Source organism: Schistocerca gregaria, chromosome 5, assembly GCF_023897955.1.
Source record: "Schistocerca gregaria isolate iqSchGreg1 chromosome 5, iqSchGreg1.2, whole genome shotgun sequence".
Lineage (NCBI taxonomy): Eukaryota > Metazoa > Arthropoda > Insecta > Orthoptera > Acrididae > Schistocerca > Schistocerca gregaria.
The window spans coordinates 183,775,731-183,847,819 of record NC_064924.1 but is presented as its reverse complement, the minus strand read 5'-3'; the positions used below and the strand labels follow the sequence as shown (position 1 = coordinate 183,847,819).

The window sequence follows — 72,089 nt, the reverse complement described above, 5'->3', positions numbered from 1 at the left end:
AGGGATAATGTAGATAATTTTAGACCTATTTCTATGCCATCAGTGTTTGCAAAAGTTATCGGAAAGGCTGTGTATGTAAGGTTAATTGATCATTTTACATCACACGATTTGCTATCAAATGTACAGTTCGGCTTTAGAAGTCGTTTGACAACTGAAAATGCTATATTCTCTTTTCTCTGTGAGGTACTGAATGGGCTAAACAAAAAGTTTTGAAAGCTTGGAGTATTTTTTGATTTAACAAACGCATTTGACTGTGTTGATCACACAATATTGCCCCAGAAGTTGGACCATTACGGAATAAGGGGAGTAGCTCACAATTGGTTCACCTCTTACTTTAGCAACAGGCAGCAAAAGGTCATTATTCACAATGTTGATAACGTCTGTGATGTGGGATCTGAGTGGGGTACTGTCAAGTGGGAGGTGCCCCAGGGATCAGTGTTGGGGCCGCTCCTGTTCCTTATTTATATAAATGATATGCCCTCTAGTATTATGGGTAACTCTAAAATATTTCTGTTTGCTGATGACACTAGCTTGGTAGTAAAGGATGTTGTGTGCAACATTGACTCGGTTCCAAGTACATGACCTCAGTTCATGGCTTGTAGAAAATAAACTAACGTTAAATCACAGTAAGACTCAGTTTTTACAGTTCCTAACACACAATTCAACAAAACCTGACGTTTTAATCTCACAGAATGGGCATATGATTAGTGAAACTGAACAGTTCACATTCCTAGGTGTTCAGATAGATAGTAAGCTATCGTGGAAAGCCCACGTTCAGGATCTTGTTCAAAGACTGAACACTGCCATTTTCACTATTCGAACGGTATCGAAAGTGAGTGATATTTCAACACGTAAATTAGTCTACTTTGCTTATTTTCATTCACTTATGTCGTACGGTGTTATGTTTTGGGGTAACTCTTCCCATTCTAGAAGGATATTTTTCGCTCAGAAACGGGCAGTTCGGGCAATAAGTGGTGTGAGTTCACGAACCTCTTGTCGACCTCTTTTCACAAGTCTGGGTATTTTGACATTGGCCTCGCAATATGTATATTCCTTATTGACGTTTCTTGTTACCAATATTAGTTTATTTCCAACAATAAGCAGCTTTCACTCGGTTAATACTCGGCAGAAATCAAACCTCCATTTGGATCGGACTTCCTTAACTCTTGTGCAAAAAGATGTGCAGTATACTGCTGCATCCATTTTCAATAAGCTGCCACTCGAATTCAAAAATCTTAGTAGTAATCCATGCGCTTTCAAATCAAAACTGAAGAGTTTCCTCATGGGTCATTCCTTCTATTCTGTCGAGGAGTTCCTTGAAAAATTAAGCTGATTTTCATTGTATTGCTGATAGTGTTTGCTTAAACTTATGGACTGATTTTCTTTCAGGTTCATGAACTTTTTTTTTATCTGTTATTACTTTTTATATTGTAACTTGGAGATTGCTCCTCAATTTGGTCCTACGGAACTTGACATTTAAATAAATAAATAAATAAATAAATAAATGGAGGATGCTAAGTTCACCCAACCTGGATATGATGTGACGTCATTATGATGACTGTGCGTCAACTGCAAAGGACTGCCATCTCTTGGCAACACCTCTGCGGCTACGCATTCGCCATGCAGTACCAGCCAACAGCTGGCAGTCGCATTTATTTCGCATTTTTACATTTTTACATCTTGTTGACCAGTATTTGAAGTAGAACTCGTCCCAACTACGGCATATTCTTTGTTCTTTAATCAATTTGATGTAAGCGAACGAGAATTTGTAATACTTGCTCCGAGAATGTTTAATACTCATTCTCATGATCTGTGGCACCAATATCTGTATCGAGCTATAATGAGTAAGATACATACTAGCTACAATTTTTGGGCAGGCGCAGATTGAAATGTAATCTGTGCCTCTTCAGAGCTTTGAGGCATTGATTCAGGGTGGGCTGTGAGGAGGACTCTGGTCTTCAAAATGCATGGACTCAAATTGATGCATGAATCAAATGTAAATTATCTGTGGCTAAATATATCATCAATCAAATTAAGAAAGAAATGTATCTGAAAAATATTGAGTAAAATATTTTTAAGTGTTGGAATTTGAATGCAATTTGCCAGGTGTTAACACCATAATAATTACTGATCGATACTTTTTAGATAGGCTTCTCAACCAAATTTTGACTTTTTCAAGTTTATGGTTACCCCCGCATTACTGAATTACAGAAGTGTCTGATTCCACCCATCTGCTTTGACCCAAGCCGTTATCAATATAGTGGAAATGGCTGTTCTAAACGTCTCCAATATGGCACCTGTCACATCACTACATACACAAGGAAACAACAAGAAAATACATATAGACAATAACATGAGCCGAAACAAGGCCCCAGGAGTAGACAACATTGCATTAGAACTACTGATGGCCATGGGAGAGCCAGTCCTGACAAAACTCTACCATCTGGTGAGCAAGATGTATGAGACAGGCGAAGTACCCTCAGACTTCAAGAAGAATATAATAATTCCAATCCCAAAGAAAGCAGGTGTTGACAGATGTGAAAATTACCGAACTATCAGTTTAATAAGTCACAGCTGCAAAATACTAATGCGAATTCTTAACAGATGAATGCAAAAACTAGTAGAAGCCGACTTTGGGGAAGATCAGTTTGGATTCCGTAGAAATATTGGAACACATGAGGCAATACTGACCTTACTACTTATCTTAGAAGAAAGATTAAGGAAAGGCAAACCTACATTTCTAGCATTTGTAGACTTAGAGAAAGCTTTTGACAATGTTGACTGGAATACTCTCTTTCAAATTCTAAAGATGGCAGGGGTAAAATACAGAGAGAGAAAGGCTATTTACAATTTGTACAGAAACCAGATGGCAGTTATAAGAGTCGAGGGGCATGAAAGGGAAGTAGTGGTTGGGAAGGGAGTGAGATGGGGTTGCAGCCTCTCCCCAATGTTATTCAATCTGTATATTGAGCAAGCAGTAAAGGAAACGAAAGAAAAATTCGGAGTAGGTATTAAAATCCATGGAGAAGAAATAAAAACTTTGAGCTTCGCCGATGACATTGTAATTCTGTCAGAGACAGCAAAGGACTTGGAAGAGCAGTTGAACGGAATGGACAGTGTCTTGAAAGGAGGATATAAGATGAACATTAACAAAAGCAAAACGAGGATAATGGAATGTAGTCGAATTAAGTTGCGTGATGCTGGGGGAATTAGATTAGGAAATGAGACACTTAAAGTAGTAAAGGAGTTTTGCTATCTGGGGAGCAAAAGAACTGATGATGGTCGAAGTAGACAATATATAAAATGTAGACTGGCAATGGGAAGGAAAGCATTTCTGAAGAAGAAAAATTTGTTAACATCGAGTAACGATTTAAGTGTCAGGAAATCTTTTCTGAAAATATTTGTATGGAGTGTAGCTATGTATGGAAGTGAAACATGGACAATAAATAGTTTGGACAGGAAGAGAAAAGAAGCTTTCGAAATGTGGTGCTACAGAAGAATGCTGAAGATCAGATGGGTAGATCACATAACTAATGAGGAGGTATTGAATAGAATTGGGGAGAAGAGAAGTTTGTGGCACAACTTGACAAGAAGAATGGACCGGTTGGTAGGACTTGTTCTGAGGCATGAAGGGATCACAAATTTAGCATTGGAAGGCAGTGTGGAGGGTAAAAATCATAGAGGGAGACCAAGAGATGGATACACTAAACAGATTCAGAAGGATGTAGGTTGCAGTAGGTACTGGGAGATGAAGAAACTTGCACGGGATAGGGTAGCATGGAGAGCTGCATCAAACCAGTCTCAGGACTGAAGACCACAACAACAAACAATAACATCTGCCTCCAAAAATACAATCCAACTAACGGGACAACCGCGGGAAATAGGAGGTTTCAGTGTGAGGAGGAGCTAAATATAATATTAAAAAAAAGACACCATGATCCGAAAACACAAAATTAAAAAATTCCGCTACAGCAACACCCTCTGCCGGAATCAGTCACTTCCTTTGACCTATATAGGTCAACCGCAAGTAACGATACCAAAACCAATGCCTATAACTAAAACAACAAAAATTGGAATCAGACATTTCCGTTGACTTATATAGGTCAACCACAGATGACAATACCAAAACACCAACACCTACAACTAAAAGAATGGGGATCAGTCATTTCCCGTGATCTATATAGATCAACCACAACCACTGATACCAAAAAACCAACACCTACAACTACAAAAAATAAAACCATAACCTCAAAAATCCACAAATTAAACATCCCTAAAAAATTAACACACATTCAGTACACTATAAATCACAACTCGAGAAAAAGAGACAAAAAACACAACCAACTCGTAAACACCATGCTGTAATGATGTCACACACTACAACACCCTTACGTCACGGGTCAAAGCAGTATTGTGGAATCGGTCATTTCCATTGACTCCCATGTTGTAATATTTCTGTGTGTTCTGTCCAAGTTGCAGTAGCAATCAATAGGTCATCTACATACATAGTGATTCTGTTCATTGGTTCAGAGCTGAGCACAGTATGTAAGGCAGTGATAAAGACATCTGGCGAAGTGGAGAAGGGCCAGATGAATCATCTGTTTCCAAACCAGGGGAAACAGCATAGTGTAATGTTTTGTAACAGTTTGTATTTTGTAACCGTATGTGGCTACATATTATATCATCTGGAGTCTGTACTGCCCAAATATTGCCATAAAAAGACAAATAAGGTGTGAGCTCTCACACCGTATTGGTCTTTTTATGGCAATATTTGGACAACTAAACTGCTGAAAGTATGAAACTTTCAGTCAGGTGTGCTGGCAGTTTCGTATTTCTTGCACCAAATGTGCAGCTTTTGTGTCACGTAACTCCCACAATTTTCTACTGGCTGATAATGGAAGTTTGTATGTTTAACACATTAGATTCTGCCAAACTCACTTTCATCCATACTTGTGCTTGGTTTGGAAAGGTTTTATGTGTGATAATCTTTATGTGCTCTTGAAAATTTATTGAGATACCAGTACTTTATCCATCATTTACTTAGTGTCTGGATGGTAACATAACAATAGAGAGACATATCAGCTTGCACCATTTTGTTATAGTTAAAATTGTACTTTTAAAAATTCTTCCTATTGGCAGCAGCCAAGAGCTATGGATTCTTGTAAACTTGCAATTACATGTCAGAAGGCTGAACAAATTTGGCATCTGTTCAGTGGGCTTAATTGTTACACTGCATAATAACCTTGACAACAGCAGCAAATATACATGTATAGACAGGCTATAAAAGCTTCAGAAGAAATCAGTTAGATTTATTGAAAGGCTGTTACCCAGACAGTCTTGCAGGAATAATTTCAGTGAATACTGAATACTAACAGTTCCCTTCATATACCTATATAAAAGGATCATGCTCTTAAAAGTAAACGGTGTGCTTATGTTAAACAAAGGAGAGCGCAATTATCAGAGAAGAAACAAAAATAATTATTAAATCAAGACCAACAAAGGTATTAATCGTATTATTCAGCAGTATACCTGAGAGTACGAAGTATGTGGAAGCATTACCAGACTCTGAAAGAAAATTTAGCAGCTACTTGAACACAGTTCTTTTCTTCAGCATGGAGAAATACTTGGAGACCAGTCCAAAAGAATTAGAACAATATTTTTATTTATTGTGTTGATTAAAAATTTTTAGATTTTGTATGAAGCTTACCAGGTGTACTAGTATGAAATGAGCATTTGTCTGCGAAAATGAAACACTAATTTTGAATTGAAAAGTAAAAACATTTTATTCAAAGTACTGACCATTGCTTTCTATACATTTTGACTACCTTTCTGGCAATTTGTGGACACCACACCCATAGAAAATATTGTCTTTTGTAGCAAACCAATCAGACACCCAATTTTCGACTTCGTAGTAGGAATCGAAGTGTTCCACAGCCAATGCGTGTCCCATTGATGAAAACAAATGGTAATCGGAAGGGGCCAAATCTGATGAATACAATGGGTGGGGTAGCAGCTCCCAGTCAAGTGTTTTGATTGTATCCTGAACCAGTTTTGCTTTGTGTGCAGGTGCATTGTCGTGTAAAAAAATTACTTTGGCATGTCTTCTGGCCCATTCTGGTCTTTTTTCAATCAATGCATAGTTCAAATTGATCATTCGTTGTCTGTAGTGATTAGTATTCACAGTTTCACCAGGCTTTAGAAGCTCATGATACACCACACCTTTGTAATCCCACCAAACACAGAGCATTGTCTCCTTGCTGAATCGATCTGGTTTTGCAATAGATTTGCTTGTTGTCCCGGATTAACCCATAATTTTTCCTGTTCAGGATTCTTAAAATAAATCCATTTTTCATTGCCAGTAACAATTCGATGCAAAATTGATTTTCTTTAATGTCTTTGAAGCAAAATTTGACAATTGGTTTTTCAGTTTTTCATCCGTCTTTCATCCAATTCATGTGGCACCCATTTTCCACACTTTTGGAGCTTTCCCATAGCTTTCAAATGGTCAGAAACTGTTTTTTGTGCAACATTTAGCATTGCTGCCATTTGCTTCTGACTCAAAGTATCATCTTCATCCAATATTGCTTGCAATTCAGCGACTTCGAACTTTTTTGGTGGTCTTCCACATTCTTCACTTCTTACATCAAAATCATTATTTCTGAACCATTGAATCCATCTTTCGCATGTCGCTTCAGATAGAGCATGATCACCATATACCTCAACAAGCATTTGATGCGACTCTGGAGCACTTTTTTTTCAAATGAATACAAAAAATTAATGCTTTCCGCAAATCATCACCTTCTGGTACAAAATGCGACATTGGTAACATGATGAAAACATATGATGCTGTTCCTTCCATGACTTGACGTACACTAAATATCTTTGACAGATGTCATACCAACCACACAAACAAAAAAATTAAGGCTCGTTCACAACAAATGTTCCCATTTGACACATTTGTATCTTAACGCTCATTTCATACCAGTACACCTGGTATATTTCATTAATTTTAAACATACAACTGTAGAACCTGCAAGGGCTCCAATTGTGAATTAAATTTTATTCACAACTATTCCAATGTATCCAGACTCACTGTAGACAGTGGTCAGAAGATAAATAAGTTTGCCAATCAGTCATAGCACTGTGAACACATTCAAGACATGAAATGGGGGCTACCAGAAGATCTGGAGTCAGCTCAGAAATCAGTTGAATCACTTTTTTTTTTAAGCTAACTGCTCATGGTCCTTGAACTATAGCACTTCTTGTGGACGATATGCATTTATGAGTGAGCCACTCACACTTTTCTCGCTCACAGTTACCTTTTCCATTATTTGCCACATAGAGCAGGACTGCAAGATGTACATTTGAAAGAACTGGAAAACATGTTAAAACATCTCAAGGTAACTGAAATGAAGAGAAGGGTATCTCTCCTACAAGTATAAAATCTGACTCAATTTTAATACAATTCATACAGTGCAATGCCTTTGTGATACATATATAATCACGATGTGCTTGCAGACCTGGCTCTACACCACTCACAGTTGTTGGTAAAAATGTTTGTATGATGTACAGGTATATGGAGTTGCCACAAGTACTCACAGAAATCAGATACATTATCATTTTATTATAAACCTATCCAGAAAATCAGAGATGCAGTTCAGTTCGTGTTAGAATGCAATTTTTATCACAGTACCTGCATGGCAAAAACAGAAGCATCAAATAACCATTGTTGATGTAATTAAGAGTTTTTTTTTATGATACTCGAGTTTTAAGATATCTATATTGTTTAATAATCAAACATATGACACTTACGAAAATAAGCACACAAATAAATACGCTATGTGATCAAAAGTAATCAGACACATGGCTGAAAATGACTTACAAGTTCGTGGCGCCCTCCATCGGTAATGCTGGAATTCAGTGTGGTGTTGGCCCACAATTAGCCTTGATGACAGCTCCCACTCTCGCAGGCATGTATTAAATCAGGTGCTGGAAATGTTCTTGGGGAGTGGCAGCCCATTCTTCATGGAGCGCTGCACTGAGAAGGGGTATCGATGTCAGTCCATGAGGTCTGGCATGAATTCTGTGTTCCAGAAATCCCAAAGGTGTTCTATAGGATTCAGGTCAGGACTCTGTGCAGGCCAGTCCATCACAGGGATGTTATTGTCATGTAACCACTCTGTCGCAGGCTGTGCATTATGAACAGTTGCTCGATCGTGTTGAAAGATGCAGTCACCATCCCCGAATTGCTATTCAACAGTGGGAAGCAAGAAGGTGCCTAAACCATCGATGTAGGCCTGTGCTGTGATAGTGCCATGCAAAACAACAAGGGGGGCAAGCCCCCTCCACAAAAAACACAACCACACTATAACACCACTGTCTCCGCATTTTACTGTCTGCACTATACACGCTGGCAGATGACGTTCACCGGGGATTCCCCATAACCACACCCTGCCATCAGATTGCTGCATTGCATACCATCATTCGTCACTCCACACAACGTTTTTCCACTGTTCAATTGTCCAATGTTTACACCCCCTACACCAAGTGAGGTGTCTTTTGGAATTTACAGGCATGATGTGTGGCTTATGAACAGCTGCTTGACCATGAAACAAAATTTCTCACGTCCTGTCTCACTGCAATAGTATTTGCAATGGATCCTGATACAATTTGCAATTCCTATGTGATGGGCTGGATAGATGTCTGCCTATTACACATTACGACCCTCTTCAACTGTCGGCGATCTCTGTCAGTCACCAGATGGGGTCGGCCTGTACACTTTTGTGCTGTACATGTCCCTTCACGTTTCCACTTCACTATCACATTCAAAACAGTGGACCTAGGGATGCTCAGGAGTGTGGAAAACTCACGTATAGACATATGACACAAGTGACTCCCAATCTCCTGACAGCGCTCGCAGTTCGTGAGTTCCGCAGAGCATCTCATTCTGCTCTCTCACGATATCTAAAGACTACTGAGGTTGCTGATATGGAGTACGTGGCAGTAGCTGGCAGCACAGTGCACCTAATATGGAAAAAAGTATGTTTTTGGGAGTGTCCGGATACTTTTGATCACATAGTGTATATACTTACATAATTCAGACAATAAATTCTCAAACACATAAATAATTAAACATATTCAAATAATTAAAGAGACTGAATGGTGAGTAAAAACATAAGTGTGCTTCCATGTGCAGCGATTTTGAGAAAAGTGTCCTTGTAAGATAGTTACATGTAAGATTTTGTGGACACAACAAAATATAGTCAAATACAAATCCAGTGCACATTGTCCAGAGAACAACAAAATCAATTGAGTTTTTATGGTTTGATTTCAGATAGAGCTGCCTCACCTATTGTAAGCTGTAGTTTAGAAATATCATTTTTGATACATTTTCACTTGAAAAGTGGGATCATCCATATGTTATTGTTCACCCCTGCTTTGGAAATATGCACTCACGTGGAACAGAGGTGGCAGTTATAAAAAGATGTCATTTCATTATTTCAACAGCATAGGAAACAGCACATGAATTTATTTCCCCCCACTGCAATGGATCTTGTGATGTGTGTGCAAGTGGCATCTTCCTAAATTTATCAAACTCGACTATATTTGCAGCACATGGATTGTCTATATTTCGGAGCAACCCTCCTACTGCTTGGTCAAAATCTTGCCAAATGTTGCCACTGCTAGAGTTTAATGTGCTCACCACAACTGGATGGGCTGATGGTGGACTGTATGTAGTGCACTGAGTCGGTTTCTGTCATATTGCACAGCACTTGTTAATTATGGCACCTTTTGTTTCTTTTAATTGATGCTCAGTTTTTGGAAATCCATGCTCCCAGGAGAGGGGATCCAATAATGTTTCTGCCAAAGCAATAGCTTTATCTGCAAGCTTTTGAATGTGGCAGGTGCAGATTCCTTCCTCAAGTTTAGCGGTTACTGTATTAATGGCTTCATTGGTGTAACCTGAGTTTTTCAGTCTCAGATGATGACTTTTTAAACCTGTGCTTAATAAGACAACTTCTGAAAAGGTTACATTTCTAATTTCTGTCATTACTTTGTCAAAAGAGGATACTTTAATATTTCACAAACTGACCAGTCTTCATTGGACAGTTTGTTTGTGAATCCACAATGAGGACAGCGAGAGCGCTTTTTAAAGGCTCTTTGATTTTCAAAAGCCTGTCATACATTTCATACAAGGAATACCATCTTGTAGAGCAATCTCGTTTCTGTGTTAAAATAGGGAAACCCCTTAGTTTCTGAATGTTGTGTCATTTCTCAAGTGCTTGTGGACTTCTTTTGAAATTACCATTATTGACATCACTTTTGCCTTTGTGTCTGTAATTGGTTCAAGGCTTGCAAGCACAATTAAATATTATGAGAAGAAAAGCTGCTACTTACCATATAGAGGAGATGCTGAGTCGCAGATAAGCACTACAACAAGACTCCCACAATTAAAGCTTTCAGCTATTGGCCTTCGTGAACAATAGACACACATATGCACACAACCACACTCACACAAATGCAACTCACACATGTGACTGCAGTCTCAGGCAACTGAAACCACACTGCAGTGATGCTGCTGCTCACATTGTGGTTTCAGACAACAGAAATTAGTAGCTAATATGTTGTTGTGGTCTTCAGTCCAGAGACTGGTTTGATGCAGCTCTCCATGCTACTCTATCCTGTGCAAGCTGCTTCATCTCCCAGTACCTACTGCAACCTACATCCTTTTGATCTGTTCAGTGTATTCATCTCTTGGTCTCCCTCTACAATTTTTACTCTCCACACTGCCCTCCAATACTAAATTGGTGATCCCTTGATGCCTCAGAATTTTCCCTACCAACCGATCCCTTCTTCTAGTCAAGTTGTGCCACAAAATTCTCTTCTCTTCAATTCTATTCAATACCTCCTCATTATTTATGTAATCTACCAATCTGATCTTCAGCATTCTTCTGTAGCAGCACATTTCAAAAGCTTCTTTTCTCTTCTTGACTAAACTATTTATCGTCCTTGTTTCACTTCCATACATGGCTACACTCCATACAAATACTTTCAGAAATGACTTCCTGACATTTAAATCAATACTGAATGTTACCAAATTTCTCTTCTTTAGAAACGCTTTCCTTGCCATTACTAGTCTACATTTTATATCCTCTCCACTTCGACCATCATCAGTTATTTTGCTCCCCAAATAGCAAAACTCCTTTACTACTTTATGTGTCTCAATCTAATTCCCGCAGCATCACCCGACTTAATTCGACTACATTCCATTATCCTCGTTTTGCTTTTGTTGATGTTCATCGTACACCCTCCTTTCAAGACACTGTCCATTCCATTCAGCTGTCCTTCTGGGTCCTTTGCTGTCTGACAGAATTACAATGTCATCAGCGGACCTCAAAGCTTTTATTTCTTCTCCGTGGATTTTTATTGCTACTCTGAATTTTTCTTTTGTTTCCTTTACTGCTTGCTCAATATACTTTGCATATTTTCACTCTCTGATGTCATATGCAATAATATTTTGAGATAAATCAACACTTAGGCAGAAATGTATTCATTGCTCAAAAGATAGTGGTGGGATGTGTTGGGATCATAGTTGCGGATCTTGTAGGCATCTGTTTAAAAGGTTAGGAATTCTTGCAACAGCCTCACAAAACATTTACCCAGTAATGAAATTTGTTTCCAACAACATGGGCCAGTTTAAAAACAACAGTGATATTCCTGATTAGAATATCAAAAGAAAGAAATACTTACATTATCCTCTACTTAACCTATCTTTGGCACAGAAAGGAGTAAAATATGCTGCTGTAAAACTTTTCAATGAATTACCAGCTAAAATAAATGTCTGACGAAAGCAGTAATAGTTTAAAAAATAAATTGAAATCGTGTCTTCTTCACAACTCCTTCTATACCATAGCTGAATTCTTGAATAGGAATAAATAAATCTATACATATCATATATGAACTTTGTAGCCATTTAACGGAATAGAGTAGGTATAAAAATTTTAAGCTTTTTTTAGAAAAAGAGGGGGAAAAAACCTTGATTCATGTGTGTATTTCTTATGCACTTGACATGTTCCACATCATAATGGTTACCATGAGATTGGTCAATGGAACTTGTAACTAACTAACCAACTGGTGATGAGCAAGCAGAGATGCACATATGTCCATCAATTGGTTTTTGTGATTTTGGCTTAGAGCATGCAACACTCATACACCCAATTTTTGAACCTTCCCCACTGCATGTAAATGTTGCACGGTGGTGGAATGATCACTGTTCATCACTTTTGTCAGCTATCGAGTACACTGATGTGCACCATTATGGATTAATTCGTTTACACGATCTTCGTCACATCCCTTATAAGGTCCATATATATGTAGAGTCACTTAAGTCAAAACTATCCTCCTTAAAATGAGAAAGCCACTTTCTTGCCATGCTCTGTCCAATGGCATTATCCCCAAATGTTTCTGCCTGTCTCTGCTGCTATCATCCCACTACTGAACTTAAACAGAAGAATATTTCGGAAATGTTCAGATTCCTAGACTTGGCATTCCATTTCCTGACTTCCACAATTCCACTCACTATCTCCAGATGATACAGTGATAATATGTGAACACAAATATCATCAGAAAGCTACAAATGACAATTGATAGCCAAATCCCTAGCAATTGGAATACCAACACGCAAAGCAAGAATGCTACAAATTTATGCAGCAATCTAATACATAAATGATTTAGAAGACAGGATCAGCAGCACTATAAAATTGTTCACTGACAACACTGTTGTCTACAAGAAAGCATTGCCCCAATACGCACAATCAGTACTAGGTAAAGCAAATGGGATTAGAATTGTTGAAACATTTTTAGTGAAGTGTAATGCTTCTGTAAAGTAAATTGTTCACAATATACTAGGGTGATCAATTCTAGAGTATTGCTTCATTAACTTCTTATCAAGTAAGCATGCAGCAACTGACACTGAACAAACTCATAAACATGTTGGTAGGCTCATAATAGCCCATAGCCCATACAAATGTGTGACACAGTTACTCGGGAAATGTAATTGGGAATCTTTGAAAAAAAGATGCCACTATTTTTTGCAATGTCCTAATGGGTAAAGTATTTGACGAAAACCATGTGACCATCCTGCTGACATCCCCAGTATACTGGGTAAATCATGTAAGATAACACCCCCTTTATTTTGTGAACAGTTACACATATTGAAAACTGGTTTTCATCAAATGTTAAGACTGTCAAGGGGAATGTATGTTTTTGTTTGGTTAACGTTTCTAGAACTGGTATCAATGGAGATATTGAAGCAGATAGGTTTTCTTTTTCAATGGAATGATATACCTTTTATGACTGTATCCAATAGCTCTTCAGAAGACAATTACAGCACTATAGCTTTTGTTAATGTTGTTTTTGAAACCTCTCATAAATTTTTCTTTGAGCAATGTCCTAGAATGTGCGAGCACGGTGGCTGAAAATGGCATTTGTTGGGCGAATGCTGTGCAGCAGGCTTCTCAAACCAGGCTGCATAGTTGTATACCATAAGGTAGGCCTGTGCTACAAAAACAAAGCTTTATTTCCCCTTAAACCAACTTACGACCTAGATGTAGGTTCACATACAAATGTTGTACATATATGGAAATGTGACATAGGCTAGAATCTAGCATATCACAAAGGGCTTAGGAAAACTAGTCACATATGTGTGTCCTTCCAGATTTACATGAGCTGAAATAGAGAAAGCAATCATTTATTCTTCAAAAATAAAAAGAGCTAATACACTGTAAAAAGCAACTGCAGTATTAAATATCTAAATATTAGAAGGAAGATTTGACCTAGCTTTTCCTGTATGTGGTAGTGTGGAATTTCGGCTGCCGAGTAGTGCATGTAATGCTAATTTACATTATTGTGGTTAGTAAACATTGCTTCATTGGTAAAGAGGACACAATGGAAAAGCGTAGGGTTGTCTCTCAGTTGCTGAAGAGCAGACTGACAAAATTCTGTACAACTTTCAAACTCATGGTCATCAAGTGCCTGACATAGTGACAGATGATAGGGATGAAAATTCTGTCAATGCAGGATGTGAATCACACTCGTCTGGCTGGTTTCACATTCCTTGGCAACATGCCTCGTACCACTATCCTGATTCACTAGTGTCATAGCCAGAACAACTTCTCTGTGTTCTCTGTCAGTTGCAGTTTTCTTTCTTGTCCTTTTTTTTACATTCAAGCAGGCTGTATGCACTAGGATCCTAATAATTCATGCAATTATGTGGCACATCAGACAATGGCAATCTGGACAGATAGCACTATAATGCTGTACTATTTTTACAGCATTTCTTTAACATTCACAACATAAAAGCAATATATGCAACTTCTTCTCATTGGTGCACATGTTTGCATGCAAAAAATGTTGATGCAGAAATGAATGGCCTGCACAGCATACAAGTAAACAGTAAAATGTGTTGACATTCTGACACAACGTAGCACGAGAGCTCTGCTTGATGACATTCGCACCAGTAATGCCAATTCCGGACACCACGCTCTCAAATTCAATGACATTTATCAAATTTCTATATGACGGATTTCTATGTCAACATTAACAAATACTATATCACTGTAATTGTCTTCTTAAGAGACACTGAATGCAGTTACAAAAAGTACACAATTCCATTAAAAAAAAACTACTTGCTTCAATGCGTCCATTTATACCAGTGGTAAAAACATTAACTAAACAAAAAAGTACATGCCCCTCGATGCACTAACATTTGCGAAAAACTGTGTTTTGGTATGTGCAACCGTTTATGAAATTAAAGAGTGTTATGTCTTACGTTGCTCACCCATATATCTTTATATCTTACACAAGAATAATAGAAGAAAATAAGAGAGATTTGTATATACATAGAGGCAAACATATCTTTTCCCTTGTTTAATGTGAAAAGTGAAGTAGGATATTAAATCATTATTATTTGTACAAAGAACCCAGCAGACACACTGTGACGTGGCTTGTGGAGTATAGTGCAGATGACGTTCCATGGACACAGATCTCCTATTATTTGTACAAACAACCCAGCACACACACTGTGAAGTCGCTTGTGGAGTATAGAGCAGATGACATTCCATGGACACGGGTCTCATCAATACAGCATTTGGTCGGCCATCCACTAAATAATTAATATCTTAATGGCATCCAAAACCTATATGAACAGCTAGGAAAATAAGGTTGTCTGATACAACCATGAGAGAAGAATTTCTGACCTTCATCATGAATGACACCTTACTTAGCAGCCCACTGAGCATTAATAATATATACCACAAAAAATCACATACGCAATAAATGATTTATGTTCCATCAAAATCATGTGCTTTGAAATGTACAAGGCAAATATAATTCCTCATTTCATTAAAAATATAAATTGTGAGGGTAATTATAAAAATGGTGAATCCATTTCTCAAAAAATTTCATTCAAGATAACAAATGTAAGTTTATTCTGGAACATATTTTTATATCTTAGCTATTTTTCTATGTAGCTGGCATTCAAAATCTGCTTTCCTACGCATTCTCCATATCAGTTGCTACCAAGTTATTGAGTCGGATCACTAACATCCACTTTCAGATTCTTGCCATTGCCATTGTACGTCCAGCTCCGCAGTTCCTTCAGTTTGGGAAAAAGACGGTAATCACTAAGTCCAAGCCTGAGCTACATGTGGATTTTCCAAAATTTCACACATAATGGAGAAAGGAGGAGTTGCCACATTCATTAGGAACTGTCATAAATTTAAGAACATAGACATTCATAAATTTTGCCTAGAACAGCATATGGAAGCATGTGCAACAAAATTAGAATTTCACAAAAAATCCTTCATAATATTAAGTGTATATCGAGCACCTGCAGGTAACTTTAATCTGTTTGTAAACCACCTTGAAGCTGTACTGGCCCATTTGACAACCAAAAACAAAGAAATAGTGGTTGCTGGTGATTTCAATGTAGATTTCCTTAAAGACTCTCCCAATAAGAACTTATTTGAGTTAGTAACACTATCATTCAACTTAATTCCCACTGTAAAGTTCCCCACTAGGATAGCCACTTGCTCACAAACTGCCATTGATAATATCTTTATAGAAAAGTCTAATGAACAAAATTATATTACAAAACCAATAGTCAGTGGCCTCTCAGACCATGACATGCAGTTCCTTCTGTTAAATGTTAATACTGAACAGGATATAAAATCTGTTAAATCCGAGTTCAAGAGGGTAATCAATAAGCCAAAAATTGATTATTTTAGGACACTCCTCAGAGACATTCACTAGACTGATGTTTACAGTGCTCATGGCATGAATGAAAAATATAACACTTTTGCTAATAAAGTGCTTGCCTTATTCGAACACTGTTTTCTCCCAAAACTTACCAAGGTTAGAGCAAAGTCTACAAAAAAGCCATGGATTACTCGAGGAATAGGGGTATCTTGTAAAACAAAAAGAAAACTGTATCTGTCAATCCAAAACAGTTCCGATGTTGATGCTATAGCACATTATAAGAAATACTGCAAAATATTAAAGACTGTAATACGGATGTCAAAGCAAATATATTACAAGGAAAAGATAGTCATATCAGATAACAAAATAAAGACAATATGGGATATAGTGAAGGAGGAGACCGGTAGAACCAGACATGAAGAGGAACAAATAGCATTAAGAGTAAATGATACATTGGTGACAGATGTGTATTGTGTTGCAGAACTTTATATTACACATTTTATAAATGTTACCGAAAAGATGGGGTTGTAAGGTTTGGTAGATGCTGCTATGGAATACATCAGACCAGAAATTTCAAGCAACTTCCATAATATGAATTTGACCCTCACTACCCCAACAGAAATAATGCCCATCATAAAATCTTTGAAATCAAAAACATCTAGTGGGTATGATGAAATATCAAGTTAATTAAAGAATGTGATTCTGAGCTAAGTAACATATTAAGCTATCTGTGTAACCAGTCATTTATCAGTGGAATATTTCCTAAATGGCTGAAATATGCTGAAGTTAAGCCACTGTTTAAGAAGGAGATAAAGAAATAGCATCAAATTTCCATCCAATTTCACTGTTGGAGCATTCTCAAAAATTTTCGAAAAAGTAATGTACAGTCGGCTTTATAACCATCTTATCTCAAATAACATACTGTCAAAGTCACAGTTTGGATTTCTAAAAGGTTCTGATATTGAGAAGGCTATCTACACTTACAGTGAAAATGTGCTTAATTCATTAGACAAAGAATTGAAGGCAACTGGTATATTTTATGATCTGTCAAAGGCATTTGACTGTATAAATCACAATATCCTTTTAAGTAAATTGGAATGTTATAGTGTAACAGGAAATGCTGCAAAATGGTTCAAATCTTATATCTCTGGCAGGAAACAAAGGGTGTTATTAGGAAAGAGACGTGTATCAAGCTACCAGGCATCATCCAACTGGGAACTAATTACATGTGGGGCCCTTACTTTTCCTTGTGTATATCAATGACCTTTCATCAGTAACATTACCAGATGCCAAGTTCGTTTTGTTTGCCGATGATACAAACATAGCAATAAATAGCAAATCAAGCGTAGTCTTAGAAAGATCAGCTAATAAAATATTTGTGGACATTAATCACTGGTTCCTAGTCAAGTCTTTGTCACAAAACTTTGAAAAAACACACTACATGCAGTTCAGAACTTGTAAGGGGTGTCCCACGAGTATATGTCTAACATACGATGACAAGAAGATAGAAGAAGTGGACAGTGTTAAATTCTTGGGATTACAGCTTGATAATAAATTCAACTGGGAGGAGCACACCACAGAACTGCTGAAGCGTCTTAACAAATCTCTGTTTGCAATGCGAGTTTTGTCAGACATAAATAAATAAAAATGAAAAAGCTGGCATACTATGCTTACTTTCATCCTATAATGTCATATGGGATTATTTTTTGGGGTAATTCATCAAGCCAAGCTAAAGTTTTCCGGGCACAAAAACGTGCAGTAAGAGTTATATGTAGTGTGAACCCAAGAACATCCTGCAGAAGCCTGTTTAGGGAACTAGGGATACTAACTACTGCTTCCCAATATATTTATTCCTTAATGAAATTTGTCATTAAAAATATAGCACTTTTTCAAACCAACAGCTCAATTCATGTAATCAATACTAGAAATTAGAATAATCTTCACAAGGATTTAAAGTCTCTTAGTCTTGTATGAAAAGGTGTGCATTATTCAGGAACACACATTTTCAATAACTTCCCAGCAGCCATAAAAAGCTTAACAACCAATGAAACTCAGTTTAAGAGAAGCATAAAAGGATTTATTGGTGGCCAACTCCTCCTACTCCATTGATGAATTTCTCAGTAAAACCAACTGATTTTAAAACCAACTGATTTGTGTGTGTGTGTATATATATATATATTAAAAACAAAGATTCCAAGACTTACCAAGCGGGAAAACACCGGCAGACAGGCACAAGAACAAAGCACACACACAGAATTACTAGCTTTCGCAACCGATGGTTGCTTCTTCAGGAAGGAGAGGGAAAGACGAAAGGATGTGGGTTTTAAGGGAGAGGGTAAGGAGTCATTCCAATCCCGGCAGCGGAAAGACTTCCATTAGGGGGAAAAAAAGGACAGGTGTACACTCGCGCACACACACACACGCACACATATCCATCCGCACATACACAGACACAAGCAGACATATTTAGGCAAAGAGTAAGGGCAGAGATGTCAGTCGAGGCGGAAGTACAGAGGCAAAGAAGTTGTTGAAAGACAGGTGAGGTATGAGCGGCGGCAACTTGAAATTAGCGGAGGTTGAGGCCTAGCGGATATCGAGAAGAGAGGAGATACTGAAGGGCGAGTTCCCATCTCCGGAGTTCGGATAGGTTGGTGTTGGTGGGAAGTATCCAGATAACTCGGCCGGTGTAACACTGTGCCAAGATGTGCTGGCCGTGAACCAAGGTATGTTTAGCCACAGGGTGATCCTCATTACCAACAAACACTGTCTGCCTGTGTCCATTCATGCGAATGGACAGTTTGTTGCTGGTCATTCCCACATAGAAAGCGTCACAGTGCAGGCATGTCAGTTGGTAAATCACGTGGGTGCTTTCACACGTGGCTCTCCCTTTGATCATGTACACCTTCCGGGTTACAGGACTGGAGTAGGTGGTGGTGGGAGGGTGCATAGGACAGGTTTTACACCGGGGGCGGTTGCAAGGGTAGGAGCCAGAGGGTAGGGAAGGTGGTTTGGGGATTTCATAGGGATGAACCAAGAGGTTACGAAGGTTAGGTGGACGGCGGAAAGACACTCTTGGTGGAGTGGGGAGGATTTCATGAAGGATGGATCTCATTTCAAGGGTTCCACAACCGTGGTACTTGATCGTCGGGAGTATGTGGCTGCGTCAGCTTTCAGACAACTCTACATACAAAGTTTGCCAAGGTAATCCCATTCCTGATGTCCAGGCGGAGCTTCAAGGAATCCTCAGAACCTTAGGCCCCCTACAAAACCTTTCACCTGACTCCATCAAACTCCTGATCCCACCGACACCTCGCACTCCTACCTTCTACCTACTTCCTAAAATTCACAAACCCAAACATCCTGGCCGTCCCATTGTAGCTGGTTACCAAGCCCCCACAGAACGTATCTCTGCCTACGTAGATCAACACCTTCAACCCATTACATGCAGTCTCCCATCCTTCATCAAAGACACCAACCACTTTCTCGAACGCCTGGAATCTGTACCCAGTCTGTTACCCCCGGAAACCATCCTTGTAACTATTGATGCCACTTCCCTATACACGAATATCCCGCACGTCCAGGGCCTCGCTGCAATGGAGCACTTCCTTTCACGCCGATCACCTGCCACCCTACCCAAAACCTCTTTCCTCGTCACCCTAGCCAGCTTCATCCTGACCCACAACTTCTTCACTTTTGAAGGCCAGACATACCAACAATTAAAGGGAACAGCCATGGGTACCAGGATGGCCCCCTCATATGCCAACCTATTTATGGGTCGCTTAGAGGAAGCCTTCTTGGTTACCCAAGCCTGCCAACCCAAAGTTTGGTACAGATTTATTGATGACACCTTCATGATCTGGGATTGGAATTACTCCTTACCCTCTCCCTTAAAACCCACATCATTTCGTCTTTCCCTCTCCTTCCTGAAGAAGCAACCATCGGTTGCGAAAGCTAGTAATTCTGTGTGTGTGTTTGTGTGTTTTGTTCTTGTGCCTGTCTGCCGGCGTTTTCCCGCTTGGTAAGTCTTGGAATCTTTGTTTTTAATATATTTTTCCCATGTGGAAGCTGCGCAATTTCAGTGCAGTAATGTGTTCATTGTAAATGTGTGTGTGTGTGTGTGTGTGTGTGTGTGTGTGTGTGTGTGTGTGTAAGTACAATCTAACTTCTGCACCATTTCAGTGCAGTTAGGTCTTCATTGTAAATAAGTATTATAGTAGTTGTATTACATGTTTATTACCTTATAACTAAATAAAAAAACTTTTTTATATTAAATTCAGTGCATTAGTATTTGTAAAATGACTTTCATATAGTGTTCATTAAAAAATGACGATCATTCCACTTGGGACCTGTGGAATGGTACATTAGCTTATTTGTTTTAGTTGTAAATATTTGTCATGTATTGTTGTTTTCCTGACATGTTCCACATCCTGGAGGACCTCCTCACTACGGATCAACTGGAATGAAAGTAAATCTAATCTAATCTTAAATTGCCGAGGCAAGTCATTTGTCAACACAGCAGAATGCTGGTGAGCATTATTGTAAAGAAACACAGTACCACTGGGCAACAATCCATGCCATTTGTTTTGAGTGGCACAGTGTTGTCACTGAAAAGTCTGACAGTAGTCCACTGCACTAAGGGTTCCTCCTTTAGGCATGAAGTTGTTAGGTATGATGCCCTTTGGATCTCAAAACATATTTTTGATGCTCAGAATTTGTTTGACTTTTTTGGGTCATTGTGTATATTGTTATTCTACTGACAGGACTTTATTTATTTTATGTGAAACATAGTTCTTGCCCACAAGTAACAACATATCTGTTGATACATTGTGGATGGGGGGGGGGGGGGGGGGGGGGGGGTAGCAGATGGTCAGATAGTTAATAAATAAATTTGCCAAATGCCATGCTGATTGAGAAGTTATTTTATTTTACTTTCATTACCAGTTTTGGCAATTCAACATGCTATCTTTAGGCCCCTGCATAATAGAAAGAGTATACATGTAGTGCATATCACGGTGTACCGCAGCAAGATTTACTGAACATGACAGAATTAATAAAAGTACTTAAAAACTACAAAACGCATGTAGCAATGTTAAGACAAATCCCTGTATACATATGGCACCACCAAATAGAATGTGTGTACATACTGGTCAGAAGTCAAACTATTTTAGCATCACAGAGTTATAAGAGAAGATTAAAAAAGCCAAAAATAGACAATATACAATCACAAGCTCAACCAAACAAAGCTCCGTCAATTTCTTAAATATAAAAACATACATAATTCCTATAGAAGAGAAAAACCCAAGTTTATATGAGGACCTATCCTCATTCGAAGTAAAATGTCGCACTATAATCTATGAAGTATGCAACAGTGTTCATATCTACAGCCTAAGTATTATCACAACTGGTGATATTCCATCATTAGTTGTCACAACATCAAGACTGCAACCTGGTGCAAAACCCAAGGATGTACAACATATTAAGTGAAAAATGGAATGCAAAGAACATGCGAATAATACTACAAAATACCTTGAGAGCATATGTTATATACCAAATCAAAGTAAAAATACTTGGCATCATATACATTACTTAACAAGCAGGCAATACAAAAGTGGAACAAATAAGGGACTCAATCCCTATTTAATAAGGGGAGTCCTCCAAAATCTCAGATGACAAGGTCAAATATTTCCCTGGGAGTATATGGTATCACACTAACAACCTATTATAAAATGATGAAACTATCCAAATTGGAACTGACACATAGGAAGTTGTATCCGGATGGATATTGCAGGGATGGATAAAGCTGAAAAGACTAACAAAACACCAAAGTATAAGCCCACTAATTAAGTAACAAACTTGCACACAAAAAGAGGTCAATATTGTGGGCAAAAATGGTGTTATTAAATGGCAAGTGATGGAGGAACCCAAGTCTACGAACAAATGTGTTGGTACAAGCCTAAATACGCCTGTAGTCTCAAGCCACTAGTGGCACACTAAAATAGCTCATAAAACACAAAACTCATAACTACCATCAGGTGATATCAATCAGGAGTTTATGGGCTAGTGTTGTAGGCCACAAGACACTTCAGACTCCTGGGATATTTGGCTTGTACCAACACATTCTTTCATTGCTTTTGGTTGCTCTGTCACTTGCTGTTTCCCATACCCACTACGTAAATACTGGGCTCATATCCACATACCGCCTTGGGTACACTCTACATGAACATTTCAAAATCATTCTCATACTTAAACATGAGGTTGACTTTAGACGCAGACTGGTGGGGGACACAGATTCTGTCCTGGAGGAATGCTACAACCCATATAGTAAATGCAGTCCCTGTGAAAAAGGAGAAAAAGCCAGGGTGAGAAACAAAAAGATGATTTACAAACTGAAGCTTCTTTCATTATGTTTCATATTTCAATTATCTGTCAGTAAATTTCAATAGAGCAGATTCCTCATGCATTCAGAAACCGTATTACACTAGGAACCTTGCACCTGGCAGGGTCGTTAATTAGTAAACAGTAAAGGGATATTCTTACTTACTGTTAGCATCACACTGGACTCAACAACTAGAAAGGTCTGTGGCATGCCAATGACGCTGCGGAGGAGAGGGGCAGGTGGGGGGGGGGGGGGGAGGAGAATTGTGTGTGGCACTTCCAAGCCAACTGTTCTTTACTTTTAAGGTGATCTATGTAATAAAATCAGTTTGGTTTAATGTATGCCGTGCCTTATTAATTGATGTTTCCATCATCAGGTGAACTGACGGACTGAGCTCCTGTGAACGCGCCGGCACGGAGATCCGTACGCTACGGCTGCTCAGGGGGAACTGGGTTCGGTCACGGCGGCGGCCGATTTAAATACCTTCTGCCCGCGGCGCGCTCCCTCCGCCGTCCGCGTCACGGTAGCGCGGTGGAACAGATTGCGATGGTGTCTGAGATGTGCGATGGTGTCTGAGATGACGTCGGTGTGATGAGATGACGTCTGTGTGATGGCTCTGTCCGCCATGGTCGTCACAACTATGCGTTTGCTCGATTTACTCTTGATTAACCCAATCGCCGGTTCCCAGGCCTTGCTAAGATTATAGCCAAAGTCACGGTTTATGAGGTCGTCATTGGTGCGAATTTCGATGGCCTCTCTAACAACGCTGTCCCAGTATCTCGACGTCTGTACCAGAATCCTCGTGCGGTCATACTCCGCCGACTTTCTCGGATACATCAGTCGAGTGTTCCTCTGGTGTTCACGGCATCGATCCTCGACGGTACGCATCGTCTGACCAATATACCACTTGCCACATTGACACGGAATCTGGTACACGCCGGCCTTCCTTAAACCGAGGTCATCTTTGGCGCTCCCCACCAGTGCACGAGTTTTATTCGGAGGACAAAACACAGTTCTGACCCGGTGTTTCTTCAGAATGCGGGCGATTTTCCCCGAGAGTGCGCCTGTGTATGGAATAAATGCAGTGCCTACCTCCTCCCTCGTGACTTCATCCATCTCAACAGGTTGTGATGCAGTGGTTGCGTGGAGAGCACGTTGGATCTGCCACTCTGAGTACCCATTTTTTCGAAATACAGTTCTCAGATGTTCCAATTCCTGGGGTAGACTCTCTGTGTCAGAGATAGTGCGCACCCTATGTACTAGAGTTTTAAGTACCCCATTCCTCTGTGAAGGGTGGTGGCAGCTGTCTGCGTGCAAATACAGATCAGTGTGTGTTGTCTTCCGATACACCCCATGACCTAGGGTGCCGTCAGCCCTTCTCCTGACCAAGACGTCAAGGAAAGGTAATTTACCCTCCGTTTCAGTCTCCATAGTGAATTTGATGTTGGGGTGTATGGAGTTTAGATGTGTAAGGAAGTCAAGGAGTTTATCCATACCATGTGGCCAGATGACGAACGTGTCGTCCACGTAACGGAAAAAGCAAGTAGGTTTCCATTCGGATGACGACAGGGCTTCCTCCTCGAAGTTCTCCATGTACAAATTCGCTACCACCAGTGAGAGTGGGCTACCCATGGCGACTCCTTCTGTTTGTTCATAGTATTCTCCATTAAAAAAAAAAAATACCTGGAAGTCAAGACATGCCTAAAAAGTTCAGTGGTATTCTCGTCAAACCTCTGACCAATCAACTCTAGCGACTCTCGCAGGGGTACCCTCGTAAACAAGGAAACGACGTCAAAACTCACCATGATATCTGACTCATCCAACCTGAAGCTATCAAGGCGTTTAACAAAATCCACGGAATTGCGGATGTGATGAGGGCATTTACCCACATAAGGACTTAATATTCCCGTCAGGTATTTGGCCAACAAATATGTAGGTGCCCTGATGTTGCTGACAATGGGGCGTAATGGTACCCCCTCTTTGTGAACCTTCGGGAGTCCATATAGTCTAGACAGTACCGGACCTTGGGGTAACAATTTCTTAGCGTCACCCCCCGGTAAATCTGCATCCTTGAGAAGAACCCTCGTCTTGTTCTCCACCTTCTTTGTAGGGTCAACGCTGATCTTCCGGTAGGAATCGTCATTTAGCAGGCTCTGCATCTTATCAGTGTAGTCCTTATGGGAGACAACTGTAGCATTGCCTGGCTTGGATTTCGTCAACGCACGACAAGTTTCACGACGTATTTCCTCGGCTGATTCTGGCGGAAGTCGAGCTGCAACCTGTTCAACAGCACTAACAATTTCTGCGACCGGAGTGAACTTGAGGGTGGGAGAGAAGTTGAGACCTTTCTGCAAAACCGAGACCGCATCATCACTCAACACCATTCCACTCAAATTGACACTCAACACACCGGACTGAGCTCCTGTGAACGCGCCGTTCACAGGAGCTCAGTCTGTCAGTTCACCTGATGATGGCGACATGTTTGATCGCCGAAATATTGTGCCCATTGGACACTATAGACCGGCAGTACACCTGTGGATCTTTTGATTATCAAATACGCCGGGAGAAACTCAAGAATTAAAACATTACAGTACCACAGTTTACAGCTTTTTTATATATTCAACATTTCGAAAAAGTAAAAGATAAATTAAAAGGATCACAAATCGTTTTTATATTAAAAAAGGAGAATGTTTTGGTTGCCTCACTGGAGGCTGAAAAGCTATGGCAGGATCAGAACTATATGAAGACGAAGAATAAGAGATGGAAGTAGTCAGTGAAGGAACTATGTCACAGCTTAGTGGAATGAACAATCAGCATAAATTGTATTAAAATACGGAAGTGTATTCAGAACTGTTCATTTACAAACTTGTAATGATTATATCATTATAATGATTTAAATAATTCTGAACACCAATGATTTAGATGGAAGTATGTAATCTGGACCAAATAAATGAACTTTAACATTACTGATCAGTGAGGTCGTGGTCAAAGAAACTCTTCTGTTCCTAACGTTTTTTCCAGGACTGTGCTGGACATCTTCAGAGGTGCTCCTCTGCTGAGTCTTGCCGACTGATAGGTCGGACATCCGAGAGCGAAATACACTCCTGGAAATTGAAATAAGAACACCGTGAATTCAATGTCCCATGAAGGGGAAACTTTATTGACACATTCCTGGGGTCAGATACATCACATGATCACACTGACAGAACCACAGGCACATAGACACAAGCAACAGAGCATGCACAATGTCGGCACTAGTACAGTGTATATCCACCTTTCGCAGCAATGCAGGCTGCTATTCTCCCATGGAGACGATCGTAGAGATGCTGGATGTAGTCCTGTGGAACGGCTTGCCATGCCATTTCCACCTGGCGCCTCAGTTGGACCAGCGTTCGTGCTGGACGTGCAGACCGCGTGAGACGACACTTCATGCAGTCCCAAACATGCTCAATGGCAGACAGATCCGGAGATCTTGCTGGCCAGGGTAGTTGACTTACACCTTCTAGAGTACGTTGGGTGGCACGGGATACATGCGGACGTGCATTGTCCTGTTGGAACAGCAAGTTCCCTTGCCAGTCTAGGAATGGTAGAACGATGGGTTCGATGACGGTTTGGATGTACCGTGCACTATTCAGTGTCCCCTCGACGATCACCAGAGGTGTACAGCCAGTGTAGGAGATCGCTCCCCACACCATGATGCCGGGTGTTGGCCCTGTGTGCCTCGGTCGTATGCAGTCCTGATTGTGGCGCTCACCTGCACGGCGCCAAACACGCATACGACCATCATTGGCAACAAGGCAGAAGCGACTCTCATCACTGAAGACGACACGTCTCCATTCATCCCTCCATTCACGCCTGTCGCGACACCACTGGAGGCAGGCTGCACGATGTTGGGACGTGAGCGGAAGACGGCCTAACGGTGTGCAGGACCGTAGCCCAGCTTCATGGAGACAGTTGCGAATGGTCCTCGCCGATACCCCAGGAGCAACAGTGTCCCTAATTTGCTGGGAAGTGGCGGTGCGGTCCCCTACGGCACTGCGTAGGATCCTACGGTCTTGGCGTGCATCTGTGCGTCGCTGCGGTCCGGTCTCAGGTCGACGGGCACGTGCACCTTCCGCCGACCACTGGCGACAACATCGATGTACTGTGGAGACCTCACGCCCCACGTGTTGAGCAATTCGGCGGTACGTCCACCCGGCCTCCCGCATGCCCACTATACGCCCTCGCTCAAAGTCCGTCAACTGCACATACGGTTCACGTCCACGCTGTCGCGGCATGCTACCAGTGTTAAAGACTGCGATGGAGCTCCGTATGCCACGGCAAACTGGCTGACACTGACGGCGGCGGTGCACAAATGCTGCGCAGCTAGCGCCATTCGATGGCCAACACCGCGGTTCCTGGTGTGTCTGCTGTGCCGTGCGTGTGATCATTGCTTGTACAGCCCTCTCGCAGTGTCCGGAGCAAGTATGGTGGGTCTGACACACCGGTGTCAATGTGTTCTTTTTTCCATTTCCAGTAGTGTATATACTGTAGGAAAGGGGGTGTGGTCGAAGTAACACGTGATGAGCAGAGATAATCCTTGTCAAAGATAAAACTTAACTATCGATTGTTGTCTTAACAAAGATGGTTAAGTTTTATCTTTGACAAGGATTCTCCCTTCTCATCATGTGTTACTTCAACCATACCCCCTTTCCTACAGTATATATGTCACTCTTGGACGTCTGACCAGTCAGTCGGCAAGACTCAGCAGAGGAGTGCCTCTGAAGATGTCCAGGGCAGTCCTGGATGAAACATCAGGAACAGAAGAGTTTCTTGGACCATGACCTGATATCCCCAAAGGTCTACCAGCAACATTAAAATTATTCTTTGACAGCAACTACAAACTGAAACAGTGCATCCATGACACACACATCAACGACAAGGTGCTTTTTGAGTGTTCAGAGTTAATTCTGATTTTAGGTTGTACAGCTTTGTGACACCAACAGTAAACACCCCCCTCCCCATTTCTGATTGTTTAAAGAGTCAAACCTCCATGCCCTAAAACAAAGTCACCGAGTGCTCTCTGTATCATGTACTGGATGAGTACAATCTGGGCAGTCTGCTCTCCATTTGAAGGAAGTCCAGCTTTTCATGCATCACAGTGTTTATTGCTTCATATCTACTGAACAAAGTGTCCTATAGTTGTATAATTTTGCAGGTATATCCAGTGGCATATATGGATACAGTCTGCAAAATGTGTTGCAAATAGAATTAGTAGTAAAGAAATAATAAATTGTCATGCCACATGCTGAAGTCTTTCTAAACAAACAGTGAAATTACAGTAACTGATAAACTTTTTCCCTTTTCGTTATTTTTTGGGTGATGTTAGTGAGAATAAGTAACAAAAAGTTTTTGAATTATGTGTAAAGTTTTTTGAAATTGCTAAGTGTTTACAGTCTCAAAGACTGGATGATTTGCAAGTCCTGAATTATGCGGCCACAAGGCATATAAAGTTTCTAAATTTAATACTTACTGCATTAAACCATTAGCACATGATAATACCTCTTAATAAGTAGATTATGATAGCATCTTAATCTTTTTACTTCAGTAAATAATTATATGAAATATTGAAAATAAAATTTTTGTTTCCTGTGGAAGCCATTAGACAGACAACCTGCTACTAAAAATTTGTGACCATTTTAGCCTTTTAGTTGTACATACAGCACTGCACAGTGATAGCTTGTAATAATACAATGAGCGAATAAATGGATCAAACTGGACTGTGTAGCAAATACACTGACCACTTAAAATGAAAACTAGAGAAAGTATGCTCCAGAATTCCAATGCATTGTTAATAGCAATAGTTCTGCATAATGATCATCAATCAACATAACTGACAACAGAAAAAAACTGTGGCAATAAGAGTGAAAAACTTTTTATAAATATTTATTTCCAACGGGAAACGAAAGTGTCATGAAACGCTGAAAAATTTAGCTGCTTAACAAACTGTTTCTAGTCTTAGGAAAAACAGTGGTTGGACTATAAAATTGATGATTACAATAAACAAAATAAAAAAATTATTTATCACACTGTATTTTATACAGCAAAAATGTAAATACAGAAAGAATATAATTTTATTTTTCACAGGAACCACACACCCATAACTATTGACAAATGAAACCAATGACTGAATTTTAAGAATTTTTCACATCAAAAACTTGCACAAGAAACAACTGCATTTTTTAAAATTGAAATAAAATTCAACAACATAATTTATTATTTACAACAACCACATCAAAACAAAAGTATAGTGGATTAATGAGCTTTGTTCACTGTCACATGAAGAATAACTATCAATTCAAAAACCATAACTGAAAGTTCAAATATCTCCAATTTGTGGCCTACAGAATTCCACTAGCTCTTCAGTCTTAGTGTGCTGTCTTAATTTACGACTTGATAACTTAGAAAAATTCTTGAACGTATTTCATGAAAGCAGTTAATGGACATGGTAACTTGATATCACAGAGATATTTTCATAAAAAATTTTAAAATCAAAACTGAAATTAACGAAAATAACAGACAAAACACAACGTATAAATCAGAGTGTACAAAAATCACCTCATGATGTACTATTTTTTATTTCACATTTTCCTCTCTAAAAGGAAAGTATGTCTTGATACTTTACATTGTCTGTTCTTTTGTGTTCTGCTGTTAGTGGCACTGCAGTTCCCCAAGTGACACATGGTTTACCTTTATTTGCTTCCATTTAAGGAGCATTGATAATTGTTTGAATAAACAGTGAGGTAGGGATAATTGGTTATTTGCCATTCACACTGCTTAGATGCCTCATCTATGTTCAGTAATATAAGTCACGCATATAACATATATTGCAAATATGAAACAAACAGTTAAACTAAGAATGTAATTCACCATTTGACTTCATCAGTTCGAGTGACCACAGCAGTCAGTGCACTTCACAAGATGCACAGGTTTTTCTGTGCAGTGACTATACTTTTAAAAATAAATTATTATATTCTAAAAAAATAAATATAATTCTAAGCCAACAGATTCTAGTTAAGAAGGTATTTTGTTCTCCTATTCACTTTATTCCTTACAAACGATGGTACAACTGAAAATGGAAGACCAAAAGCGTATATATTTTATGGAATCAACTTACAATTAAAATACATGTATTTTGTATATCCACATGGAAATGTACTAATATAAAAATTATGTTTTACAACATTTTGTGTAGGGTTTTTGTACAATTGGCAAAGAGATATAAAATTAACTCATGTAAAATGGTTCACTTAAATTTTTCAGAAATAAAGATACAAAAAACTGAATAATTTTTATATAAGGAACTGTAATAATATTGTGCATGAAATACTGACATGTAGAATTGCACTAAAATTCTAGACAATAAGTACTATGAGAAGAAAGGAAGATCAAGAGTTCAGCATTGCATGGATGATAGGGTCATTAGATGCTGAGTACATTCTCTACGTCAATATGAATGGGGAAGTGTCCTTTTTAAGGAACAGTTTCAGTATTTGTCTTAGGCAATTCACAGAAACACTGTTTTTGCATTGCTCTTTTCAAATATGAATCCAGTGCCTTAACCACTGTACTAAGAATGTGTTTAAAAAAAGGCATTTTATAATAGCAGGAAGAAATGAATTTACGAAACACATGAACACACCTCCCCCCTCTCTCTCCCCCCTGAATTTATGAAACACATGAACACACCTGCCCCCTCTCTCTCCCCCCTCCCTTTCCCTCCCCCTCCCCCCTTACACACTTGGAAACACATTTGCTACTTTTTTTTTATTGGCTATGCCGAGTTTGTACGACAAGACTGTCAGTTTGATGCACAGAAGCAGTAAGTGACAGATTTGGAAAGCTCAGATAGCTGAGCACAATTTGTGAAACTAAAAGATCCAAAGCACAAAAATTGGACAAGTAGCAACAAAAGTGCACACTAATCTTGCTTCTTCACTTCATTCTACACCACCACATAATGTAAATATTAAAGGAAAAAGTCAATCTACAAATTAAGTTGCCAGTAAAGTGTTAGGAGGGAGGGATTAGGATCAATAGCAGTTCTGTTAAGCATTATGTTCATTCCAATAGTATTCTAAATAAGTATTGCAAAATGTGAAACTATTGCAGGGAGAAAGTCTGGGAAAGCAATTTATAATTTTTTGTGGAGGTATCTTTGCATTAAATGAGAAATCATTTATTCACATTCATTCTTTTCTTATCTGCTACCTACTGTTGACATGCTGCACTGTTATCCATAATTGAGGATGTTTTAAACAATTAATTATCTGAATTTTTAGTGATGCAGATGAAACTGAAACATAAATAATGTTGATGGTAATGAAGGTTGTTTCAATTCTATTATTAGCACTTTGAGATTCTCTCACAAAATAGTAATGTATTATTAATAAATAACAATGGCAAGAAATCTGTAAATATAAATATCTACTATTTTAGTGATTTACAAAATATAAATTTATTAAGAAGTGCAAAGCATCTAAGCTCTACAAAAGTCCACATATGCTGAGTAAAACATATCTAGTGTGTACAGCTCCAGATAACAAAGACTTTTTCTGAGTTGGGAAATATTTGTTTCTTTATCTTGTATTAGCAAAACTATGTTCAAATTCCACAAATCTCTATGTCTACAAGCAGCGCACATCTACAAAGAGAAGGTATCAAATGAAAGTTGGGATTCTCCTGCAGATTTCAAAACTACAAATGTAGTGAACAAAAGGATTTTATGTTTTATCTGTCTCAGAAGAAACTGATGAAAGTGGCAGCAATTTCATTGTCTCTGTATTATACAAGTAATTTTATAGGGAAAAAAATGTAAGCGTTAGCACACTTGACACAGTTTTGGAGGACATGGACGACATGTTTGTACAACAATAGACACAGGGCACTGTTAATACCTGAACAAAAACTAATTGGAAATATTATTGACCAACACATTTTTAATCTTTTATTGATATTTCAATAATCTCGTGACAAGTCTATTGCCAAGAACTTCAATATGGAATGTGTGATTATTGTACTATGTGTCTACAGATTTTTATTCATCTGTACTTTTAACCTAAAACAATTCACTATATGAATCTTTTGCACATGTCCAACAGAAAAAGTGAATGAAATTAGATAATGGTCCTCATTAGTGTAGTTGCTGTGACGAGGAGTCCATGCTATCCACTCAAGGAAAACAGGTTATTATCAACGATGATTTCCGTACACTGTTGCTGGTTTACTTAAAACTAAAAATGCGAGCAAAAATCTTTATGCAACTCTCCTAGTTTGAAAACATTAGTCTAAATTATTCTGAACAGAAAGATCAGCACACTTCCGATGAAGTTTACACCAAACTTTTATTGTTAACCACAATTTATTAACATAAATTAGTCAGTCACAGACTTCTGGTCGATAATAAATATCAAGGACAATAAATAACAGGAATAAAATATTAAATCTTGATAACCAATATTTGTTTTTTCTTCCATCTTATGTCTCTGGAAATATGCAAGTCCTTAGCCTGGTGACACTGGACTTCTCTAAATGGCTGTAAATTATTCACACAGGCCAAAATTTGATACCTGTATAATGCACATAGTACAAAAAGTTGTTGGTAAAGGATAAAATTTTAACCTGCATATTGCTGTATCTATGAAGAACAATACTTCTACTGAGCTGATGTGAGGGATGCCAGAATGGATTATAAGGAGAGAATCAATACTATCTATAGCTGTATAAATAAGCATTTACAACTCAAAAGCAGATGAAAGCAATAAAAATGCATACAAAATTTGTATCTGAAAGCATCAATTCTCGGACAATTGCATGGTGGCAGTAGGACTACTGATAATAATGCTGCAAAACATCAAGTTTGTCAGTAAGACAGTGGGGGGTAAAAAAATTTCTGTTCATTGAAGAATAGGGGAAGAATAAAATCTAAATTGTAACATTTGTTCATCAAAAATTGTGCATAATAATGGTTCCAATAAAAACTTCTGCATTAGTTTTCCTTCTTCTCAGGTCCACAACCATTAACCCTTCATTAAGAATGAGTTACAAGTCTTTTGATTCTGTATGTTATTCGAATAAGGTGCTTTCATCAGCAATATTAGGTAATTTTTATCCAAGACATCATTTTCATGTGTACCTACCACTTTAGGCCTATTCCCATACACAGGACAAAGAAATAACTCTACACTGTCAATAGACTCGCATGACTGCAGGATAGCATATCTGTGCTGTATAGTTTGTTGTGCATCAAGTATGAGCACAGTTACCGAGTATTATGTTCTGTAATGTTATTAATATTCAGGTGGTGTAATTTGATGCTATGTATTAGCTTGCTTAGATACTGTACTCATCATAATACTAATCTATGCTGTATCAGAATTTTCACTTTATTTTTGATTTCATATTACCACTACCAGTAGCATATATACGAGCATATCTCCACATAAGCACCAGTTATTTCTCTTAGTATACTTATCACTGTGTACCCCTCTTGGTTATGACTTTGTACACAGGTATCTCTCCTAATTCATGCCATCATACATGACCAATGTTAATACTATGTCAACTTTAAAACTACTGTTAACTGGACAGCCACACAAGAAAGTAAAAAAAAGGAATAACATTCAATATGATAGGACACAAAATCCCAAGACATTTAAGGTTAACGATCAGGTGTTATGTTATGAGGAGAGCGTACGAGAGGGTATATTGAGGAAATAACATAGCCAATGGAGAGGACCCTATCAAGTGGTCGTTGTGGATAGACCAAATGTAATAATTAGAATAAAGGGGTAGAAATGTACGAAGATACATGCAAATAGGATGAAGGAATTATTCTAACTACAGATGGCAGGAGTACGAGACTTGTGGAGATGGATAATCTTCGGCAGTATGGTAACCAGCATTGCAGGAGAAATGGAGCGGCAAGGGACATACAGTTTCAATTAGTCCAGTCTGCACCTGGGATTTATCATGACAACCAATGAATGGTTAGTTCATAAAGTACTATTTAGCACATAGTGACATATTTGAATTTGAAGGACTTGCATGATAAGTTTGACAAGACTCACCAAGCCATGAACCTAGTGGTGTCAACCTGCATAACAATATTACATACAGTGAAGTTGGCCACAGTTAAGTGTGAACATGCACAGCAAGCCATAAGGTGGCATGTAGAAAAAATAAGTAGAGCGAAAGAACTGATAGGGCAGCTAGTGAGACATGAAACGTCAGATGGAAAAAGAGGTATTTTGAATTTTATACGGAAAGCAAACAAGATTTTGTTTGGCACTTAAGATGAGGAGGACACATCATTTTTCAATGCTAAGACAGATGTTCTGGAGGAACAGAAACGGGAATTACTAAGGCTGTCCAAGGACCAAGTGACAGTAGTGCAGGCCTCCCTAGTGAGTTTTAATCAGACAATCAATGTGGTTACAAAGAATGAGAAAATAATCACTGAAGGAATTCAAAAGCTAAGTAAACATGTGGCAGATTAAGAAAATAGTACACATAAAGAGTTACAGCAAGCCTCAGTTCTGTTAATGATGACTGAACAGTTGGTACAATTAACAGCAAAGTTTAATGAATTGGAAAGGGAATATGATTTAAGGCCATATTGAATGCACAGAAAGGACTGTTAGAGCCTCACGTAATAAACCTGGTACAGGTAGTGCGATACTTAAAGAGTTAATTTAAGATTATATTAAAGACAAGAGGTTCCCCATTGCACTAATTGAGGACCAGGGTCACCAACTGCTTTGTATTATTGTTTTAGATGTAATTTTAGCCAGCAGTACTTTAAGCCACGTTCTAAATGTATACAACTAACAGACTGTTTACATATATTACTCTGACAACAGAATTCGTAATAATCGATGAAGCCAAAAGGCAGAATGCGCACATGTCTCTTGAATAATTAAAATGTAAACACATTAATAATAAGCATCACATATGTAAGCAGAGCTTTGTACTTATGTCTACCTACGATCATGAGAGATGCAAAGGACAAATACTGCAGCTGTTTCGAGGGATACCAAAGGATTGCAATAAAAAATACATAATTCTGAACGGAATTATCTGGATGCAGATATGGGAGATGAGTGGTTATTTGTGGCTCCCAAGAATTAAGGATTAACAGATCTGTGTAATGAGTTGCACCTGACCAATGTCATAGTACACGGTACCGGCAAGTTAACATTTATAGGAAAATGTAAGGGCTATGGAGCTCAAATCACACTACAAACAAAGTGTATGTACATACCAATATAAGTATGTAGGTATAGTACCTGCCTAAAACATTGAAGTAGAGTATTGTATTATAGAAGATGAAAAACAGCCAATATCAGAAATATCTGAAATGTTACCTTTAGAGCATGTAGTTCATCAGCTGGATAATTTTAAAGCTGCAGGGCATAAGATTGATGAGTTGCAAGATGAAATTAACTGTCAACAAAGAACGACTTTCAAGGGATGGTTGATGAGTGAGTATTCCACATGGGTACTCAGGATCCGCTAAATTAATTTTAATTGCAATTTTGTGTTCTCTGTGTGTTTATTGTACATGTTGTAGGACTTGTGGTAAGAAATTTTGTCAAATAGCCAACTCAGATTGTTGTGCAGGAATTTGTGTAACAAATACCGTTGTAAATGAACATGCCCCAGGCACACGTGTCTGATGTAGCCTAGCTCGGCAAATTGATGTGAACTATGCGGAGAATGAGTTGGACTTTCATGACACTGGGTCAATCCAGTATCCTGTGCCAGCTCAATGATGACTAAGAAGGGCTACCAGTCCTCTGCCAGGGAGGATTAGGGAGAATGGCTCCTTTGTCCCTATAATAGATTCCCCACAATTACGCACCAATAAATGATAAATTCCCAAAACAGACTGGACAATGATGCTTGCAGCATTTGGATGTTGAATTATTAGCATAATTCTGCTGACAGTATGGAATGAATGTAATAAACGGAACCAGTGATCTGGTGGCACTAGTGATCATGCAAATAGAAAATTGTATAGTGCCTGAGGACAGATTCTATAAAAAAAAATTCCAGGGGGATGGGAGGAGTCGCGAAATCCACTATTAAGGAATGGAATACAGCATTGAATTCAAAGTTGTAACTGAGGGCCTCTTGGGAAGACAACAGAGGAGTCATTGCAATCGGGTATTCTAACACCAACAGATTGGCGACAGTTGGTACACAGGCTAAGTACACACGGAAACAGTCTCTGATCAGCCAGTGCGTGACCAAGGTCCCATATAGCAACTCGTGACAGTGGCACAAGTGACTCATGAGTTTCCCAAATATGGTAATGTACACTCCTCATTGACGATGTGTGTCAGAGGGAATATTCTAGAACCTCAACCAGTGTTATAAAAAGGGGATCCACCCCAATCCAAGGGAGAGCACAATAGGTAGTCATTTGGGCTGCTAACCCTGTGCCGAGCATCAACATGCTGAGGACTTAGAACACTTAGTCATGTTGGGATCGAGATAATACTGGGAAGCTAGTCTCAGGGCTGTGAGATAGAATGTAGCTGACAGTTACGTGAAGCTGTACATCATAAGATTATGCACTGAATAGAAGAAGCTAAAGTCAGTGGTGCCAGAAGTGAGCTTCCAATGAACTTTATTAGTCTGAGTTTGATTAGACCTGAGTTTCCCTGTGCTGTACACCGAGTTGTGTGTCCGTCCCTGAACACCCTCTTTAGGTTGTAGATTTCTTTACAGGGTGGAGTTCTGAAAGCTGCGTGTGCAAAATTAGCCCATCAATTACGTTGATCGAGGTAAGCTCTTTTAATTATGATGTGTCTTTCCCATGCCCTTACAGAACATGACAACTGTTCAGGGTGACAATTTTACTTTCTTAAAAAAATAGTATAAGAAAATGTGTGTAGCTCAACATGAATCAAACATAAATGTCAATATTGTCAGTAATCAGTATAAAGTACCACCTGAAACCCCCCCCCCCCACACACACACACACACACACAAACAAGAAAACAGCACAGATAAAAAAAGTTACTAAAAGTCAAGAATTAAGGCAAGAGATTTTAACATCTAAGGGACTAAGGGCTAAAGTAGTAAGTCTGACTGGTACCAAAATCCAAAACAGGTACAAAAGATGATACGAAATGAGTGTTTTACACATTTTTACAAGGCAAAAAAAAGGATAACAGAGTAATACATTTCACAGATTTCAAATTTTCCTGCAGTTTATTTTTTGTAAAATAAATTAAATGGTTATTGCTAGTGTACAACTTTTTCTTAATGTTTTTATTTTCATGCATGGTATATGTATAATATTTTTTTCAGCACACAAGTAAATATGAAGTTCCTTTATGCATGGGATGAGAAACCATAAAAATAATGACAAACTGCAGAAAAATTGCCTGTAGTAATAACATAAAACCTATTTTGATTCTTTTCCATACTTTGGCACATACATAAGGATGTTTAATTTGCCAAATAGTTAAATATCGTAAGTCACTGATATCAAATTCAAACATAAATTTCACACACATTCGTAAATTGTGCCATTTACAGCTAATGTATACAAAATGAACAAGGTCATCTATTTGATTGACACATTCATAATGACACATTAATAATCATGTTGTAAGATATTCATATAAACACACATTTCATTGGTGTAAAACACCTAGGATACTTTGACAGAATGGTTTTCTGCTAATGTGAGAGTAAGATGTGACTGTATTTGTTATAGTTTTCACATTGTCAGTACATTTTACATATCACATTAGTAAAAGTTATTCTGAGGATGCACAGCACCTCACCATGTGTAACCCAGGACGCTACGTTTTACGTGGTGCTGGTGACTTCCCATACATTGCATCTAATGTTAAACCAGTAAACACAAGAATGGCTGCAAGCCACTGTCGTGGCCACACAAGATGATTCCCAAAAAATAACACAGATGCCAAAACCGTGAAAAATTTTCGAGTTGTCGTTGCTACAGAGCAGGCTAGTGGGCCAAATTCAGTAACAGTTAGAAAGATGAAGAGCTGACCAAGGGCAGAAGAAAGTGCCAATGTGGCCAAATGCGATGCAGCTGCTGGATGACGTTGGCAAAACTGCAAAGCAGCCAGCCCGTCACCAGTTAGCAACACAGCTACACTCAGGAACATTGTTGACCTGGAATTGAAGGTTAATGATAACAACATGAGAATGTGAAATGTTTGATTACAAAAACCATTACATCCAATACAACAGTTTGCAATTAATTCTGATTTCATACCACAGGTTCATTCCACGCATCATGTGCCCTGACTTTGTTCCGTGCTCAGCTGTCATTCGCTCTTGTGCTGCTGCCGTAAGCCCATCCATTGTCAATGACAACAGTAACAGCACCTCTCCTAGCCCTCCACCTTCACTCTGGCTATAAAAGAGAAAAACCAATAGTATTAAGTCACACTACGGTAAAGCGAAATATGTGGAAAACTGTCAGTGAATATTTCTATTACGTTGAACTACAGCTGGTGTTAATTAATGAGATCTTTCTATTAACATTCCCCAGAACAGTAATAAGAACAGTTAATCATCCACAACATCCTAAGTAAAATGTAACCTCATATTAAATATATTTGGAATATGGGGTGTAACTTCATATCCCTCAGTCACATTAAACAAGATTTAACTTTGCCAGTATATAAACAGGTGATAGTGTTATTTCTGAAGTTGGACAAATGCTTAGCTTGTGGGATTAGATAAAAACAGCAGCTGAGTGGTATAAGAGCAAAAACAGTAGTTTTTTAATGGTCACTTTTCTGCTTATAAAGTAATCTAAAATTAAGTGCATAGGCTTCTACGGCCAGTTGTTCAAATAGATTATATTCAAAATTATCTAAATGTAATTCCCATAAATTACCATCAATGTGAGTAGAGTAACACTGGTCATAAGTGGTTTTTAGTACAAAAGTACCCTCTAGAGGTCACTTCTGTCAATTCGTATAAAGGATGTTTGATGTATGTCCCAAGTGCTATTTCTGGCATTGCATGAGAACCAATACACTTGTAGATAGGCTCCAATCATTGCAAAGGCACTCTGGCCCACTGACTGGACAATGTGTCAGGTGTTTTATCAGAGTTAAAACAAAATAAACTAAAAGAGTTTGGAGCGGTCATCAAATAAACCCAGAAAAGTCACTCTGCCATTCAGCACTTCAGACTGGTGTGTTGCTAGCATATACTTACAGAGCTGTAAACAGATTCAAACCTTATTGTAGATGTTAAATGTTTATTTTAATCTCTATGCCATGTAACATACCTCTGTCTTTTGTTATTGTACTAAAATTTGTGTGTCTTGTTGTGGCAATTACATTGAGAGTAAGCTTTATATTGCGCCCTTTTTTCTTGAAATTTCTGGAATAGGTTATGGGCCAGACCGCAGATCAAGAAAAAACTGGGTACCATAATTTTGTATTTTGTGACACCAGAAATGCATTAGCAAGTGTTGTGGAATACATGTAGTTCATAGCGTGTATGTGTGAACAATTGCTGCACATTCTCATGTAGAATCTTTGCAGCTGCAAATTTGTACTTTGTGACACCAGAAACGCATTAGCATATGTTGTAGGACATGTGTAGTTGATATTGAGTATATGTTAACAATTGCTGCATGTTCTCATGTGGAATTTTTTCAGCTGTTAATTTGCACTTTTTTACAGGACTGCAGTGTATTTTCATGGTATTAAGAAACTGTGTGGTGCTGAAAGGTGGACCATACAGAAGTCTACAGTACAAATATTATTATGTGCATCAGACCATGCATATGAAATGAATATTGGCGATGTAGCAAGACCAGCAGGTTTACCAATGGATGTGACACCAACATAAAAAGATGCATTTAATGTTGGCCTAAAAACATGAGACACAGCTGATTGTGTAGAGTGTCACATCATTGTCAGTACTGTCAAAGCAAAAGTCATGGCACTGCTGATTGCATTTGAAAGTGTGCGAGATATGTGGGACATGCTACATGCCGTGTTTCAACAGAAAACAAAGCGAGCTGGACATTCTGTTCAATTGGAATTATTCAATTTTCAGATGAGTTCAAGTGATAACATGGTGACACATCTTGCGTGATTTGAAAGTTTGCTTCTTCAAATGCAGCAGCTCACTGTGAAACCTGATGAGTCATCATTAGTGGTGTGATTACCTGACACACTGCTTAACAGTTATGAAAGTCTGCGACAGTCAGACTAGGCGAGATCTGAAGATCAACAGACTAAAACACTTAATGGCTGTATTGACATCTGATGAAAGACGTCATGCTTATCAGAGGGAGGAATGGGATGAGCTAGTTGCACTGTTCACTACCAAAGCAAACATCCAAGAAACAAAAAATGCAGAGAACACAACTGGCAAGAATGTTATTTCACCAAATAAATATGAAAAGTCGACAAACAAAAGGAAGCTGAAATTTTTTTGCGGTGAATTTGATCATATAAAAAAAGTGTGCAAATGTCAAACACAAACAAAAAACTCCATAATCGAAGTAAAAGTGGACTACCTGGCTTTCATTGGTAAAGTAATGAGTGAAGAATTGGATGGCGACTTGTGGATCACTGATTGTGGAGCTAATAATCACATGGCCAAGAAAATTGAGTTGTAGACTTCATTTATTAAGTTTGCAAAACCACAGCAGATGTGCGTGGGCAATGATTCAACTATGAACACATTACGAAATGGGACTATTTATTTAAAGCTTTTGCTGATGGAGAACGGAAGTTATGCCACATCGATATTGTTCTGTATACCCCAGCAGGGCAAAGAAATCTTTTTTATGCATCATAGATAACACAGACAAGGTATTAGAGTTTTATTGACTGAAAGACAAGCCTGAGTTTTGGAACAATGGCATTGTAAAAACATGTGGCATACACAGTGACAAGTTACTGAAGATGTTGATTTGCTTGACAAAACAGATAAATCCTTTTACTCCCGAGGTAAATCTTACATCAAAGGAATCTCTGCAAATGGTATGAACGCTTTGGTCATCAGAACAAAGGCCATGTCTAACAATTCCTGAAGTAATGCAGTGCTGAAGTGAAGACTTTTGGGGAATAATTTTGTGAGGTATGGGTTAAGGGGAAGCAGCATAGGAGCAGTTTTCAGTCACATCAGCAGATTGCCATGCAAATGGAGAAGTGATTCATCCTGATTTGTGTGGACCTATGGAGTGCAAATCATTGGGAGAAGCTGAATATTTTCTCTGTTTTACTTGTGATTTGTCAAGATTATGAACAGTATATTGTCTCAGGCAGAAGTCTCAGACTACAGAGAAGACTGCAGAAATGGTGAGAATTGTAAATAATTTTTGAGTTCAATTACCAAAACCATTTCTATGTGATAGCGGATGAGAATCCAATAATAATGAAATTAAAGATTTGACAAAATTCAATGGTATACAACTAACCATAACAAATCCTTACAATCCGGGGCAGAACGGATGTGCTGTGCTTACCAACAAAAATGTTGTGAAACTAGCTCGAACCACGTTGCTAGCTCAGGATATGTCTAAGTTTTTGGTGACAGAAGCAGTAAACATGGCTGTTTGTGTGTTAAAGAGGACTACGACAAGTCATGTGAATGGAGTACACCCTAAAAGGTATTCACTTGAAAGACAATAAGAAAATACAGCAAAATAAACTCCATTTTTTTTTTTTGGGGGGGGGGGGGGAGCGTTTTGTTCATATTTTGAGAAAAAAGCGAAAGAAGTGTGATCCAAAAGGAAGGCACTGATGGCTTTTGAGTGTGGGTTGAATCAGAAAAACAGATTATTTGGAGAAAGGATGTTGTTTTTGAGCTCGAGAAAACTGGAAGGGCAATGTTATTACTCTCACGTAAAACTGGCAATGAAGAATCAACAAGTCATCATGAAGGTGATGCAAGTTTGTTTAAAGAAACTAAGAAGCAAGTTCTAGTGAAAGAGAATTGAAGAAGTGGCAACAACTGAAGGAACCAAAGCATCTTACTGAAATGATGCTGGCTGAAATAAATGAGCCTATGAATTCTCCAGTGGCTATTATTCAGTACACCATGAACACTGGATAACACCAGTGGAGAAAGAAATGGCTTCATTGGAGAAAACTGTTACATGGACTTTGGAACCTTGCCATCAGATCATAAGCCCATTACAAGCTGTTGGCTGACTACAAAGCAAGACTGGTTATTCATGGATTTGTTCAACAAGGAAGCATTGACTATAATGAAACATTTAGTCCTGTTGCTCGATATGATACAATTAGAGCAATGTTGATTATTGCTCTTAGTAAGCACCTGTAGTTGGCACTGTTCGATGTAAAATATGCTTTTCTGAACTGAGGAAATTAGTGATGAGACTGAGTGTGTGTACAAGGTTCATTAAGTTTATATGGATGAAAACAGATACAAAGGTGGTGGAACCAGTGGTTCATGGATGTCCTGATGAATCTTGTGGAAAGTAAGGCAAATCTGTATCTGTTCTATCAAGAAGAATATAACAACCAGTTACTGGTAGTTCTGTACGTCAATTATAGATTAATACTTGCAAGTAAGCAGAGAGACACTGAACTTTTCCTAAGGAAAATTCAAGATGAGTTTAAGATTACTGTTCAGCTAGTGGGATTATTCTTAAATATTAATATTATATGTCATAAGACTGAATCAATAGAGAGAGATTAACCAAGAAAGTTATGCTACTAAAGACATTCTTTGACAGTTTAACGGGAGAGAGGCAAATCCTGTGTCACCTCCAGTTGAGCAATGTCTACAGCCAGGTAAGTCGAACAAGGGTAGACCAACTAATGCTCCATATCAAGAAGCAGTTGGCTGTCTCAGGTATTTATCTGTTGGTATAAGGCCCAATATAGCATTTATGGTGAGTTGTGTGTCAAAATTTTTAAAGAATAGCCTACTCAAGAAAACCATGGTCTTTGATAAAAACAATTATAAATTATATAAAAGATTCAGTATCATGGGGTATACAGTATATCTCATGCAAATGGAGATATAAACTGATACTGATTATTCCAGTAACGCAGCAACTATTCCTCAGTTAGCAGAGTGACTGCAGTATTTTGTGGAGTAGCAATTACCTGGGCTACCAAAACACGAAAATGACATGACTGTCAACAAATGAGCCAGAAAATGTGGCTGTCAGTGAATGGATAAGAGAAGGAATATGGATATCAAAGCTACATTAAGAAATGTCATCGCTGGAGAGTGCTCCTGTTGTTCTTGTTAGTAACTGGTCAAAAATCCTGAATTTCATACGAAATCAAAGCATACTGATGTTCGCATGCACTACATATGTTAGAAAATTCGGGGAGGCCAGCTAGCCATTGAACATGTACAGGGCAATAAGTAAGCTGTAGATATTCTCACCAAACCAGTGCCACATGTCTAGCTTCTCCCCTCCTTCTCCCAATCCCTCAGATATGTGTAGCAGCATTTATATGGGTGCATGATCTCGCAGAACAATCAATAGTGGACTTCTGAAAATCCTCACCAGTTAGTACCTGGCAAAGTGAACTGAAAAACAAGTCAAGGTGCCAGCATCACCAATTGTGTTTACATCTGAGAAGTGGGGAATGGACACAGTAAAAGGGTACATTGCAGTATTCTTTCAAGTGGAGTGCTGTCATGTGCTACACATCTGGACACAACACTGAATGAAAAGACTATTTAGAATAACAACAGAAACAGGCAGGACAGACAGCTTGGAACGTTGGAGATGAGATAGTGGCAAAGGTAAAGCTGTGAGAACAGGTTCTGAGTCATGATGGGTAGCTCAGTTGTTGGAGTACTTGCCAACAAAAGGCAAAGGACCTGGGTTCCAGTCCTGGTCCTGGTCCAGCACAAAGTTACTGCTACAAAGTTTCAGGACATACAGTACATTCCACCTTTGCTGCTCGTGGTACTTTGGTCACAGTATCAGTAAAAGTACATTCTTTAGTAATATCGTCAACTGATTTTATTCTTCAGGACTACTATAAATGAGTCATTCATTTCAAAGCTCTAGTATTACATATACAAATGTGATTGATGCATGAACGGAACCGCCCAATCACCAATTTTCCATGTTCTACGAGTTCCCTTCTGGTCACACAACACACACCCCAGCAATAATAAAGTTCATTCTATATCTTATGTAGCAACATCCTGTCTATGGTCACCACAGAAGCAGTGATGTGATCTCTGGGCTGTTTCAGCCAGTAGGGATATGTAAACATTGCCCACATAGGACGGCCTCGTGGGCCAAGAGAACAGAGCCATATCATCTTCTTCATTATGCTCAATCAACAATGCAGAAGGTGGTTGTTTAGGTGACAGTAAACAACTATGCTCCAATGAGGTGATGCCTCATCTAGTTCCAAGAGGAAATTCTTGTAACCAGCAGTCAGTTGTGGAAGCAACCACAACTACAACTTATCATGGGAAGAGGTACATGTCGCAGTCCTCTCACAAAAGAAAAACAGCCCATATTGCACAGAAAACATTAAGCTTCAGTGAATATCGCTTTTGCCCCACATTCTAGAATTGTAGCAAATAAAATAACATTTCCAGATACAGTGAAGAGCCAAAGAAACTGGTACACCTGCCTAATATCTTGTACAGCACACACAAGCACATTAAAGTGCCACAACATGACTTGGCATGGACTCTACTAATGTCTGAAGTAGTGCTGGAGAGTACTGACACTAGGAATCACGCGGGGCTGTCCATAAGTTCGTAAGAGTACGAGGGGATGAAGATCTCTTCAGAACAGCACATTGCAAGGCATCCCAGATGTGCTCAATAATGTTCATCTGTGGGGAGTTTAGTGACCAGTGGAAGTGTTTAAACTCAGTGGAGTGTTTCTGGAGCCACTCTGTAGCAATTCTGGACATGTGGGGTGTCACACTGTCCTGCTGGAACTGTCCAAGTCCATCAGAATGCACAATGGACGTGAATGGATGCAGGTGATCAGACAGGATGCTTACGTGTAACCTGTCCAAGTCATGTCTCGACATATCAAGGGTCCTATATCACTCCAACTGCACAAGCCCCACACCATTACAGAGCTTCCACCAGCTTGAACAGTCCACTGCTGAATTGCAGGGTCCATGGCTTCATGAGGTTGTCTCCAGACCCGTTCATGTCCATCCACTCGATACCATTTGAAATGAGACTAATCCAACCATACAACATGTTTTCAGTCATCATCAGCCCACTGTTGGTGGTGACAGGCCCAGGCGAGGCATAAAGCTTGCATCGTGCAGTCATCAAGGGTACACGAGTGGGCCTTTGGCTCCGAAAGCCCATATCAATGATGTTGTGGTGAATGGTTTGCATGCTAACATTTGTTGATGGCCCAGCATTGAAATCTGCAGCTATTTGTGGAATGGTTGCACTTCTGTCACGTTGAAAATTCTCTTCAGTCATCGTAGGTCCAGTTCTTGCAGGACCTTTTTCCGGCTGCAGCAATGTCTGAGATTTGATGTTTTATTGGATTCCTGATATTCATGGTACACTCATTAAATGGTCAATGGGAAAATCCCCAATTCATTGCTACCTCAAAAATGTCGTGAACCATCACATGTGCGCAGACTGTAACACTACATTCGAACTCACTCAAATTTTGATAACCTGCCATTGTAGCAGCAATAACCAACCTAACAACTGCACCAGACACTTGTTGTCTTATATAGGCATTGCCAACCGCAGTGCCATATTCTGCTTGTTTACATATCTCTGTATTTTGAATATGCATGCCTGTACCAGTTTCTTTGGGGCTTCAGTGTATATGATTTAGCTCTAGACAGTATGGCAGCAGTATGACAGGAACAGTCTTCTTGCAGAATTTTGACAGTGAAATAAAAAGGAGAAGACTGCTGCTCCTTAATTAATGGCAAAATATAAGATTCCTTTGCGTCTAAGTGTTTCAAAATTTTCTTCTATATATTTCTATGTGACAGTCTAACGATTTGCCTCTAGAGTCAAATAAGAACCTAGATGCACCACAATAAAATGACAGCACTTTTGTTTTAGCATTACTCCTCACAAACTGACTTTGTCAACATCTACTGACAATGTAATGCCTATGAATCCACATTTTGTATAATTAAGCACTGGGTGCTTTAATTCTGTTGCAAGTTTTTGTCAAAAATTGCTGGAGTATGCCCTTTTTGCAAGTGTCTTCTTGTTCGCACATGATAGCCATATTATTTTGGCACTTTTTAAAACCAAACCCTACATACACAAAGGTAAAAAAAAAATCATGGGATACCTCCTAATATCGTGTCAGGCCTCCTTTTTCCCAGTGTAGTGTAGCAACTCGACGTGGCATGGACTCAACAAGTTGTTGGAAGTTTTTTGCAGAAACACTGAACAATGTTGCCTCTATAGCCATCCATAATTATGAAAGTGTTGGCAGCGCAGTATTTTATGCATGAACTGACCTCTCGATTATGTCCTATGAATCCAGAATGAGATTTTCACTCTGCAGCGGAGTGTGCGCTGATATGAAACTTCCTGGCAGATTAAAACTGAGTGCCGGACCGAGACTTGAACTCGGGACCTTTGCCTTTCGCGGGCAAGTGCTCTAGCAACTGAGCTACCGAAGCACGACTCACGCCCCGTCCTCACAGCTTTACTTCTGCCAGTACCTCACCTCCTACCTTCCAAACTTTACTGAAGCTCTCCTGCTAACCTTGCAGAACTAGCACTCCTGAAAGAAAGGATATTGCAGAGACATGGCTTAGCCACAGCCTGGAGGATGTTTCCAGAATGAGATTTTCACTCTGCAGCATAGTACAACTCAAAAACAACTGCAACAAAAAGGTCCTCTGCAACATAATCGTAAAGCAATCCCCCCTTCCCACCCATCTAAATCCACAACCGTTACCCACAACCTGCCCCCCCCCCCCCCCCCCACACACACACACACACACAGACAGACATATACCAAACCCCCTAAACTAACCACCCTTGGCCTGTACATCTAACTCATTCCCATAAAAAAACGTGAATAATACAATAAACCCCAGGGACGCTCTTCTGCCAGCAATACTCATCTAAATGAGATTGCAGGTTAGAAGAGCGCCTCTTCCCCCTTCCTGTGACTGATTTAACTGCCTCCCAAAACCCCTCTACTGTATTAGTACACACTCCAGTTTTTTTTGAACTTTAAACTATGGTTCACAACAAAATGATCATAAACCCTCTTCCCCGAACCCCTGTATCTGTATGACGAAAAAGCATCTGACACTACAGTACTCCCCTCCTCTATATACTCTTCAATTAACCCCACCAATTCCCACTTAGTACACCCCTCCAAAACCCTGAAAACACAATCAGCATACCCACTCCCCAAAATAATAGCCCCCACCCACCCATAAACCAAGTGGAGACTTCCCCTCTCACACTTCCTCTTCTCAAACTGCAATTCATCTATCTCAGTCACTATCCCCAGCCTACCCAACTTATCCCTATACTCCACATACTAACAACACACTTCCCTACAAAGCGAAAACACCGTCCTCTCACTCACTCCAGTCTCATGCACACAAAAACTGATAGAGGACCTATAAAAAAAAATAGTAAGTCATCAAAACGATCTCTCTCATGGCCAACCTACATTTCATTTCTCAAAGTAGGTACCACATCTAATACAGCACCAAAGGTTTTCCTTTTGATACCACCAGACGTACCTGTCCCTGGTCCGGGACGGCGGAATTCAGGCCCCTCATATTTTCTCTGCAAGCACTACATTTGACAATCTCTGCTACCAATCCAAACATCTGGAGAAACTTAGTCAATGACATCATGTCCTCTGCCATCTCTGCTTGCAACCTCGCACTACTGAACTTCATAATCACATCCATACCTAACAAAAGAAGTCACACAACAAACTAAACGTCTTACCACACCACAAACAGCAAACCGATAAAACCTGCCCCCCACCAAAAAAAAAAAAATAAAAATAAAATAAAATAAAATAAAAATAATAAAAATTGATAGATAACTCACTCAAACCAATTTCAATCCTTCAGTTACAGACACTGCCAACCAAAGCTCAAATGAACCCAATGCACCACATAACACTTAGGCCAAGCACTTACAAACCACCAGAGGGCACCATCAACCAAAAGAAGATGACATCTACAAACACAACCAAATCATACACTAAACTCCGCACCCTAATGATGTCACACACCACAACATTCTTTTGTCACGAATCAAAGCAGACACATTAGTGTATGTGCTGACACTGACACTTCATCTAGTACATACTGTGTTTAGGCACTGCTTATTGCAGCTGCTTGGTGTCATCTGCCTGAAGTCCTGTAGCCTTTTATTGCTTGCACTGTTGACAATCTCTGGTTCTGGACTTTACTGGTTCTGTTCTCCAAACATACTTTCTCTTTGCTCATGATGACTTGCCAATGTCTCTTCTGTTCAAGGGACTTGTATATTTTTCTGTATTTAATCCAATAAATTATTATGGTAAGGAAAGTCGCCGCTAACCATATAGAGATGCTGAGTGACAGATATGCACAACAAAAAGACCTTCACAATTAAAGCTTTCGGACGTTAAGGCCTTTGTCAACTAAACACACACACACACACACACACACACACACACACACACACACACACACACACACACACAACTGCAGGCTCAGGCATCTGAAACCACACTGCGAGCAGCAGCACCAGTGCATGATGGGAGTGGCGACTGGGTGGGGGTGAGGAGGAGGCTGGGGCAGGGAGGGGAAAGGATAGTATCGTGGGAGTGGCGGACAGTGAAGTGCTGTAGGTTAGATGGAGCTCACGAGGTGGAGGGAAGTAGTGGAAAAGGAGAGAGCCTTTGACAGGATAGGTGATGTTACTGACCAGTTTGGAGTACGTGGTGGTGGGAGGATGTATGGGATAGGTCTTGCATCTATGTCTATTACAGGAGAATGAGCCATGGGGTAGGTTCAGTGGGCGGTGGAATACCACCGTTGGAGGGATGGGAAGGATAGTGGGCATGACTTTTCTCACTTCAGGGCATGTGAGAGGTAATCAGAACCCTGGCGGAGAATGTAATTCAGTTGTTCCAGTCCTGAGTGACACTGAGTTATGAGGGGAATGCTCCTCTGTGGCTGGATGGTGAGACATTGGGGGATGGTGGAAGACTGGAAAGATAAGGCATGGGAGATTTGTTTTTGTTCAAGGTTGGGAGGATAATTACGGTCAGTGAGACCCTCGGTATATTTCGAGAGGGACTGCTGGTCACTGCAGTTGCGACAAACATGGGTGGCTAGGCTGTACGGAAGTGACTTCTTGCTATGGAATGGGTGGCAGCTGTTGAAGTGGAGGTATTGCTGGTGGTTAGTAAGTTTGATATGGATGAGGGTACTGATGTAGCCATCTTTGAGGTGGGAGTCAACATCTGGGAAAGTGGCTTGTTGGGTTGAGTAGGACCAGGTGAAGAATATGAGAGAGAAGTTGTGGAGATTCTGGAGGAATATGGATAGGGTGTCCTCACTTCTATCCAGATAGCAAAGATGTCATCAACCAATCAAGTGAACAGTCTAGGATTCTCGCTTTTTAGGGAGCATTCCTCTAGATGGCCCATGAATAGGTTGGCTTAGAATGGTGCCATGCAGGTGCCCAAAGCCGTACCACAGACTGGTTTGTACGTACAACCACTGTGCTGCATTCTATGTAGGCACAACAACCAAAACGCTGTCTGTCCGCATGAATGGCCACCAACAAACTGTGGCCAAGAAACAAGTGGATCACCCTGTTGCTTAACACGCTGCCAAATATGATAACCTTCATTTCAGTGACTGATTCACAGCCTGTGCCATATACATCCTTCCCACCAACACCAGCTTTCCTGAATTGTGTAGGTGGGAACTTTCCTTGCAATACATCCTACATGCCCATAACCCTCCTGACCTCCCTCAACCTTCGTCAGTCACTGTCCTCACCCATCCAGCCTCTTCCCTGTTCTCATTATAGCACTACACAGCCGTCATTCCACCACCACATCCAGTCTATCCTCCCCCCTCCCTGTCTCAGCCTCTTCCTTACCCCCCACCCAGTTGTCATTCCCATCATGCACTGGTGCTGCTGCTCGCAGTGTGGTTTCAGTTGCCTGAGACTGCAGTCACATGTGTGCGCGTGTGTGTTGTGTGTGTGTGTGTGTGTGTGTGTGTGTGTGTGTGTGTGTGTGTGTGTTTGAGCCTTAATGGCCGAAAGCTTTAATTGTGAGAGTCATTTTGTTGTGCCTATCTGTGACTCAGCATCTCCGCTATATGGTTAGTGGCAACTTTCTTTCTCATTATATTGTTACATTGCATCCTGCATTTTCCTTTGTTTAATTCAATTAATTACTTTGTGATTATACCTCAACATTCAACACATATACATTATACTTTTGTCACACATCAGACATAGATATTATATGTGTACTCCTTGAATACATTTGCTGCAGTGGGGATAGCTGAATCGATTTTAAATCTAAGGTACTCACAACTGGCACTGACAGCTTGACCTTATTATCAATCTAGCCTGAATTTCTTAGCAAATGACACTCAATTTACATCATTGACTGTTTTTGTGTATGAAAACATATGTGACACCTGGAGTTAGCAACACAAGGAACAAAACTCAGTACAGTGATGACAGCACAGAGTGGCAACAATAATGTCAGTTTAGACTGCACTATAAACTTGGCTAAGGTAGGTAGCGACCAGAAACAGATTCATATTGAGCCTAAGCCATGCACTGCCTTGCAACTTTTGCTGATTCTAATACTCCCATTTCTCACCACACCAATTGTCTTCCTGGCATGCACAATTAGTACATAAAATATAATCAATCCACTTCTACTATGAACTGACATCTGTTTACTGTACATGGATGTCTTTTCTTTGACTGGCGTGAAGAAGCTGTTTACATGTTGTCCAACAATGTTTGACATGAAACATCCAAAAGACTTGCTGACTAAACGCAAACAATCAAAGCTTCAGTCACTCACTCAAACATTGTGTTCACAAATTTCATCAAGAAAAATCTCCAAGGATGCAGAACAAGTCAGGGCTACACATTAACAGGCAGAAGCAGCCACTATGGGTGATTTCTGTAAAGTAACCAATAGCTTTGAAAACGTTTAACTTTCCCAGCATGTAAGGAGAAAAACTCTCGGAAAGAAAAAAAAGGGGCACTGTCCTTCCTTTTACACTAGCCAGTAATTCTTTTAATCATTGCTTTGTACTAAGTATTTCTGTAAATTTACTGATTTCACAGAATATAGTGTAACAGATTAAAAAAATTCTTTAGCATGAATGTTAATGTTAACCAGAATTTACATCCCCCAAGTCTAAATATTGCAGTGGATTATAGGAATGGCCATGGGATTTTTAAAATTAGTTTTTGAATATCTTGAGATTTCGTGTTCCCTGCCCGATGTGTACTGGCAACCTATGTGTTTGACCAGAATTACAACCTCATTCTGGGCTCTAAGCAGGGCTACAACATATGGAAAATACTTTCACTTCTAGCACAGTGGTTGGAAATTTAATAGTTTTTCTTAAATTATTTGCTATTACCAAGCAGAAATATCAAAAAGCTGTAAGTATAATGGCACCTGTGTGTAAGAGACCCAACATTACAATGTCACAAATTGCCAGCAAACTGGTTGCAAATAGAATTTAAAGTTCTTTAATTATATTCTAACTAAAATTCAGTCTTGATCACAATACTTATGTCTCAATAACATAGGTGACCGGTTTTGGTTATATAAATATAACTGAAACCAGTCACCTATGTTATTGAGACAAACGTGTTGTGATCAAGACTGAACTTTAGTTAGAATATAATATTCTATTGATCACTGTTTCCAAAAATGTTTACCAAAATTCTTTAACTAGTTTTCAACGCCAACTAGGGGCGCCTCCTTCAGAAACTGTTGCCTTGCATGTGGTTAAAAGGAAATTTGAGTGACATCGCTTTAGTCAAAACATTAAAACCACAATTAAAACATATTCCACCTGAATACATAATAGGTATAGTCAAAAACTTAAAACAATATGTAGATATGGCACTAAGGGCACTACAGTGGTATAGGACACGAGTGAGTAACAGCAACAGAATTTTGAATTCTATTTGCAACCGGTTGGCTGGAAATATGTGACACTGTAATTAATTACGGTTGCTGATCACAGCCATGTTCAAAACATTAAGACTCAACACTACTGAAGAGGCTTCTGCAGGATGGTTAATTATCACCTTTAGTAAAATAAATACTTTTTTGATATTAGCTGCAAGGGTCTGAATGGACATACCACATGGCTATTCTAAGCGAAGAAATGCAAAGTTTGTGAGGAATCTCACCTGCAGATCAACACAAGCAGACAAATTTCTATTTGGACAGTGAGCAGAACTCATCTTTTGTCAACAAAGTGCTCGATGTACCTCAGCTTATCAATCTGGGTGCCTAGTAATTTTAGAGACAATTTTTTCATTTAGTGTGTGCCTCTTTTCTCTCTGTCTGGAACCCTTCAAGTCATTTTGATTTGCTCGAAATTCCATAATGAGTTTGTTTTTTTTTTTTTTTTTTAAGATTAAGACTATTTGCTGTGAAGCAGTTGTAAGCCTGTTTCCACAAATGCCCTGGCTGTGCCTAATACATATGTATTTGGGTCCTTTGGTGTTATTGCATTTTTAGTTTATTACTGTATGATCTACACCAGGGGTAATCAACTACCGAGAAATCACACTGCCTTAAGATAATGAAAAAGGTCATAGAAAAATGATTGCGGAAAATTCTAGAACATCAATTAGAGGAACAACAGCATGGACCAGAAGTAATACGGGAACAATAGATCTCATTTTCTCTTCCTGTCAGTTAATGGTGCTATATTGGGAAAAAGGAAAGGACTTGATAGTAGTATTCGTGGATTTGGAAAAAGCATATGACAGTGTAACAAGGGATAAAATATGAGAATGCTTGAGAAAACATCATATTCCTGATTCATTAATTAAAAAAAGTCCAGATGCTGTATGATGGTTGTGAGAGCAGTCTACAAGTAGGAGGTGGAAGATCAAAATGGTTTAAGACAAAGTGAGGTGTTCAGCAAGACAGTTCGCTCTTCCCTTTACTCTTCATTACACTTATGGACACAATCATGAAAGAAATCAAGAAAGAAGAAAATGAAGATCTCAATGATTTTGTTTTTGCTGATGACATTGTCATTTGGGGAGAGACAGAAATGGAGGTTCAGAGGAGACTAGATTACTGGAACACAAAATTTAATAAATTCAAGTTAACTATGAAGAAGAGCAGGACACCCACACCTTGTAACATCATACTCGAGGGGGAGAAGGTTGAATGTGTGAAAAGTTTCAATTATCTGGGTTGCATCACATCATGTGGTGGAAGTTCCAAACTAGGAAGTCTTAAACAGAATAACAAAAGGATCTTCCACCAAGTATGAAATCTAATCTGGGACAAGAAAGTCTCTCTAAGAGCCAAACAGATCATGTATAAAACTTACGTCCTGTCAATTATGATGTATAGTCTAGAGGCCTGTGTCATAAATAAGAGAAAAGAGAGTGAAATACAAGAATGTGAAATGAAGTTCCTCAGGTCAGCTCTACAAAAAACTAGGAGAGACAAAGACAGGAATGATTATGTAAGGAGAGACCAGCAGGTGACATTGACTACAGAGAGAGGGTGAGGGCTTTGAGATTGAAGTGGTTTGGTCATGTAAAATGACTGCACCAGCTCTGACTCTAAGCCAGTATCTGGAGATGGAGGTACCAGGAAGGAGACCAATTGGGAGGCGTAGAAAGAGATGGATACACCAAGTTAAGGAAGATCTCAAGAGGAGAGGAGTAACATGGGATGTAGTGGAGAGGGAAAAGCTATACCAGGACAGAAACCAATGCAGGCATATCGTTCACCAAGTTTCTACTCAGCTTGCATGAAGGAAATCCTGATTCTTTTCTAGGAAAAAAAAAAAAAAAAAAAAAAACCCTGTAATGCAAAGTGAGCAGTTTTTAAAAGGTTATTGTTATGGAGATGGTTCAATATGCTAAGCTACCACCCCAAACATTGAGAGAGCGACAGAGTCAAAGACTTAGGGCCTACAGGTCACTTGGTTATCTCCAGTTTTCTAAATCAGTATTAGTACTGCATATTTCAGTCTTTTAATCTACTAATCACAAAGATAGCTCATGAGAACAATATCAAATCAGAAGAAGAGTACAGCATTTTGACTGAAATACCATCACAATCAGAATAAGAGTACAGCATTTTGGCTGAAATACCATCACAACCAGAAGAAACCAGTTGATTTGGCAAAACTGATTGTATCACTGCTATGAATGCCATTTGTTCATGCCTAATAATCCTCCAAATTGCTTTTAATTTGTTCTTCAAATTTTCATTTATAATGCACTGTTGGGGCTTCTTTTATGGCATGATGGACTACTTCAATATTGCTTGTACTCTGTCTTTAAGTTTTGATCAGAGCTACCTGCGTAAAAAAAAAAACTCTCCCCTCATGGCACAGATTCCTTTGATAGCATATGTTACTCACCTTCTCACCTTTTATTTCAGCTTTTACTAGGATTGTTCTTAATCCACTTGTAAAGAAAAACTGGATTAATACTGTAATAAGATACATACTGAAGGCTGCAATACAGCCATTCTGCTTTGACCATAATGAGTGGAGGCTGTGATGACAGACTCATCTGTAGCATAGCTTGGAAGATCATAGCTTGGTTGGAAACTAGCCAAATCAGTGAATATGCCACAACAACAAGTTATCTTCAGAAAATAAAGGCTGTAGTGGCAGATGATCTACAGCATAGGCTGATGTCTAGGTTAGGTTGGAAAGTGATAACTTAGTTGCGAGGTGGCATAGGTCGGGTCACAAAAATTAACTTTTTTTCCATGATACTTGTAGCGCTTTATCTGTAGCATAGCCCAAGTCTACATTAGAATGGACGGTGACAGTTTGGTTGTTAGTTAGCAAAACCAATAAAAGTCACACTGTGGACTCACCACACCCTGATTTTTGTAGTTTTTGTGCAAGTGCAATACATAACTAATATGCAGTAAAATACTCATCAGAGATTTGTACATTATATATTATAGGTCTTTACTGAACTGATCTTACAGTTTTAGTTTTTATTGCAAAACTGTATTAAACATGATTGACATCAGGTTACATGACGTTCAAGCGCATTACCACAACCTTTATTTTGTATTACAGTAGTATTTGTTGGCTTCACCACCTCTAAATCTATTATCACTTTCCAGTCTAACCTAGACCTTGTGCTACTAAACAGAACTATCTGTCACCACAATGAAGATTTCAGTGAGGGGAGGGGGGGGGGGGGGGTTCCACTGTCACACTATTGCTGCAAAGCAAGGAACGTGCAATGGCAACCTTAATCTCATTATTTTAAAAAAAAAAAAAAATACTCACAACCATTCCTGAATGCCATAGACACTCTCCTGCAGACACAGCACATTTGGAAAGGAAAAAAAGATATTATGAACATATGGTTAAGTCATGGTTACCAGACAGACTGCATAATGAGACTTTCAGTCTGTAGTTCTGTGTGCACTTTTTGAAACTTCCTAGCAGACTACAGCTGAGTGCAGGGCAGTGACTTGAACCTCTCCTTGCTCAGCATTGCTCACACAAGGCAACATTCTATGTTTAAGCCTCAGTTAAGTGCAGTTTTAATCAGCCACAAAGTTTCAAATATTATTTTCCTGCTAATACATACAGGACTTAAGATACTGTATTTGTTATTTTGACTCACCTACTCTTTGCTGCACTGTCTTTGTACATGAAAGCTGCAACACCAATGACAATCAACAACACAAATAAATATTTACGTGGTGGATATGTCTTCCTTCCCAGCAACACACCAAGAACCATTACAGGGATGGGTTTTCCTGATTTTCCAACGACCTGTGATGAATAAAAATAATGTTAAATTGCTGGATAATGGGTGAATACTAATAGGCAGATCACTATGAGAGAGTTGCATACAAATAAAGTTAACTTTTACCAACAAAAAGCTTCTGATTAGATTATGAGCAAGAACTGACACCTGGGTATTAATAGCGGAATAGTTAATCTAACAACAGCTACGTAGAGGATAAGCTTACTCATTACTTTACAGAATTTGAAAACGTCGTAAACGGATGAAAATGAATAGGCAATGCATCATAGTAACGCAAAACTTGGCAAAAGTAATTCCTGCGGAAATATGTTATATGCCAATGTGGACTCTCCAATGTACTCCTCAAGACCTACATACAAAATCCTACTCTAACAGCGATATAAAGTAATCAAGGGCTCTGTGGCATCATAATGATTCTCTTAAAAAGAGTAAGACTACAAATTACTAACGGCACGAACAGCCCATATTAACAATATGGGATCTGTCACGACATATGGCACTTCTGGCAAGTAAACTCAGTCAAGCAATACATGAAGTAATTGTGTGATTACACACCTGTGTCGGGTAGTTAACCCACTGCAATGCCATATTGCTGCAAACCATTGCTAGTAAATATGTCAAAGCACTGCAAGCGTAATATATAGTCCGGGTATGGTCTTCTCCCTGGTTTTTCAATATTGTTGCCAATAAAATGTTGGCAAAGCCATAATTCACAACACACTGCACGAAAACGAGCGACAAGGCAAAGGTGAACTTTTCTTTTCCGTCGCCTTCACCGTAAGTTCCTCTAGTAATTTTTTCCTGTATAATACCATAGTAAAAATAACACACGAAAATCCCTAAAGAATATAAAATAAGCTTTGTGTTCCTATTGAGTCCCAGGTTAAAGATCGTCATTTCTAGCTGTTGATGTCCACTGCCCCAACAGCACCGTCGTATCAACAATAAACATTCCCACCAAAACAACTTTCACAGCAGACACTCATTTCACTCCCACGAACCCACGTCACATTGTAAACTCCAATCACAGCCGACCAGACACTCTGCTGTCAGCTTTCATAACTACCAACATTACAACTCCCCAGCTCAACATATCCCTTGAACAAAAAAACATGTCCAATAGTTGAAACAAAGCACAATTCACACCCATGTTCAAGAATGGCAAGTAGAAATGATTACTGAACATACTATTTAATAACCTTGCCATCAAATTGTCGTATAATCTTACACCATATTCTAAAGTTGAGCGTAGTAATATCTCTGCAATAGAATAAGCTCCTCCAGATTACTTGCCTATATTTGAAAATACATAGCGGGAGCCGGGAGGCATTGTGGCTGCTCTCCTTTCAAAGGTATTCCTTGGCAGAAGCACTTGGATAAGGCCATATTCGATTTCGTCAATCTTATATTAGGCGTGTTTTATTTTATAACCAACTTATAATTTATGTTCTATAAATAAATACTGTTCCAAAATGCTAGCGCATTGAGGACCTCTCAAAAAGGTACAATTTATTGATAATGTCAAATAATGAGTTATTAGTGTTGAAGGGTTCCAGTAGCTGCATGACACAAGACAAGACTACAAATTGCAAGTGAAAAACATTGATGGTGAAGAGAAATGTGTTACATGCCATATTATTGTAAAAATATCAGAAGAAAGGATGGGAAAAATCGACAAATTTCGATAACGCAATCGTGAGTATGGCGTCCACATCGTCTTCCGAAGAACCTCGTGGTGAAAATTATCGTGTATACTCAGACAAGTGCTACTGCAACAAGCGAGCGGCGAAAGGTATTACGTGTGTTAAATGCAAAACTTTACACCATTACAGTTGTGCAAGTGCTATTCCGAAACAAAAATTCTGGACTTGTTAGGAATGTTATGTAGACGACACTGAAAAAAAAAACTGATCAGTGCAGAATGTGAAAGTGAAGTGATTGCAACCTTGCTAACTGAGATCGACATTTTAAAACGTAAATATGACGCCTTAAGACAAGAAGACCTACAGACTGATATATTAAAATATAAAAGCGAACTGGAAGAAGCAAAAATAATAATAAGTTCATTAACTAATGAACTACAAAGACAGGCATCACATAGAAAACACGCTGTGATCGATGAATTTCAACGGAAAATGCATACCAGTGAAGCAAAAGTCTGTTCCCAAGTGAAATGTTTGTCTCCAAGAATAAATAAGAAATCTTCAGGAAATCTCACTGAGTTTAATATCTACTCAGAGAGCCACGGACGCGGACTGGCGGAAGTACTACGAAACCATTACGATCTGAAAGTATGCAGTCATGTGAAATCAGGAGCACTGCATAGAGGGTCATTAAAGCAGAATTAGGTACAGGTAGTCATAGTGTAAAAGTTACAACTGATGTTAATGTCACCCCAGATGAATTTAACCTCTTTTTTTATCAATGCAGCAAACCCTAATCCCTCGTCCCCTCATAAGAAGAGTTCAAAATCAAATTCACAATATACTTATATAAACCAGTTTTTACAACACTTTGTTGATACTGTGCCAACCTGTAGTTGGGACATGTGGAAATAAGTGATGTAATTAAATCAGTGCCAAGTTTAAGTGACTCCAGATCAGAAGATATTTATAGCCTCTCAACTTTTGTGATTAAAAAAATAATCGACTTGATATCATTCCCTCTCTGCACACACATAAAATGGATATTTGACAGTGGTATTTTTTCCAGAATGTCTAAAGAAGACAAGGAGTAATTACATTACACAAAAGGGTGATAAATCCTGCACTAATAATTATCGTCCAACTTCTCTGATACCTATTTTTTCAAAAATAATCGAATATCGTATACAAAAGGAAATTAACATGCATTTGTCAAAAAACAATATACTGACTAAGTCTCAATATGGTTTTAGAGTCCAGTTATCAACAATTAATTCTGTTGAAAATGTTTCTATTGTGCAATCTTCTTTTGAATCCAAATTATTTGCTGAAGCCACACTAGTGGACTTAAGCAAAGCATTTGATTCTGTAAACCACACAATACTGCTGGAAAAACTATGGCATTAGGGACCTGGAACTCTCCCCATTAAACCATATCTTAGTAACAGAAAGCAAACTGTAAGCTACAACGGTCAAAAGTCACAGTTACTGAATGTCACTAGAGGTGTACCCCACGGATCAGTGCTTGGGCCATTACTTTTTATAATATTTATAAATGACCTGCCCAGCAATATGCCATGCAAATCTGTGCTTTACGCAGATCATACAACTTCCATCAATTCAGGGAAGGAATAAATAAACTGAAGGAACAAAGTAAAGATTTTCTCAGATTATCCAATATGTGGTTCGAAGCCAATGAGTTAGCTATTAACTACGAAAAGACTGTAAATATATCCTTCAGCAACTTCTTGGCATATACGTAGATACGAAATCAAACTGGCAGAGTCACATAGACAACATATCACGAAAGCTTTCACAAGTTATCTATCTACTGAAAAAATTATGCACCTGTGTTTCTGAAATCCTGCTGATTAATTCCTGTTATGCATTCTTTCATTGCCATATTAGCTATGGTATTCTTCTATGGTGTAATTCTCCATGGTCTAGGAAAATTTTTATTTTGCAGAAGAAAGCCATCAGGAGTAGTTTGGGACTACCAAAACTAACATATCATGTAGGTCATACTACAAAGAATTACAGATAATGAAAGTCCCTTCTCTTTTTATATACAACTGCCTTTTGTACATAAAAGAAAACTTTAACAGTTAAAACCTTAAGCAGTCCGTTCATAACCAGAACACTCATCAAACATTTAAGATAGACATACCAACAACTCCACTCAAGCAAACACAAGACAGTTATGAATACATTACCTGTGCAGGCACATTGTGCCTCTCTTAATATATTTAAAAGGAAGAGTAAAATATGGCTGAAAGACAAAGCTTTTTACACTGTTATAGAATTTGAAAAGTCTTAAAAAATAGACCTGACTTACGAAACAACTTGCAACTCTGTTTGTACCTCTTCCTGCGCTTTTTTGTCTCTGTAGTTCCACATTTAGCTGCTAAACATGTGGAGAAATCCTTATGTATGAAATGTATTCTTTTATGATGCACGTTCTTAAAATGCACACTCTGGTTATGTGGGATATCTTCATGTATCAAATGTATTCCTTTATTATGTATGTTCTTTTATAATGTATACTTTAGCTTTGTGTGATACCTCACAATAGTTATATTTCTTAACATGTAAATTGTACATTACTCATGACGACGTATAGAATTTTTGATCGCATCCTGCCACCCGCAAAAAAATTTAACATTCATGTTCACATTTCTGACAGTTTCTGTAGCTTGGCATTGCCAATCATTCACAAATTAAGCGTGAAATACTCAATTAAGAGTAAATATTCAAATCACGTTGATTATCTGGTTAAAAAAATACAACTCATTGTCAGACAAGAAAACTTCTGTAAAATATCTGGGAGTATGTGTGCGGAAAGATTTGAAGTGGAATGATGATATAAGGCGGGTACCAGGTTGAGATTCATTGGGAGAGTCCTTAGAAAATGTAGTCCATCAACAAAGGAGGTGGCCTACAAAACACTCGTTCGACCTGTACTTGAGTATTGGTCATCAGTGTGGGATCCTTACCGGATCGGGTTGACGGAGGAGATAGAGAAGATCAAAAGAAGAGCGGCGCATTTCGTCACAGGGTTATTTGGTAACTGTGATAGCGTTACGGAGATGTTTAGCAAACTCAAGTGGCAGACTCCACAAGAGAGGCGCTCTGCATCGCGGTGTAGCTTGCTCGCCAGGTTTCGAGAGGGTGCATTTTTGGATGAGGCATCGAATATATTGCTTCCCCCTACTTATACCTCCCGAGGAGATCACGGATGTAAAATTAGAGACATTCGAGTGCGCACAGAGGCTTTCAGACAGTCGTTCTTCTCGCAAACCATAGGCGAGTGGAACAGAAAAGGGAGGCAATGACAGTGCCACATAAAGTGCTCTCGGCCACACACCATTGGGTGGCTTGTGGAGTATAAATGTAGATGTAGATGTAGAAACAAGACTGACACATGTGAGAAAAATTTAAAATGTGGCTTAGTCTTACTGTCAGCCACCTATAAAGTATAAAAGAAAATTTACAAACTAGTTATTTTAGGAGATTTCTTTTCCAAACAAGAAAACCTTCAAATTAAGCAGATATGTGTACAAAATATGTTCTAGTAATGGTGCAAGCATATATCTGCTTATGTTTTTTCTAGTTGTTTCTGTTACTATCAAGAGGACAGAAAAAGTTTACTTTCCTTTCAATGAATTATAATTTTTTGCGGATGTTAGATTATTCTTCACACAATGAGCACATTTATTTAGCTTCTGCCTGAGTAATTTTTGTGATACATATCACTACGCAAATAACTAGTACGTACTTGATAGGTTCTCACTTTCAAAGAAAGAAAAGACAGCAAAATTTCCCAGATTGCTAATGGATGAACCATCTGAACATATAATGAGTTTCTTCTGAATACCTTCACAACAGAGACACCTATCGATGCCTTCAAGAAAACCAAAGTATATCTTCGAAAGCAACGCAGCCACAGTACCTCTTGTGATGTATTTGCAAATAAAGGCACATCTCCAGATCAACCAGCATTGATTCCAAAAATATCGATCATGCGAAAGCAAACTCGCACTTTCCTCATGTGAGATCCAGAAAGCCATGGAACAATTCAGCCCGATTGATACAGTTTTTCTTGGTTTCTGAAAAGCATTTCACTCCGTATCACACTTACGCTTGTTATCAAAAGTATGATTGTATGGGTAATCAAGTGAAATTTGTGACTAAATTGAGGATTTCTTGGTAAGAGGGAGGCAGTATGTTGTCTCTGATGGAGAGTCATTCGTAGATACAGAAGTAACTTTGGGTGTGTCCCAGGATAGTGTACATCAGACTTTTTGCTGATAATGCAGTTATCTGTAATGAAACGTAGCATGAAAAGAACTGCACAAATATTCAGTCAGATGTTGATAAGATATGAAAGTGGCACAAAGATTTGGCAACTTTCTTTAAATGTTCAGAAATGTAAAGGTGTCCAATTAACAAAACGAAAAATACAGTATGTAATGATTACAGTAGCAATGACTAACAACTGAAATCGGTCAACTCATACAAATACATGGCTATAAAACTCTAGGACGAAAAAAATGGAACAGTCATGTAGGGTCTGTCACGTGTAAAGCAGGTGCAAGTTGTCATTTCATAGGTAGAATACTAAGGAAACTTAATTAGTCGACAAAAAAAATTGTCTATAAACCACTTGTATGACCCATCGTAGAATATTGCTTAAGTGTGTGTGACCCATACGAAAACAGACTAACAGGACATATTTAACATGCCAAAGGTTTGCAGCATATATGATCGCAGGTTTTGCTGACCTGCTGGAGAGTATCATAGATGCTGAAAAAACTGAAATGCCAAAAACTTCCAGACAGAAGTAAACTATCCTAAGGAAGCCTATTTACAAAGATTCAAGAACCAAATTTAAATTATGAATTTAGAAATATACTACAACTCCATATGCATCACTTCCATGGGGATAACGACAACAAGAGTGGGGGCCAGTTGTACAATCTCTGGTTAGCAACCAGCTAAACGCCATTCTCGGAATAGCTCTAGAAACGCTTTCTATGAAACCGTAACAACTCGTAACCAGAGAAAAACTAGCGATAATTTAACAGCCGATTTCTGGCCAGTTAACGAGCTTACCCGGGGAATATGTTTTCAAGATGGCAGGAACTGTGACAGATGCAGACAGCGATGACGATATTTTGGCTGAAGTGTTCATAAGAATGATGGAGAACAAAACGGGACTACGCTGATTCCGAATTTATATCCAGACTTCGCTTATCAAAGGAAGCCATGATTTCACCTATCAAAGGGAAAAGGCTTAATAATAATAGCTTTATTCAACATTGAATTGTATACTGCATATGTACAAAGAAACAGTAATGATTAAAGTTATTTGTACAATACATCATTAATTTACAACAAAATTACAATAAGATGTTCACTGATTTCTATTCACATAATTTCACAAAGCATTTGTTTTTATTCATATAAGTATGGTATTCTTCTAGTGTGCTTCATGGTTTCAGTCTTATACATGAGAAACTGGAGCACATGAGGGACAGGTAAGACTATTTCTCTGTTTTCACCAATAATACTGTTTACTTAGAGTAATATGCATTTAATTTCAATATTTAGTTAACTCCATCGCGTTATTTATGTAAATCAGGCACATTAAAATGACGATTCTTGCAAAAATATTGTTTTATCTGGCATGTGTTACAATTGCTGCAGTAGTGGAAAGGACTGTTTAGTTCAATTACCTAACAGTGTCATAATAGACTTAAGCAAATCAAAAAACCACACGTGTTATGTGTTGTTTTAACACCTTTTTCAGTTTTAGATAAAACATGGATTTTCGTGTTGGAAACCGTTTTGATAAATCAGTAGTGTCCCAATTTCACTCCACTACATTATGTGAATAGCAGAAAACATTGTTCCACTCAGTTTTCAATTGTGAATGCCCCTTTTTGGAAACACCACTACAGTGTCAGAACAACATTTCGCCTTTTAGTCAAAATAATGGGAGCACAGGCCAATTAATGTTTCAAAGCAACCACACTGACTTCCACCTACCATTATTCACTAAAGCACTGAAGTGTGTGAACTATTTGTGGTTAGTGATGCTAACTTTAACACAGTAGGATTAAGAGGAAAGTTACTTTTTTTTAAAAAAAAGGTGATGATTTCCCAGTGTAGAACATAGTTGCTGTGTTTTTCAGTTATTGGTGGTATCCACATATGCTCACCCACATTTATCATAAAATAGCAGCTATATACGTATGTTATAAGAGCAGAACAGGAATCTGGTTATTGAATCTGCATGGTTGGAGCGTGTAAGAGGAGTGCATGGAATGCTACATTTTGAACTTTCGTTAAATATCAAGCAATTTCCAGTGTCCACCTTTATGTCAAATTGTAGCTAGTTGAAGCTAACTTAAATCTAAATAACATGTATTGTACTTGTGCAAAGTACCATTTTTCTGAATTTCATGGCTTATTATGATTGTTTAATGAAACAAAAACTTTGATAGTCAACTAATGTCTTGGGTTTACACAGCCACATATATAGAAGAAACTATTATTCACTCTTTTGTCCCATTAGGACAGCAACTTCCCATCTTTTAACGAATGCTTCAGAGCAACAAAATTGTCCACCACCTAGCATTATTGCCACAAACATGTACATTATTTTTGCTTACACAAGCTAAATTTAAGACTGTAAAATTAAGAGTAAAGTCATTTTTTAAAAGAAAGTTATAGCAGATAGCTTGTACTTCTCAGTTATTAGTGTTATCCACATAACTATCCGTATTTATGAAAAAGTAATTGTTATCTTTGTGCTACAAGAACACCGATATCTGTCATTCAGGTAACAGGAATTGTTAGCTATTAAATCTAATAATCAGAACAGTGGAAGGGGTGGCTGGGAAGTCGTGTTTTTCAATTTCTTTTGAAATGTCTCAGCTCGTTTTTTTCTTTCTTTCAGAACCAACTCTGTTCTACCAAGCTACTACTGACACTCAGATATTTGGCCTCTGGTGATTTCCTTCTGTCCAGTGGAGACTTAATTGGTATTGGCAAAGGGGGAAGCCAGCAGAATAATTAAGAAGACTGGAAAACATACTTGAGAGACAGTTTTATTAGTGATTTCAGTTCTGTGATGTAATTAAATGAGAATAAAATAAACCAATGTATATGGATTAATATATTTTATTGTGAAATAATTTGTTTCAATTTTTATTTTCTGATCATATTTTGAGCTTTACACTTTTTAAAAAAGAATAAACTCAGGTCTTCCTCCATTCTCTGGTTCCTGTCAAGCTACTTTTGAAGCAGCACTATCTGCAAGTTTGCTAATACTTTCACATTTGAGAACAGGTATTTTTATTCTGAAAACAAAACTGACTGTTCTAAGCTGAGATGATTGTAGAAAAGAAGGAAGAAGACACTGAAGGTGCCACATCTGCAGTTACTTTGCCTTCCCTCCCACAATACATGTAGCTACTATAGATGACTGTATAAGCCAAATTATGTATAATATTGTTACTATTCCTCAAACACACACGGTGAGATTAATAACAATAGCCTCCAGTTTGATATGTGCCATAGGTACATTTCTACTCCAGGGTTATGAGAAAGATAATGGTTGCTTATTATCAATGCTGGCCTCTTATTCTTCACATATACCCTCAGTATAATTATTAAGCACCACATCATGGAAACAGAATTTTTACATGACAGAGAAAGGCAAATTTGGTGCACAAAAAGTGTTCAGTAATTCAGCAAGAGTAATTTCGGTAGAGCAGCCACTGCTGTTAAAATGAATTAGTCACTCTAAGACATAAATACAACAGCAAGCTAGCCAGTAATGTCTTTCAGAATTTTCAACCAAATCAATCTCCATAATGTGTGTTATGTCACTCTTTATTCGAGAGACTGAAAAGACCGACTATTTCACAAAACATACCGCATTTCACAGTTGCTTCTATATTACATGATTAGCTACAATTCACCATCTACCATACAGCTACATTTGATGGCATAGTATTGTGTGTGGAAATGTTTCATCTGAATCGAACTGATGGTGTTGTCCTCCAGTTGACAACTTTATCAAATCGTGTACTTCGTTGTACACAATTTGGAACTTACATCCCAAATATGAGGCGCCATAAGTCTGTAGCCGCTGCTACTTTTGTGGATATAATATTTACGTATTTATTTCTTTAAAAAAAGAAAAACAATCATACATCTATTACATCTGCTATGTCGATCTACATGAAGTTGTTTGTGAATGGAAACTGTTGCATACTTTTTCTCATACATTATTTGTAAATCTAAAAAGATTTATTACTGGTCAAACATCATATACATGATCCTTTATCTAATTTCAAGATAGATGTGAATGTGAACACAGACTATACTGTTTCTTTCCGTCGTTTCCTCCTAGGTTTCAGAAGTCTGTTTCTCTGTCATTTTTCGCTTCATGGAGGTTCTTTTTTTTTCTGTATTGCCTTATTCAATTGATTTACCTGTGAATATGCACATCATATTGGGTTTGTTGTTGACCAGTCAGCTTGTGAATGTATGCCTTTGCCTAACTGGAGTGTTCTCTGTAGGTAGTCAGGCCAGAACCCATCCACTTAATATACCCTCATGAAAATAACTGAAAACTATCCCATTTTAACAATTAATTTCTAGAAAACTGTGCTATTTTTAGCCTCTCTTCATTTTATGAATGTTTCCTGAGAAATTTGTAAACTTCTTATGCTTTACACAATCAGAAAACGAAATATTGCCTCATAGATGGCCACGGAAAATGCAGATTAAAGCTGCTTCTACTTAACAGTTACTTCTACATCGTAATAATAAGTAAGAATTAGAAAACTGTAAATGGCCACAATGCAGCAACATAAATGTTTATATTTCTTTAACTGTTTCCATAAATTTTCGTTCAATTAACCTGTTCCACAGTGTAACATTTATCACGGATATAATCTGTGGTGTCACCGCCAGACACCACACTTGCTAGGTGGTAGCCTTTAAATCGGCCGCAGTCCGGTAGTATACGTCGGACCCCCGTGTCGCCACTATCAGTGATTGCAGACCGAGCGCCACCACACGGCACGTCTAGAGAGACTTCCTAGCACTCTCCCCAGTTGTACAGCCGACTTTGCTAGCGATGGTTCACTGACTTCTACGCTCTCATTTGCCGAGACGATAGTTAGGATAGCCTTCAGCTACGTTATTTGCTACGACCTAGCAAGTACTATTATCAGTACTATTGTTATTATGAATCATGTACCGTCAAGAGCGACGTTCGTCATTAATGGATTAAAGTTAAGTATTCCATCAGCTATGTCCGTTTTTCTAAATTCTAATTTCCTTGTCCTGTTCCAGACCTCACGCCAGCTTGCGTGAGCTACAACGCGTGCCTTTCGGCCTCCCCTAGCAACACAGTGTTGGCTCTCCTGCCAACCACAACATAATCTGTAGATTACTGAAGCAAGTAACTGAATATGAACTGTATAGCACAAGTAGCAACAGAAACAAATTTACTGTAATTCCATATTATTTTAACATACACGTTGTTCAGTTCCAGAAACGAAAAAGTCATCCTTACGCAGCTACTAGAATTTTATCTTACAGATTGTGTTTTGATTGTGGAGGTTATATGATGTGTTGAAACTGATTACATAAATTTCTGGAATGCATGAAATTGAAAAACCCATTTCCAAATCGAGTCTCACCCAATTAGCATAGGACAACTGACTAAATATTAGTAAAGTTTCATTCCACAGCCACACACATTGCATAAGTGTATTTGCATTTCATTAACGTTCTGGCAAAATGTATTGAGTGTTTGTTAATCTCTTCAGGAATATATCATTCAGAGGAAGTTAATGCATATATTTGAGTTTCTAAATAGAACAAAACTGACGCCACTTGGCCGCTACTTGAGTTGTACCGCCAAAATTGCACATGGAAACACCCAAATTCCTGTTGCTCCACTTTATAGCAATGCCACAGTAGTTAAAAACGCTTTAAATATATGTCTCCACTTTCCTTCTCCCACCACTAGTTAGCATCAGGAGTAGAGAAGGCGCCACCATCAGAAAGCTAACATACTGTGGTGATCCTACAGATGTTCAGCACATATTAGTTCTTTGATCGGTCCTCACAAGTAGCCAGCCCAGTTACTGCTCACACTGAGGTTGTCCCCTCACCCATGATCGAGTGGGAAGTGACCCTGTAGAGTGGTTGGCGGTGAAATACTTCCCAGGAGGCAGCACATAAGGCCTCCCCCATTAGTCTGACAAACAGGTTCCAGGTGCTGTCTGTGCTGATACTGTCGCTCAGCCAGATGCAGTATCCTGTCCTGTTTCAGAGGAAACCTCTCTGCATGCAAGATCCACACAATCACAGTGGGTGAGATTTTTGTAGTTGGGAGCTCCAATGCTAGGCGCATAATGGGGCCCCTTAGGGACATGGCTACCAAGAAGGGGAAGAAACCCAATGTGCACTCTGTGTGCATACTGAGTGGCGTCATTCGAGATGTGGAATGGGCCCTTCCTGATGCCATGAGGAGCACAGGGTGCAACCGACTGCAGGTGGTGGCTCACATTGGTACCAACGATGTGAGTCGCTTTTGGATCGGAAGAGGTTCTCTCACTGGTTTCACGAGGCTCACAGAAGTGGTATAAAGGCTGCCAGTCTTGCTTGGGAGTTCAAAGCAGAGTTCACCATCTGCAGCATAGTCAACAGGACTGATTGCGAACCTCTGGTACATAGCTGAGTGGAGGGTCTGAATCAGAGGCTCAGATGGTTCTGCGACTGTGTAGGCTGTGGGTTCCTTGACTTGCGCCATAGGGTGGTTGGGTTTCAGGTTCTGCTGAATAGGTCAGGAGTCCACTACATGCAGGAGGCAGCTATACGAGTAGCACGTCCTGTGTGGAGTGAATTGTATGGTTTTGTAGGTTAGAGGGTCTCGGGAAAACACAAAAAGGGCTTCAGTCTCAAAAGGTGCAGGTGCAGACCGAACACAGGAAGAAAGTAAATACAGAAACAATTGGTATAACAGATGTAAATTGTCATAACTGTGTTGGGAAAGTACCAGACTGTCAAGCGGTAATAGAAAGCACTAATGCTCAAAGGGTTATAGACACTGAAAGCTGGATACAGCGAGACGTAAGGTCAGCCGAAATTTTTGCGAAAAAACTAACAGTGTTGCAAAAGGATAGGCTAAACACAGTTGGCCACGGCACGTTTTTTTTTTTTTTTTTTCTTTTAGATGCAGTTTATCTTGTGGCGAAATTGAAGTAGATAGATCCTGTCAGTTAGTATGGCAGAGGTCATTCTTGGCAACCGGAATAAAATAATAATGGGATCCTTTTACTGACCTCCCAACTCAGGTGATAAAATTACTGAAATGTTCAAATAAAACTTGAGTTTAATTTCAAACATCTACCCAACTCATACAATTATAGTTGGTGGTAAATTTAATTTCCCCTCGATATGTTGGAGAAATGTGGTACTAGAGAAGATTACTGAAGATTAGATGGGTAGATCACGTAACTAATGAGGTACTGAATAGAATTGGGGAGAAGAGTAATTAGTGGCACAACTTGACTAGAAGAAGGTATCGGTTGGTAGGCCATGTTCTGAGGCATACAGGGATCATCAGTTTAGTATTGGAGGGAAGTAGGGAGGGTAAAAATCGTAGAGAAAGACCAAGGCATGAATAAACTGAATAGATTCACAGGGATGTAGATTGCAGTAGTTACTCGGAGATGAAGAAGCTTGCACAGGACAGAGTAGCATGGAGAGCTGTATCAAACCAGTCTCTGGACTGAAGACCACAACAAAAACAACAACAACAACAACAGTGTTCGCGAAAGTACATGTTTAAATCCAGAGATACGCATAAAACATCATCCAAAATTGTGCTGAATGCATTCTCTGAAAATTATTTCTAGCAGTTAGTTCATAAGCCCACGTGAATATTAAAAGGTTGTGAAAACACACTTGGCGTCTTAGCAACAAATAATCCGGAGTTAATAACAAGCATCAAAGTGGATACAGGGATTAGTGAAAACAGGATTGTCGTAGTGAGATTGAATATTGTAGCCCCCAAATCCTCTAAAAATAAACGAAAAATATACCCATTCAAAATAGCAGATAAAAATTCAGTTGACGCCTTCCTGAGAGACAATCTCCACTCTTTCCAAATTAACAATGTAAGTGTAGACCAGATGTGGCTTGAATTCAAAAATTAGTATCGGAAGCAGTTGAGAGATTTACACCAAATAAACAAACGACGGAGCTGATCCTTATTGGTACACAAAACGAACCAGAACACCGTTCCAGAAACAACGAAAAAACTCTGCCAAATTTAAACGGCCGCAAAATCACCATGATTGGAAATCTTCTACAGAAGCTCAAAATTTAGTGAGGTCTTCAGTGGGAGATGCTTATAACAATTTCCACAACGAAACTCTCTCGCGAAACCTGGCAGAAAATCCAGAGAGAACGTGAATTATGCTAGTGTCAAGACACAATCAATGCCTTCTTTATGCGATAGCTATGGAAATGCTATAGACGACAGTGCTGCCAAAGCAGAACTACTAAACACTGCCTACCGAAATTCCTTCACCAAAGAACACGTAGTAGACGAAGTAAATATTCCAGAATTCGAATGAAGAACAGTTGCCAACATGAGTAACATACAAGTACCTCAGAGTAGTTAAGCAAATTAAATTACTTAACAAAAGCAAGTCTTCCAGTGCATACTGCATACCAGTTAGGTTCCTTTCATAGTATGCTGATACAGTAGCTGCATAGTTAACGATCATATACAACCATTCACTCGACGGACGATTCGTACCAAAAGTCTGGAAAGTTGCACAGGTCACAGCAATATTCAAGAAAGATAATAGGCCTAATCCACTAAATTACAGGGCCATATCATTAGCGTTGATATGTAGCCGAATTTTGGAACATATAGCACTTTCGAATATTATGAAATACCTAAAAAAGAACTGTCTATTGACAAACAGCCAACACGAATTTAGAAAACATCGTTCTTGTGAAACAAAACTATCTCTTTACTCACATGAAGTGTTGAGTACTATTGACAAGGTATTTCAGATTGATTCTGTATTTCAAAATTTCCAGAAGGCTTTTGACGCTGTACCACACAAGCGGCTTGTAGTGAAACTGCGTGCTTATGGAAAATCATCTCAGTTATCTGACTGGATTCTTGATTTCCTGTCAGAGAGGCCACAGTTCGTAGCAATTGATGGAAAGTCATCGAGTAAAGCAGATGTGATTTCTGGCATTCCCCAATGTAACATTATCAGACCTTTGCTGTTCCTTATCTACGCAGACGATTCAGGAGGCAATCTGAGCAACCATGTTAGGTTGTTTGCAGATAATGCTGTCATTTCTTGACTAGTTAAGTCAACACAAGATCAAAACAAATAGCAAAACGATTTAGAAAAGATATCTGCATGGTGCAAAAATTGGCAGTTGACACTAAATAAGGAAAAGTGTGAGGTCATCCACAGGAGTGCTAAAAGGAATTTATTAAACTTCGGTTACACAATAAATCAGTCAAATCTAAAGCCCATAAATTCAACTAAACACCTAGGAATTACAATTATGAACTACTTAAATTGGAAGGAACACGTAGAAAATGTTGTGGCAAAGGCTAGCCAAAGACTGTGTTCTATTGGCAGGACACTTAGAAAATGTAACAGATCTACTAAAGAGACTGCCTACACTACACTTGTCTGTCCTCTCTTAAAATACTGGTGCGTGGTGTGGGATCCTTACCAAATAGGACTGATGGAGTACATCGAGAAAGTTCAAAGAAGGGGAGCACTTTTTGTATTATCGTGAAATAGGGAAGAGAGTATCACTGAAGAAATGCAGTATTTGGGATGGACATAATTAAAACAAATGCGTTTTTCGTTGTGACAGAAACTGCTCACGAAATTTAGTCACCAATTTTCCCCACTAAATGCGAAAATTTTTTCTTGACGCCGACCTACATAGGAAAAACGATCATCATAATAAAATAAGGGAAATCATAGCTCACGCAGAAAGATATAGGCGTTCATTTTTTCCATGCAATGTACGGGTTTGGAATAATATAGAATTATTGTGAAGGTGGTTCAATGAACCCTCTTCCAGGCACTGAAATGTGATTTGCAGTGTGTCCATGTATATGTAGATGCTGTATTTGATGTTTTTTTTATGTTTATACTAATTTGTTACAAAAATATTTAGTTCCAAAGATACACTGCATTAAGGATCTCTGCAAAAGAGTTTAGTTTATTGGTAAGTATGGTGTGTTATGCTGCAGTAGTAAAATGTTCAACTTCGGTGTATAAAGGTTTTACCAATGTGGTTATGAGCAAATATTGGTTAATTTATGGAGTGAAAATAGATTATGTTTCTCCTATATAATGCATGGATAAAATTTGTGTGTGACTAAACAAGTATTATGTATTCAATGAAAGGTGACTTGTGGTTTCACAGCAGCTAAGTTTATTCTAAGAAAGGTGAAAGTTAATGGAATACTGACAATACATTCAGATAATCGGATTCTAGTACTGGAAACTTCAATACTGTTGAAACATTTGCTCATTGTATTTAAGAAGGGTAAGAAAGGGAGTAACAAGGTTTCTGGTGGCAGTATTATTTCAGACTGAATGTAGCTTTTAACAAACGAAATCAACTATATTACAATGTCTTTTAAAGCACTTGCAGAAAGCACAGTTCCAAAATTTAGTATAAAATAAATTTAATGTTTACTGTTATTTAGTTAA

The 72,089-nt window shown here is 38.8% G+C and overlaps 1 protein-coding gene across 1 annotated transcript; it reads right to left on the bottom strand.

Moving 5' to 3' along the window:
* Positions 1-28,542: 28,542 nt before the first annotated feature.
* Positions 28,543-56,666, bottom strand: LOC126272514 (solute carrier family 35 member B1 homolog). Its single transcript, XM_049975416.1, has 4 exons — positions 56,198-56,666; positions 55,496-55,647; positions 37,935-38,075; positions 28,543-37,831 (listed from the first exon to the last, which is right to left on the bottom strand). The coding sequence occupies exons 1-4, from the start codon at positions 56,537-56,539 to the stop codon at positions 37,492-37,494; spliced, it is 975 nt and encodes a 324-aa protein (XP_049831373.1). The 5' UTR covers positions 56,540-56,666; the 3' UTR covers positions 28,543-37,491.
* Positions 56,667-72,089: the final 15,423 nt, after the last annotated feature.

Bases quoted from the DNA above. Each gene is read 5' to 3' on its own strand.
- LOC126272514 (XM_049975416.1), bottom strand. From the start codon at position 56,539: ATGACGATCTTTAACCTGGGACTCAATAGGAACACAAAGCTTATTTTA. The intron at 55,648-56,197 runs GTGTGTAATCAC...TATTCATCACAG, and splicing joins GGGTTAACTACCCGACACAG to GTCGTTGGAAAATCAGGAAA. The intron at 38,076-55,495 runs GTGAGTCAAAAT...TCTCTTTTATAG, and splicing joins GACAGTGCAGCAAAGAGTAG to CCAGAGTGAAGGTGGAGGGC.